The 59,423-nt window shown below is 41.1% G+C and overlaps 2 protein-coding genes across 4 annotated transcripts; both read left to right on the top strand.

Annotated features, from left to right (window-relative positions):
- Nucleotides 1–7,226: 7,226 nt before the first annotated feature.
- On the top strand, nucleotides 7,227–35,787 carry znf512b (zinc finger protein 512B). The gene is made up of 17 exons (XM_061074923.1): nucleotides 7,227–7,250; nucleotides 9,775–9,909; nucleotides 21,038–21,117; nucleotides 21,262–21,390; nucleotides 21,698–21,873; nucleotides 21,983–22,263; nucleotides 22,364–22,435; nucleotides 23,512–23,646; nucleotides 24,166–24,293; nucleotides 25,892–25,984; nucleotides 28,432–28,530; nucleotides 29,211–29,360; nucleotides 29,497–29,847; nucleotides 30,472–30,573; nucleotides 30,748–30,810; nucleotides 31,295–31,393; nucleotides 32,022–35,787. The coding sequence occupies exons 2-17, from the start codon at nucleotides 9,777–9,779 to the stop codon at nucleotides 32,364–32,366; spliced, it is 2,436 nt and encodes an 811-aa protein (XP_060930906.1). The 5' UTR covers nucleotides 7,227–7,250; nucleotides 9,775–9,776; the 3' UTR covers nucleotides 32,367–35,787.
- Nucleotides 35,788–36,934: 1,147 nt separating this feature from the next.
- On the top strand, nucleotides 36,935–52,990 carry uckl1b (uridine-cytidine kinase 1-like 1b). Of its 3 annotated transcripts, none has more exons than XM_061074918.1 (15): nucleotides 36,935–37,006; nucleotides 43,285–43,478; nucleotides 44,005–44,111; nucleotides 45,474–45,644; nucleotides 46,104–46,175; nucleotides 46,537–46,726; nucleotides 46,896–46,957; nucleotides 49,068–49,087; nucleotides 49,723–49,821; nucleotides 49,925–50,018; nucleotides 50,438–50,500; nucleotides 50,646–50,768; nucleotides 50,959–51,066; nucleotides 51,162–51,318; nucleotides 51,456–52,990. In XM_061074918.1, the coding sequence occupies exons 1-15, from the start codon at nucleotides 36,969–36,971 to the stop codon at nucleotides 51,533–51,535; spliced, it is 1,578 nt and encodes a 525-aa protein (XP_060930901.1). In that variant the 5' UTR covers nucleotides 36,935–36,968; the 3' UTR covers nucleotides 51,536–52,990. The 3 variants fall into 3 exon arrangements, with proteins under 3 accessions (XP_060930901.1, XP_060930899.1, XP_060930900.1); XM_061074916.1 differs by lacking the exon at nucleotides 36,935–37,006 and adding an exon at nucleotides 40,036–40,312; XM_061074917.1 differs by lacking the exons at nucleotides 36,935–37,006; nucleotides 49,068–49,087 and adding exons at nucleotides 40,036–40,312; nucleotides 47,926–47,942.
- Nucleotides 52,991–59,423: the final 6,433 nt, after the last annotated feature.

The raw sequence follows: 59,423 nt of genomic DNA, 5'->3' as shown, positions 1-59,423 counted from the left end.
GTGATAATGTGTAAGATTTACAACCCTAGTGATGATGTAGACCTGTCACTGGTATGTGCCTGATCACGGCAAATCCCCTTTTGGTTTCTTGCCACAGTCGGACTGGACTGATTGGGCGATTTAATCAGAAACCTGGTGGATGCGTGCAGGTTTATTTTTGACACAAGCTTCAAACATGCACAAGGAGGATTCACAACTTTTTGTTCACTTTCCCCCCTGTTAAGGTTATTGTATGAATAATTCTTTAGTACGGGTTCAAGTCTGTGAACCCATGTAGAAGACTCTTTGGATTAAACACATACACATGCAGTGCCACCGCTGGACCACTGGATCGATCTCCGCGGAGCCTGTTCAGAAGAAATTACATCTGGTCTTAAATGGATTGGAGTGATGCCGGTCTAATCAAGACCTCGGCCACCGCTCACGCTACATTTTCTCCTCAGGACTTTAGTTTTGGAACTGTGGGTTCAGAGGGATCAACAATAACGCTTGAAGCTGAATGTCATTCCCACAATCAATCTTTTTGTATTGTGACTGATCTGCTGTCAGTGAGAAGTTTAGAAATATACATTCACATATATATATATATACAGTATGAGCGTTGTAGAATAACATAGAATTCAATCTGTGTATGTAACAGTAAAATTGATCCAGAGGGCACAGAGTTAATGTGATAATCACTGACTATCGATGCTTGACGAAGCAATAATTTCAATCCTTAAAGGAATAGCACTGTCTTGGATAAATATCAAGGAAACTTTTTTTACACCGTTGGGATGGAGGCTGCTGAGGTAAACGTATACTGCAGATTGGCTCCTGTTACAGTGGTAGCATTTGTCAACCTCAAAGCTTCTGTCTTCTCTGTGTGCTGTACTGTGTATGTCATCTGTCACGCGCAGATATGTGGAGAGAAGGGACAAGCCTCTGTTGTATTCCTCCTGGTTTCCATCCCTGATGTGATTTTCAAATGCTCCGAAATCAAGATACTATGACATTGACACAGTTTCCCAGCGGGACTCAATTGAGCACCTGAGATGTCACCCGGGACAGCAGCAGACAGCTATCTACGATGACAAAGTTAAAGTCACATAAATAAATGAATAAACGCGTACATACATAAATAAACTCTCAACCCCTCCAGCATCCTCCTGTCTCTCCTTTGAAGAGGAATCTTTGGCTAAAGTGAGTAAGTGACTGTTAGAAGGAGTAAAAAACATGTTTTTTGGATTATCTGATGTACTGTATATACACACTTTTTGTTCAGTTTGTCAAATGATTGATGAACTGTTTGAAATGCAAAAAAAAAAGAAAGAAAAATATTTATTTGCTTTACAGATATGAAGACATGTGGTATGGAATATGATGAAAGTTGTCTTTTTAGAATAAACTAATTGAGATTAAGCTTTGCTCCTGTTTTCTTTAATTTATTTCATTTTTACCTGTGATGTTTTCACTTTGTCCATTTGCTTGTTGATTTGTTTGTTAGGAAAATGACATGAAACTTGGTGGAAGGATAAGTAATATAAAAGTAATATGGGTGAAGGAATAACCCATTAAATGTGTGCGTGGATCCAGGATTACAAAGTTAATATGAAAGCAACAACATGAAATAAGAATTGAGTAATAGAGAAGGAAATAAAAATACAATTTTAAAAAAGACACCAGAATCAAGTCATATCTAAATCTCAGCTCAATTTAAAGCAACTAAAAGTCCACCCTAGTGTATCTAATATGAGGGTTTGTAGAAGAGCGCTCACATCAGAAATTGTGTTATTGTAACCTCTTTGTAAAGAAGATGAAAGTGTTGATGAGAGAATACATGTGTGTGTGGTCTCATCCCCAAAGCTGATTCCATAAGAGAGGGAAGTGATGAAACGTCCTCTGCACATCTAAATATAGCCTGTTTCTGTGGGGATGGAGGATTTGATTACATACATTGGCAATTTGAACATATGAGACCAAAGCCAGGGTTTTGTCTTTAGTTTTGCAGTGAGTCTTCAGTTAACACACTAAGGAATACATTTTTTGGAAACATGACCAAAGTATAAAACCAATTTAAAGTCTAAGTATAACTGGTATTAAGCGGTTCTTCTTTACAAAGTCTTTACAAAGCATGTGTGAGTTTCGGTTTAGTACTGACTCCCATACCCACTTCAGCAAAACATCATTAATTTCTTATTTCTGTGCTTCTCTGACACACAAAGTGGAAACAGAAACATTTGGATTCCCAATTTTACTAATAAAACTTTCCACTATATTGCACTTACTGAGTATCCAGAAATACTACAGGATCACACACTTAGTTGTATCTCCATGACTTTAGAGGACCTTACACCGGCTTACATTGATTTTCTGGAGACTCTACTTCCTTATCCTTACACTAACCTTGTCACCAAAAATGTGATGATTTACATTATGGGGACTTGCTTTTTAACCCTATATAGAAGACAACTCCCCATAATGTAACTGTATAAACAGATTTAGGTCCCCACAACATTAGTAATACCTGGAACACACACACAAACAGGCTTATTAGGACTCCTACTGCTAACCTAACAACAAATCAAATGTTACCCCTAAACTTAACCTCAGGAATGATGTTTTGCATCATTGGGACCAAGCTTTGGTCCCCACAAGGTCTGCTGGTCCTGAAAAGGTCAGTGTTTATGCTGGAAAATGGCTTAAAGAAGAGAGAAAAATGACACGCATGCATACACACACACACACACACACACACACACACACACACACACACACACATACAGAGACCCAACTCCCTTGATTTAAATTGTGCAAGAGTGATTGACCTAAGTGGCCCAGAGTGAAGCCAGATATCTTTTTATGGACATAATCAACAATTACTGCAGAACTCTTGTGGATTTCTTTCTTCTTTCCCACCTTCCTCATCATGTTTGTTCCTCGCTTAGTTTCTCCCATCCTTGCTCTCTCTCATTTACTCTTCTTTCAATTCATCCATGAATCTATTAATTTATTCATTTCATTAAAAAGCGCCCGTTTATACACGCTCCTTGTCTGCGAGTACGTCTCAAACGTGCACCTGCTGCTCTCTGACCCATCAGTCAGGGCAGAGAGTCACGACTCAGGCTGTGTGAATGCAAAACAGTGGCGGCTGCCTGGAGACACACACACACACACACTGTCGCTCTCCTGCTCACATACACACACTGTGATCCAATTACCGGGAGACATGAAGCATCTCACCTGTTAGTAACAAGGCACATGTATGATGAGCAGATTCAGTGAACAGTGGCCCTCTCGAACCAGAACTCCGTGTAGCAGATGGCGTGAAGGATGGTGCAGTTAATTGGGTACTGTTTACTGTTAAGTGTCTGTTCTCTCTCTCTCTGTGACGTCTGGAGATGCGCAATTCGTTTTTGAAAGCTTGTCTTTCGTCAATACTCTGTGAAACACCCGAGCCTCCTCATCCAGCTTGTTTATCGTTATGTGCCCGTGGCTTTGATCGTCTGGATCTCAGTCCTCTGACAGCACTGAAGCCGAATGAGAAACACCCTCCCATCAAGAAGCTCGCTGCAGCAGCTGCTCGATGGCGTAAACCGCTAAAGTCTGTAATTTTTCTGGCCAGCACCCAAATATTAATATTCAGCAATCCACTGCAAAGGACATCGGTATGATAAAAGTGCATATGTGCTCAATCAACTTTCACTGAAAAGGTCAACAGATAAATGACACCATCGGCCGCTGGATGGACTCTTGGAGAGCCGTTCAGGGCACACGCCACTCCACCTGGGCCGCTTTAAAAACCATTAAGTGGCCTTTTGCTCACTCAGCAGAGGAGGAGTGGGAACATAAATCACTGCCACGGTAAAAGAATTAATCACGGGTCAGACAAGCCCCCACGTGAACTACTCATCAGCAACCATTAAAGAAAGCAGAACACAGATTTCAGCCTAACCAGCTGGAACACACTGTTGAGGAGAAACAGGCGGCTGTCAGTCAGGCGAGAGAGAAACAACCCCCCCAGGCCCAGAGAGCCATAAACCAGCTGAGCGCCCCCTCCAGTGTCCATGTGTCTGTACCAACACGCTCCACATTGCCATGAAAAACAACACACACATGTAAAAGTGACAGAGATGCTGCAGGGCCCTGTATGTGTCCATATGGTTTATGTGTGGCTCCTCACCGAACGCAGAACAGCACTGCCCCCTAGTGGAAAGCGAATGCAGACAAACCTTATGTAGACGTTCAAAATATAATTGAAGGGATCTTCAGACATCGTACAACTGTAGGAAGGAAACTGGACTTGTTTGTGTTTCATGAAGACGCTTCAACTCTCATCTAGAAGGTTTCTTCGATTGTAACTCATTAATTGGAAGTTTTCAGGTACTTTTTAATTTACCTATCTTGAGAGTCTTTATAGCACCTACATACAGTTAGAATGAAGGTAGTTAATAATAATAATAAAATACTTTATTGTTTCATTTGTTTTCACAGTCATTTCAGTACAATCAACACAAAACGACACATTTCACTGGAGGCAACCCACAAAACATCACATGAAACATAACTGACTGTGACCTTGCTGCAGAGCATGCGCCGCAAAATATTATATTAATATTATAATTATTGTTATTACTATTATAGTAGGTTTTCCTTACTCCTATTATGTGTTAATACTTCATAAGTGGTTAATATTATATATATATATAGGTTATTAAATAGCTATATGGTACAGTTAATTTTTTCATAAATAGCTTAATAAGACATAGCACTGGTGAGTACAATGAGTTATGATCTGAACTTTTGTAAGCTGTAGTATATAATTAATAATGTTTTAACTAAATCCATTGATTATTTGTGCTTTATTCTCTCGTGACATCTTTGTATTTATTTTCTAAGGGTGCATCTCTTGGCGTCATGAAATGAGAAATTCCCCTCTTTTAAAATAACGTTCATAAAACAATATTTTAACTTAAGCCTCTGTTTTACTGTGGGCTGAGACATCACAGTGAACTCAGTATAAAACTGAGGCTCTGCTGCCCTCCACTGGCAGAGTTAAAAACAGCTATGTTTGTTTTTTTACATGACATCATGGTTTCAGATGATTTCCACTAATGGAAAATATTAGGTCACGATGACTGGCACCAATCAAAGACTGAGAGAGGCCCTGTGTTGTTTTTACTCGGATGAGTGAGGTGGCAGCGGTTATTCATTAGCTGAGCTGTGACAAAAGAGAGTCGCAGGCTTCACATCATGTGTGAAACATGTATTATTAGCTATGGTTGGGGGGGGGGGGGGGGCAGTGTGCACACAGCCTGTAGCTAGTGTTCAGCTACAGGAATTAAAAAGCCCTGTGTTGACAATGACATCAACAGGAGGAATCCACAGTGTCTTAGTATTGACCTTGAATTTGCATGATCACATAAGTCTGAATCTGTTTATTGAGCCCGTGTGTGTGATGCTGCTGCACATTCAGCTGTGCACACTTTTTCTTTCGGAATATTTGTCATTGTTTTTTTATTCATGAGGACAGGGGGGGGCCTGGACAGTAACGCAATGACAGCCGGGAGGACAACTTCCCTCTTTGTGTGATCTCTGCTAAATCTGCAGGACATTTATTTATGGAATATTTGTCATTGCATTGTGTTTATACACGAGTACAGCAGTGGCCTAGACAGTAATACAACAGCAACCAGAAAAGGAGAGGATGATAACTTCCTCCATGGTTAGGGTTAGGCCTGTGTGTGTGTCTGTGTGTGTGTGTGTGTGTGTGTGTGTGTGTGTGTGTGTGTGTGTGTGATGCTGCTGCACATTCAGTTGTGCAGACATTTATTTAAGGGAATATTTGTCATTGCATTGATTTTATATATGAGGACAGCAGGGGCCTGGACAGTAATGCAATAACAACCAGGATGACAACTTCCTCTATGTGTGATCTCTACTACAACTGCAGGACATTTGATTTAGAAATATATGTCTATTGCATTTTTTTTATATACGAGGACAGGGGGGGGGGGCTGGACAGTAATGCCATGACAACCAGGATGACAACTTCCATCATGTGTGATCACTGCTAAATCTGCATGACTTTTTTTTTTTTCTCCTAGATTAAAACACTTGATCTAAATTAATTTAAACCCTGACCCCCCTTTACCCCGCCCCCTCTCTTTCTACAGGAGCCAGCGTTTTATTAGACAGCCCCCCCCCCCCTTTCCTCCCTCCCTCCTCAATATTAATCTGCTCGATATCGATAATAATAACGCGAGAGTTTGCAAGTTGCCTAAAAAAAAAAGACTCTGTAGTTGCAACTGTCAAAGGTGGAGTGGGTGACGCGCACGACCCCAACACGCACACATTACTGTAATACTGTACACGGCCGCCGAGATAATATCCGTATTAAAAAAAGGAAAAATAATCCCGAGGTGCGGAGCGGAGGAGCCGAGGAGCCGAGGCGGACCCGGGCGGGATGTGCTGGCGTCTCCGCGGATCTTCTTTCGGAGCAGCCTCCTCCTCGGAACAGCCGTCCTCTCTTCTTCTTCGTGTCTTCGTGCCATAGATCCAGCGCCAGGATATTTTTTTCTTCTTCTTCTTCCTCCTCTCTCTCTCTCCCTCCCGCTACTACTCCTCCTTCGTAATAAAGTCGCCATTTTGCTTCACTGCCTGTATAAACCGTCCCGTATTCTAATATTTTTTTTATTCCCCCCCTCCTCCACCACCCACCCACCCCACCGACCGAAGGAGTTCCAGCTGAATTCTGGCCATTAGTGTTTGAGGACACCGACTGAGGAGGAGGAGGGTGACGAAGAGGAGGAGGAAGGAGGAGAAGAAGGAGAAGTACCTCGTGGGTTTCCTTCTTTTTTTTCATGCGGGAGAGCAGCAGAGGAAACTGGGAATAAGGTGACAACTCTCCGGGATTTTCTGTTCATGCGTGGACGACATTTCCTCTTTTTCCTTCCTTCATCCTCCACCTCGTCGAGTGGGAGGAGGTGGTGGTGGTGGTGGAGGGGGGGGGGACAGGGCGACGGTGACGGCTGTCCACTTCCTCTCTCTGCCCCCCCCCTCCGCCACCGGCAGCCCCGGTGTGTGTGACCGCTCCTCGACGCACAGCAGGGGGGCTTGAGATGTGACACAGCACCGGCGGAGGAGAAGACAGACGAACGCCCACCCAGGTGCCCGCGTCCTGACCCCCGACCTCCCGCCCTCACCTGGGAGGTGACCCCGGGGCCACCGGCCCCCCCCCCACGGAGCCGGGGGACTGTCCCACAGCCCAGGTAGGTGTGGCCCAGCAGGGGGGAGAAAGTGGAGCACTCTCGCTTTTCTTTTGCTTTTTTCTTTACCACACAAATAGAGAACTCTGTAACCTTGTTGTAGTATGCACACACACACACACACACACACACAGACACAGACTTGTGTTTCTGTAGTTCTGGGGACACTCATTGGCATAATGCATTCCCTAGCCCCTTACCTTAACCTTAACCATCACAAGTAGATGCCTAACCCTAATTCGAACCCTAATTCCAAACCTAATCCTAAAAGCAAATCCTAACCTGCAAACAACCCTTTGAATGTGTGAGCACTGGCCAAAATGTCCTCACCATGATGGAATTGAACCATAATTGGCACTAATAACTATAGAAAAACCAGCACTCGCACCCTTGTATGTGTTACTTTAGCTGTTAGGACAATCATTGTCGTAATGCTTTCTCTAGCCCCTTACCCCAACCCTAAGAACCACAGCTAAATGCCTAACCTAACCCTAATTCTAATTCTAACCCTAATCCTGAAAGCAAATCTCAACCCTCAAACAACGGCCCAAAATGTCCTCACAATGATGGTATTGAAACATAATTGGCCCTCATAACTACAGAAAGAGCAGCCACCACACACACACACAGTGTGGCAGTGTGCCACGTGCGGAGCTAAAATACTTATTTCCACGTTGTTCTGTCAGCACATTGTATGAGGGTGATGATGTGAGTGGGTGTCAGCAGGTTTTGTTGTGTCTAGCAAAAATGTATGGTAATGTGGTTTCTGTAGGTAACTGTAGTAGAATGAATCTTTAATGAAAAAAACAGCTGCAATGTCAATTTTTTTCTTGTCAAACTGAGGGCTAATCTAAAAGTGTACATTTAAAAGTTGTAACATTAAATAACAATGCATTTCATAGACACAATGTGTCAATTGAAGTACGATATTCTTTAAAGCGAGCTAAAGTAATTATCCCAGATTAATTTTTATCAACAGCTATATTACAGTTCAGTATATTTTGTTGTGTGTAGCAGAAATATATGGTAATGTAGTTTCTGTAGGCTGCTGTAGTTGAATTAATATTTTATGAACACTCCAGCTGCATGTTGTTTTTTTCTTGTGAAACTGAGGGCTTGTCTAAAAAGTCTCATCCTACAACAACATCAAAGGAATTGTTAAGTTGTAACGGTACAAATGCATTTGTTAACAAAATGTGTCTATTGATGCTCATAAGTAAATCGAACAAGCACACTGTTTCTTTAAAGTGAGCTGAAGTTCGGCTGTAAGCACTAAACAATATCAATAATTATTGCAATGTCCTTTTCATCAAAAGCATTACAGCAACACAAATGTACAATATTTATCAATACAATGCTTATGCTTTTTTTAAGCACATCTAGGAGGTATAATACAAAGTTGATTTACCTCAGATTTGTAAAATGTCTTGCTTTAAACTTAAAATGTCACATTTATCCGGATCATTTTGGACATCTTTGGCCATAGTGCCCAGCCCTAAGCTAACTTTTGTCTACCAGTGATAATTCAGCAGACTACTGTGTCTTCATCGTTCTCACATTTGTTTAACTTGTTAAATGCTGCTTCTCTTCACACTCACAGAATCCAGGCAAAGGGAAGGAAGGCGTCTATTATTGTGTGCAATCTCTCTGCAACCTGCAGCATTCTCACCATACGTCTCTTAATGTCAAATTTGTTAACGACGAAAAAAAAACTGTGTGCACATAATCACTGTGACCGGTGAGCAGTCATAACTGGATGTACAGTGAATATTATGGTGTGTGAGCAAACACAGAGGGGCCCCCACCTAGTGACCCTTTTGTGTGCTGCTGTAGTTCATTATGGGAGTGACATGAATGTGTGCTAAGAGAAAGCATGTCGGATCGTAATCAGTCCCACTTACTTGCACAATTAGCGATTGTCATCCTTCATCTATCAGACTCTGTTCCATGCCGACATGACAGTGTTCCAGCACATACATCCCCAAACTGACATATAGGATCACTATGGTCGATGGACTATATATATCTAGAAGCCACTGAATGTAGATTAGCCACCACTTAGTGCCAAAAAAAAACATTGCTGCTGACCATTTGACCTCATCAGGAGCTGCAGTACTGTTTTTTCTTAATAAAGAGAGAAAGCAGGGGAGCTTTGTACCCCCCCACCTCTCTTTGACTCACCTTTTGTCTAATGGGCAGAGCATGGAGTTAGTGTGTAAGTGAGAGTATTGATTTTGAAATGAAACATGGAAGGTCACACCCTCATTACGGCTGCAGATGATGTGTGTGCCTCCACTCAGATAACCTTCAATCCAATAGCACCAAACGGCCGTAATGACGAAAGTGCATTGTGGAACAAGGAGGCTGCATCATCACGGCGTATTGATGCAGTGGACATTGCTAATAATGTTTTGACAAGGGATGGAACAGGATGAATGAGGGTTGAAACTATCCCAACAATGCCTTTAGCTATCTCTCACTCTGTCTCTCTCCTGTGTGTTTGTAACCCCCTCGACTACCACTGCAGGCATGGAGAGCCCAAGTGGCCCCAGGCTTGGGAAGCTGTCCACATCAGGGCTGCCAAAGGGCCGGACTCCCAAGCATGGACATCCCCAGGAGCCTGTCAGAACCACGCCAGTCCCTGAGAACAACAACAGACACAGTGAGTGACGAGCCGCTGCACTTTGTTGAATGAAAACGCTCTGTGATTTCAGATCTGTACAGTGTTACTTCACAGATTATTTCTGAATGTGGGAACTGGGAGAGCTTTTATGTGTGATCCAGGTTTGCTCCTGGACTGAGTCCAAGAGGAATGCCATGTCTTGATGCAGCACAAACTGTTGCTATTATCTGCATATCACATGACATACCAACACATACACATACTGCATGCATGTGATGTTTGCAGTAGCACTTTTGCTAATGCCTCGCTAAATTCCTTTGACTTTCCTGAGGCGGGAGTTCTTGTAAGTCTAGGCCTTCTCTTCAGAGCTTCGGTGCCCTTTCTCAAAGACTTGTTCACCGTATATAAAACTGTCTGCGATGCTTTTTTTGAATTGGTTATGTTTTACTCCGAATCAATGAGGCTAGATGTAATTCTACCCCTCTCGTCACAGAAGGGCCTGGAAACTACAGACTTTTTCCCTCGGACTGCCTTACAGTGAGAAAACCCAACAAACAAGTATTGCCAAGCACGGACTTGAGTGAAACCCCAAGCCATCTGGATGGGGATGGAAGATTCTGGAAAGGGAGAGCCGGGCGAGGGAATTATGTTTCAATCCAATAACGAGCAGATGATCATGACTTTGTTAATAGAGTCAGGCAGACTTGGAAAACTGGGTCCTGCTCTAATATGACCCAGTTGTTTTGGTTGCTACAAAATAGACTCTAAACCCCAGACACACAGAGCACCGATGCAAGACTAGGTGATTGAGTTTGTTCTCTTTCTGTGTTAATAATCAGCCCTGTAGGCTGGATTTGCATGTGTATGCGGGTGGCTGCATGTGTGTGTTTTCTAGCTGTGGACAGTAATGTAAAGCTTAGTTAGCTGTGTCGCACTCGCTCAGAGTATACTCTTCAGCTACCCACTGTACAGAGTTTGACGGCTGATGTGTTGTATTGCTCTTAAAGAATTTATAGTAGCAGAAGGCCGTGTATTTCTTATGTTTTATGTCTTGTGTTTTATAGACTTTTTACGCTTTACTACTCAATAAACAAGGATTGTTTATAAATCAATCTGTGTAAAGCTGGTGGTGGGATCAGCCCTGACTGGAGGCTAGAATTGAGAGAAACACTCTCGGCTTAGGAACGTTAATGACAACGGTTGATTGGTGGTGTGACTGTGCGAATGTGTGTGTGTTCAAGTTATGATGTACCAGGTGCGGGCTTGGTCCGGGATTTATGGGACTTTTTCTGGTAATTTGACTCTTGTTTCTGCGCGTCTATTTCATTTTCTCTTTCTACAGTTGAGGCCTTTGACTCTCATTAAGCTAAAGCTTCTCAAAAAATACCACTGCAGTGAGTAAATCACCTTTTTTAATACAGTACGTTTCTGCTAAGGAGTCTGTTTGTGTTACGACTGTTTTAAGGACAGCCTCCAGAACAATTTGATTGCACATGATAAGAATTTACATTCCACAATGTTGTAGTTGATGAATTGTCTCATTTGGCTGGGAAGTTGCTCTTATCGAGGACATTACCAGGAGTTTCCCTGGCTTTAGAGAGGCTTGGTTCCTAACGTTGCCAGTGAACTGAGTTTTATGTGATTCTGGTTTGAAGATCCTTTAAGAGCATCCAGCAACCCTGAGGGGAAACACAAAGCTTCTGAAACACATGCTGAACTTACTGTTACAGTAGGGATTCATTTAGTCACGAAAGAAAGCATAAAAAATGTCTCTCAAGTGATACGTTTTCCTTTTTAAAAAAGGTACTTGATTACTGTAGAATTTGTCTTCCTAAACCATTATATCATAAAGGATGTACACGTTGTCAAGGCAAGACAGTATTCGTCAATTACGATTGGTCTGGTCCCTCCTCAAAACATAGCCTCTTTCATACTTTTCTTTTCATACAAGCCATCTTTTCAAATCTAGACTTCTTTGCATATTGCTCACTAGCAACTGCCTTAAGCCTTCTGTAGCTTATGAGGAGACATTCTACATTGCTAATCATAATGAACCTGGCCCTACCTTGTCTATCCCAGGGGGGCTGTGAGCCAAGGTTTGGAGAAACAAAACGCTCCCAGTGGATCTTAGTTAGTTCTTGTCTATGCCCATGGTAAACAGTTTGTTTGTCAGATAGCTAGATAACGGCATTATCTGCACTCCTCCTCTCATTGGTCTCATTTCATTCTTCATTGCGATTCTACGGAAAGTTTTGTCAGGTCCTCCATTGTCGTATTATCAGATACTATGCTGGTTATTCATCATTCATTCACGCACATTTTGGGGCATTGACCAAGTCCAGCATTGTGATGGAGGTTTATAAAAGATGAGGCTTTAAGTGAAAGCATATCGGAATTGGCATATTCCAATAGCTTTGGTCTAATTACCTTGAAATCCTTTAATATTCCGCAAATACTAGCTTATATTCATATGCACTCAGTGCACTTTGGCAGATTTAGTCTACAGATAATGTGCAGATTTTTTTCTCTATGACCAATTGATTGGTTGTAGAGCAGATATGATATCAGTCAACCAAGATTTTCTTTGGTTCCATGAAATCCCCTGAATTTCACTTCCATCCTTCTTTACATGGAAGTCAAGACTGACAATTGAGTTTGTGTTGTGGTTCAGCTGTTCTTTTGCCACATCAGACAACTCAGAGTAAAGGATGTGGTCCTTGAGGGTGACACGCTCTCTGTTTGCATCACTCTTTTTTTGCTCTGAGATTTGTTTCATATTTCATTCAAACCCTTTGTCATTTTTTTCAAACACAACTGATACTGTTTTGCGAAGTGCTGTTGGAAATTCATGAATTTAGGCCTTTTTTTGCAAACATTGATAACATGTTAGAGTGGCCACATGGCCTGTGTGGTTCATGTCTCTCTGTTGTCTTGTTCAGTATTAAGTTTCAGTGTCTTGAGAAAGACCTGGTGAGTCAGATTGACATCATATTAGCAACATTATTTAAAAAAAGACACCATTCACCATAGTTTCATTGTCTTAGCTATTGTCTGGCGTACTCTCATCCCCCCCTTTCTCTCGCTGTTGCTCTGACAACAAACGTAAGTCACGTGACTGCCTTGTGGTTTCAACTCTTCACTTTTCGGACCGCTCATTAAGGGCAAATGATTATTATAATTGACGGCCATTAATTATACAAGGCAAACTCTGTGTAGAATGATTGGGCTGGCTGTAGCATGCAGCACCGGACATGCTGGCCTTCTGAGGACACTGCAGCACCTCAGTGAAGAAGATGTCACAAACACGTGATGCAGCCAGTGTGTGAGTGTGGGTCTGCATATGCGTGTGTGTGATTGTGAGAGCTGTGCAGGACCGTACCTGATAGCAGGACACACTGATCATTGAGTATTGAGTAAGGGGAGGTGGGTGCTCCCGTCGATGCTGTCTCTATTGGTGTGGGGAAGGGTGATCTGCCTGCATAGGTCTGTAAGCTTGTGGCTGTGTGAATGTTGAATGTGTTGGTTAGTGTTGTGAGTTTGAATTACATGTTTGTGTGTGTGTGTGTGTGTGTGTGTGTGTGTGTGTGTGTGTGTGTGTGTCTGTTTTCTCAAATGTCCACTACTTTGACCTTTATTTCAAACTCACAGTCACCATGTGCTGACCCTGCATATTTGCTTCAGCAGCCATCTCTTCAGCTCTTTTCCTCTCTTATATTTTGTTTTCACACACTTCTCACTCTCTGGCGTAGTTGTTCAATTCTCTACACATAACTGTTGTTTACTTCCATTTTCTCCCACTCAAACTCTCTCTCTTCTCACATAGTAAGCAGTTTGATCAGGGACAGTGATTTACCCTATTAACCCTAATCCAACCATCATCCTTGCTGACCATCATCACTCCTTTCACATTTCTTATATTTTTTGTTCTCACCTGTTGAAACTTAAAGTGTCCCTTTGGTGAAATACCAGAAAAAAAAAATCAAATCCATAAAAGAAATATAGATCACAGAATGTTTGTCTCGGCCTGATGCTGCATTTCATACTGAAGAGAGTTCTTTGTTATCGTTGTCACACCTTTACTTGGCAGGCTTGAGGATGGCAGATGAGAAGAAGCACAGGGAAATGGGAGAGGAGAGAGATTGAGTTGGTGAGTCACTGTCCATAAGGAGGGCGCCGCAAACAGTCTGGAGCAGGCATTGTCTGTCTGGCTCACATATACAGCGCTGTATGCACTGTTGTATAAACACATGTTTTTTTTCACGGCTGCGTGTTTGTAGCAGAACATGTCTCTGTGCAACAATTTGTAAATTGGACTATCTTCCTCATGTATTCATCACGTTTTTTTAAATTCCCTTGGTCCGTCTTACATTTTGAAGCGTTTTATTTGCTTGGCTGTCAGCATCATCCCCAAGGAATTCACTGGCAACAGATGTGGCAACTCATGAGAAACTCTTGTGATTGGATGTCACCATACACACCATTACCCATAGGCCAAACAGGCATCAGGAAATAGATTAGGTTTCAAATAATATGACGCATGCACCTGATGTGGAAGAAGGCTGTTACATCAAAGTGTTGTTTAGTCATGCCGGCCTGGTGATAGTCTAACACAGGTCTGTGTGGTGAGTCCTTGCCTCTAACATTGAATGAATCATTTTACAGAGGTAAAGGGTTTAGGACACTCTTCATAGACTGAGCATTAATAACAGTTTTTGCAAATTCATATCTTTGGTGAACCCAATGGTTGTATTATATTGAGAATAGACTGTTACAACTAAACTGTTGCTAACGGTGGCTTCCAATAACAAACATAGAGCAGAGACTCGTAGCATCATTATACTTTGGAAATGTGTTGCCCATTAAATACAGCCCTAAAGTTTAACGCACTGTGTCATTATCTACCTTCTAGAACCACTGAATAAAGAGAGTAACAAATAAAAAGATGATGCACGCAGCTAACATCTTCACAATGATCCCAATGATTCCCTGGCTGTTTTCCCTTTTGCTCGGAGCCCCTAAAATAAAGTCATGTTTACTTGCAACCCCCTGGAGCACCTTCAGAATGATAAACATTTCCACCGAGGAATGGTTGTCATCATTCAGTTTCTTTCCTATCTTTATTCAAGAGCAGGGTCTTTTATTTTGAGAGCATTATTTCTTTTTTTTCACAATCAAAACCCTGTCCTCTCTCTCAGATGGTCCCTGCTTACATGCAGATTTCCTCTGCTCCTGTTTACAGCACACTAATTGTTGCTGCACAAATGACCTGTTCTTCTGTTTGAGTCTTTCTTCTCACAATCAGGTTGATTTTGTACGTTCACAAAACTTTTTATTCCTCCATGCTTGCAACAGTGACAGACTGCTCATAGACCTTAGGTCTCAAGGGTCTCCTTCTGTCAGTCTGTCCCGTTGTTGTGAACCTGATAACTCAAGAATGTCTTCAGGGTATTTGTTGAAATTTGGTGTAAACATTCAGTTTGACTCCAGGGTGAACTGATTCGATTATGGTGCTCAAAGATGAAGGGTTAAGGTCACTAACGCGTCACAAAACCCTTTTTGCATCGTGAGCATGCTTTCTAAAGAACCCCTCGACATGAATCCTGTCCAATATGGCACAAATGTTCACAGATTTATTGATTAGATTTCGGGGTCAAAGGTCACTGCCGCACACAAAACATGTTTTTGTCTCTTCAACACTATATGTCAAGTCTGCCTTTAGGGAATTTTTTTGAATTTGGACCTGTAGTCACTTGGACTAAAATATGAATTGATTAGATGGAAAGACTGCAGGAAGAATGTTTGTAGACTGAAATTATACTGGTTAGTGGAGGCATACAACTGCATGGCGCTAATTCTAGTGTCAGATTTCTTCCTCTCACTCTTGGATTTTTTAAAAATTACCCTGTCAAAAATCCCCAACCAACAGACTCTTGGGTGTGACTAATAATATCATCACTGCTTCATTGCGGTGGAGATGTGTTCGCCAGTGTCTCTTTTGGGCAGTTACTGTTTATCTCAGTAGAGCGTATCACTCACCAGCATATTACGTTATATTTTATAATTGGTCACATTTGCAACATGGGAGTACATGTATTTCATGTCTGATCATTTTCGTCAACTTGGTTTTCCAGCTGTCATCCAGGCTGCACGGTTCTCATAGGGCTCTAACTATATTAACTGGTAACTGTTTTATCAGTGCATCAAAATTAAATTATGGAGGAATATGTAGTCAAGTTAGTCGAGGTCTGAGTCAGGATGAGATATGATGTATCGCCTGTTGTTTTGAAATCTCCCCAAAACCTTATGTGAAAAAATTATGCTTATGTAGTGAGATGAACATACATTCTTAGCTCCTAAATTACATGATGCTGTATTATGATATTTAACACATTTTCTACAGCTATACTTCACTGATTCGTTATCAGGAGTAGTAATGGTGTAATCGAGAACATTTTTAAACAAGCGTGTGTGTGTGTGTGTGTGTGTGTGTGTGTGTGTGTGTGTGTGTGTGTGTGTGTGTGTGTGTGTGTGTGTGTGTGTGTGTGTGTGTGTGTGTGTGTGTGTGTCTAAAGGTGTGTTTATTTAAGAGATTATCTTAGATGCAGAGTTAGAGAGAAAGACTGAGAGGGCGAGAGGGAGGGAGGGAGGGCAAAAACAGAGTGAGAGGGAAAGGAAAAAACAAAAGACAGAGGGTGAGAGCCGGACTGACTGAGAGCGAGTCTGGTTTTCATTCAGTTTGGTGTCTGGGCAGCAAGACTGCTGCTCCACCTCTCTCCTTCTTCTTTCTCACTGTCTGGAATCAGGCCTGACTGGGAGGGAACTATGGGGACGTCTTCAAAGAGAGGTGCGTATGTGTCGGGCTCTGTGTGTGTGTGTGTGTGTGTGTGTGTGTAGCGTGTGCGTGTCCTGATGTGCCACTACGGACAAATTTTGTGACAGAAGGTCGTGAAAGTGAAAGTAAGTTGCTTCTTAAACAGTGAACCAGGACAGCTTCCACATACAGTGAGCGTGTTTACTCTGTTGTGTGTCCAGGTGTATCAGTTTCTCCATCTTTTGTCCGTTGTGATTGATGAATCACTGATACCACGTCTTGTTTCCCCCGAGTTGTGTGAGCCGTGTATGTGTTTGTCTGTGCGGTCGCTCCACACTACAGTATGTCTGAAGCCTACTGTGCAGACACAGACAAAGGCTCCTGTGTGAGTGTTTGTCGAAGAAACAAATGACTGTTCTGTGTGCGCGCCTGTGTGTGTTTGTGGGTAATGTGGGGGAGCAGTTGCAGGCGTAGCTAGGAGAACTCAGAGGTTATTTGAGATCATTAGGCAGCTGCCAGCACTCCTGGGCCCAGACTCTTCTCCTCGCTTCTCCTTCCCTCTCTTCTCCTCTCCTCTCCTCTGTCAGGCTTTACCACTATAGAGCAACAGTTGCAGACAGCTGGGAGCGAGTCATACTCTTGACATTAGTTGAACAGCTGTTTTATCCCCATGGCCTGCGCCTGAGAAGCGGAGTGTAGATGTGACACAATGGGTCTGCTTTGTTTCAGACCGAGACAATGGCTGCAATTGCTGGGACGACTGAGAAACAGAGCCTGCCACATTCAAACATGCAAAACAAAGTAAAAGACACTGAACACTCTTTATTACTTTTGCATACCACACCAGGAAGAACAAGTGTGCTGTTGTATGCTTAATTTTACAGTAAATCTACACGTGCACCTGTGCTACCTTGGTATGCATGCGTGTGTACGTGCCTATCTGAATCGTAGGGTGTAATTGTTCTGCTGGCTGAAAAGAGGCCTCTGATAGTGGTAACTAAGACAAGAGGATCTTATTCCCATAGCAACAGGAACATATCTTTCCCAAGAGCAGAATTCATTAATTATGCCTTTCTTTTACAAGACCTTTATTTTCTAAGACAGGAATTAGAATGCATGCTCAATTTCCTCCCCGGCACAAGAGCTGCAGCGTCGACTGCATCACCTCTCCAGCTGCTACCCAGACGGCTAATACTGAAATGCTACGTCGCCTGGAGAATATTAATATACTCATATCCATGCACACAAATCACGCTCTCATACACACTGGTAATGGTTTTTGTGTGCTTGTTCGTGTGTACCAGTGTGTGCTTTCACACGTGTGTTTACACCTTGTGTCGTGAACTATTCCCACCAGCCCGCAACAGCGTGGTACTTCTCATTCAATCTTATTCAGCCTTGCCTTATTTTCCATCTATCTTATTATTGTGACTGTGAAGTAAAAGATTAGTTATAATCTGTCAGCCTGCGTTTGGGTCCGCGCTCGTGAGTGAGAACCAAAAAGAAGACGAATGAGGGAGAAAAGGAAAGTTGTTACGTGTAATAAAACTCAGAGGGAAATGAGAGCGGGAGGTCATGGTGTGTTAGTCTTGGAGTGTTTCTTGTACACATTAACGTCACTGACAGAGAGAGATGTTTTTGGGGGTCGAAGGCTATTTTGGCCTTTGCCAGCTAGAGCTGCTTTCGTATGAGCAGCAATGGCAGGAAGTCAGTTCATTTATTTGATGAGAAATCCTCCAGCCAGTTGTATAATCCTGGTGGGCACACAGAGTGCTCTGATCCACTTTGGGAGCCACCACAAATGGGTCCACCGGGCATGTGTCATCCTGTCGCTGCTTGTCAATGAGTTTGGAAGGGGGGAGGGGGGGGGGGGGGCGGGGTGAAAGCAGGTGGCATATTCACAATGTCATGTTCGTCAGCTTGGGGAAGTTAAACTGTTTTAAAAATATGAAGGACTACAAGTGTCAAAGGAGTGATAAAGCCTCTCATAAATCAATTAATAATTTAATAAACAAAAAGATGCCTGTGCTTATAGATTATTTATTGATACATGTATATATATATTTTAAAATGGATAATGAACACGAAATATAAATTCGTAACAATTTAAAATACAATTGGTGAACCCAGTTATTTATTTATCTTTTAAAACTCTTAAAATAGATTTTTTGAAATCCATTATCTATTTATGAATTAATTCATGTATTTTAAAATGCTTTAGTTATTGAAAATTTAATATTATTTTACAAACCTTTCTTTAATTTGAAACCATTCATTGATTGATGAATGTGTAATTTGTACGTTTCTTTAAGATTTCTCTTTTTATTTTTCATTAAAATACAGTATCAAGGACGCATTAGGCAACTTGCTGTATTACTGTATGAATGTTTTAATGCATATTGGCAATTAATTTAAATTGCTTTAATTACTATCTATGTGACACGTTTGGTACTCCATACAAGAGAGTGTGCAAGGTTTCTCTTTCGATTCTCAACAGAGGAAATATCATCCCTTCTTCAGGTAATTTCCCTTTGACATTTCTTAGATCTGATATGACCGATTCTTGCTTGCTGCCGCTAACTGATCCCATCAGATCAATGCAGTGGAGCTGAGGGCACATGTAAAGAAACTAAATATCAGTGTGAGGAGCAGAGCCCGCAGCCTCAGCTCCGGCCTGCAGCACTGTCATTCAGCATTGTGCTTGGTCAGAGGAAGAAATCATACGTCTCTGCAATTCTCTCCTCTCTCCCTCTGCATCCCCTGCTCTCCTCTCCTCCCTTTGTCACCCCCCCCCCTTCTTCCTCTTTTCCACACGCACACACTCATCCTCTGCTCTCTCCATCTTCCCTCCCTCTCTCAAGTAGCGCTGTATAGAGGAAATAAAGTGCAGGGGCTGATAGCGCAGGGGTTTTAATTGTAGCAGAGAAGAGAGCAGTAATGAGGCTGTGTGCACCGCCTGGCATCTGAAGTTCACACGGAGGAAGACCAGGAAGAGTGTGCCGAGGGAACGGAGAAGGATGGTGAAGAAAACATGGGATGAGAAAAGACGGAAGCAGCAGTGTGAGAAATGGAGGGAGGGAGTAGGGAGCAGAGGGAGAGAGAGAGAGCTGAGGCAGTCGGTCTGCTGTGTGCTGTGTCAGAGGTTCACACAGACACCAGCGATTTATAGCTGATCTATTTGGCTCAATAGAAGGCCTTTAGCCCCCCCTTCCTCCCATCCTCCTCTTTCACACACACGCACACACACACCACCACCACCCACCCCAGCGATTAATGTGGTTTTTTTCCCCCACTTTTATTCATTTCCCTTTTAGGTTTTAATATACAATCATATTCAGATATTTTGTGAGCTTGAAAACATATTTTAAAGTTGGATGTTTGTGTAACTCCATGAAATATAAAAACAATATTTTATATAAGGATAATATGGCAGGTCTGAATACAGCTAGTCTTTGAGGTTATAATGATAACCCTCAAAATAATATTAATAATATTCCTGTTCTCAGGAATTAAAGTTCTGCTTTGCTTTCTTGGTTTTCTGTCAATTAAAGAGATCGGTGTAGATAAAAATATGAGTTTAGCTTCAGAGAACAAAACCCAGAACTGGCCTCTGAGCACATCATCCATATCTTCGCTACAATAGTTCATTTAATAGGCTGTTTTAAGTGACCATGTTTTTTTGATCCTGTTTCTTTGCCAATTAACTGAGGGTCAATATGTTGTAGGAGTTTTAGTTAAAGATAATTGGGTTTAGTGAAGTGTTGTGCAGCTTATTTATACATTGCATTAACCCAGCATAAGGGATTAAAAGCATTTATTTACCAGCTTGTTGGTGTTGCTAAGAGATGGGTTGCTTCTGTTTGTTCGTTGTGGAGTCTGCTCATACCTTCTAGTGTCTCACCCTCAGGGGGATCATTATACTAATTTATATTTATGCAGAACATAACAGCAAACACTGAGTATAGAGTTAAGAAATAAAAAAAATTTGCAGCGTGAGCTATAAAGACCGAGCTTGGGTAATAGTGAGTGAACTTGTAATGAGGGATAAACTCTACACATAGTGTTGTTTCCTGTTGGTGCAAGATAACAGGGATTCATTCTGCTGGGCCGATAGACTGTCTACATGAGAACGTGCTGTTTGTGTGCTGTGCAACTCACTTATTTTTTTTTTAAGTGATGCAAAAGTAACACTCCGGAGTGTCTGAATATAATCAATCCCCTGATCCCCCACCAATCCTACCTCTCCATCAGAAGATTTCTGTCAAACGACTTCTTTAATCCTTGTACTCTATGAATATGAAGCACGGGCATTACTCTGTGCAAACTCAGAGATTGTTTTCCCTCTCATCTCGCCAGGTCCAATGTGTGATGAGCCAGCAGAAGGGAAGAGGAAAGGTCGTCCCAAAGCAGAAGTGCAGGAACTCAGAAGTATCCCTGTGAGTATCTCTCTTCGAACTGTGTGGGTGTTTGAAGTGGGCTTCACTTTTCTTGCAGAGTAGGCAGAGCCCCATTAATATGCACAATATGCTGCACAGTATAGCGTTCATGTATTCAATTCTCTCTTCCTCACCCCCGAGCAGGCCCATATGATAGTGCAATGGAAGGAAGAGTTTAAGCGCCGCTCCAGGGTTAAGTGTCCGTGTTCAGGCTGCTGGTTAGAGTTCCCCAGCATCTATGGCGTCAAGTACCACTATCAACGTTGCCAGGGGGTGAGTTACTAATCTCTGCTCTTTCCTGCTATGCGACTATTTCCACTTCATGCTTCAAAGTAGATTTTAATAGCAAATTAATGTTAAGTACTGCAGAAAACCCTCAAATAAACAAAGATAAAATCCTGTGAGAAATGAGTGGGAGAATTTGATAATTTTAATAAGTAATGTTTAACTTATTGACCATATACACAAGCAATAATCTAACTGAAGATTTAACTGAAGGTTTCTATTAACTGTCATGTGAATTTGCATAGGTAGAAAGCCGACTCTAAGTCCCCTCTCTTCGTGTCTGTGTTCGTATCAGGCCACTGTAGCTGAGAAGCTGAGTCATGGCTGCCCCTACTGTGAGGCAGTGTTTGCCTCAAAGGTCCGCCTGCAGAAGCACAAGCTGTGGAACCACCCGGACAGGGTTACTATGGAGCCCAAGGATGAGCAGCATAAACTTCAAAAGGCTCCTGTCAAGTCTAACACCAAGAAAAGGTGACTGGGCTTTAGAGTTCAAATTCCCACCCACACTGACCCACATAATGGTGTTAGAAAGGTCCTCATGCTGACTGCCCAAAACTGTCCTCCCGGTTTATGAATCCAGGCCCATGGAGAACAGCCCGCCCTCTCCTGTGTTCTTCAAAGTGAAAAAGACCCACGAGGTGTCCGCGCCTTCTCAGAACGGGGAGCTGGCCCACCAGAGGAATGAGAGGAAACAGCACAGCCACGGCCAGCCTTCACAGCAGATTCAACAGTCCACGCCAGTCTTTCCTCAGTCCCAGGAGTCGCAGTCCCAGAGCACATCGTCTGATGAAGGGGGCAGTGATAGTGAGGGCGGAAGTCCCCCTTCTTACCTAGATGAGGACCCAGAGCGGATGAAGCACAGTAAGATTACAGCAGATCTCTTGTCATGGACTCCATATTCTCATCACTCTTGCACAATACGTGTTTGACCATTCTTTGCTCTGTTTTTCTCTTGAGCCAGGACGGAAGCAGAAAACTCCCAAGAAATTCACTGGAGAGCAGCCTTCTATATCTGGAACATTTGGATTGAAAGGTAAAAATGGTAAAATTTCTCTCACGTAACCGTTATTGATCTCGAGTGCAGCATATTTGCATGTGTACCCCCAATGACAGGCACACGGAGAGGGTTGGTAAAGACAGTGACAAGGCCAGTAAAATCTTTATAATGGTCAACTTGAGTTTCCACTGGCCAACTGATGCAGGGACCAAGCCGGATTTGTCCCAGTATTCCCTACAGCCAGTCTGACCATGAACCAAGGAGAAAAGCTGTCTCAAATGATGCATTCAAAGACAGTCTGGAAAAAAATACATCAGAGTGTCTTAGCCCTCTAGAAACCTGTAGGGAAACCCTGTTTGTAAGTGAATAAAATATATTGTGGAGAATAGATAGTGCTGTGTTGGCTGATTCATCATTGATTGCTCACAAAACAGCAGGCCTCAGGATATCTGTGATTATATACTGAAAAACCTTGGGAGTACAAATGTACCAATGCTAGAGGATAGGGATGGGGACTGTGGAGGCATGTTTTGCCATATCATGCTATTGGCTATGGGGGTATAACTACTGATTTAATGGTGCGGATCTTTTACAAGAGCTGATGTGGCAACTGCAGAGATGTTTCATAGGCAACTAAATGAATCAAACATCACATTTACACAGTTTTAAATGCATAGTGACTCATAAAGTGGGCACAGTCGTGTAAACTCTTTATCAGCATTTATCAAACATATCCTCCCCATCACTGTTCTCTCATTTGCTTTTAGTCTGCTTGTCATTGTTCTGCTGTGACTCATTAACAATCTCTCCCTTTCTCTCTTTCTCTCTCTCTCTCTCTCTCTCTCTCTCTCTCTCTCTCTCTCTCTCTCTCTCTCTCTCTCTCTCTCTTTCTCTCTATCTCTCTCTCTCTCCATCTCTCTCTCTCTTTCTTTCTCACAGCTTTGTTATATTCAGTATCAACTTTCGCTTTTTTAGAATTTCACTTGTTCAGCATTGTCCTCCGACCGTCGTTCTCTACTTACGTATCTCATTTTACCTTGAATACTTTCAATGGGAGTATTAATTGCTGCACTGTGTGTCTTCGTGTGTGTTTGTGTGCACTTGTGTGTCAGGTATGACTAAGGTGGAGGAAAAGCTAAAAGCGGGTCGTGCAAAGAGACCAGAGGGGAGTGGGTTCAGTGAGGAGCCGCAGAGAAGACCCACTTCAAGTCAGTCCTCAAAGAAAGACCCGGCAACAACAAGCTCTGGTGAATTTCTATGTCAAGTTCATAAGGGATACAATTTGTTGATAGAAATATACAAAAATATCAAAAGACTACATTTTTACTCATTAGAAACTTGTCTTTTACATATCCACCACTGATGTCGTGCCACCTTCAAAGAAATTTTCTCAAGCCTCAATTTCACAAGTAAAATTGTTATAGGAATACAACTAATGATTAATTACAGTAGAGTTTAATGTCTCAATTGTGTCTTCATTAAATGTTAATTTAATCAATTAATCAGTTGTGTCATAAGCACAAAGTTATCAAATTACAAAGATCTTCAAAATCTATTTTATTCCAATCAATCAATCAATCATTTCTGAAGACTAGTTTCAAACTGTAAACTGATAAAGCATTTGGTGCTGTGGAAATAATTTGAAAAAAATATTTAAGTTTGTTGCCCTGCCATAAGTTCTGATGGGCCAAGGGACACAATCTTTGTGATGACATTTTATGTTATGCCCATAGGGATTGACAGAAAGCTTTTATCCTGTTTCGAAGTTGCTGTTCCTGACACCCAGTGGCAGCGAGCAATCTCAGAGCGAGGTGAAGTGGTCTGCCCCACCTGCTCCATCGTCACCAGGAAAACAATCCACGGCCTCAAGAAACACATGGAGATTTGCCAGAAGGTCAGTGTGTGACACAGCCATTCATCAGACTGCAGCGGGGTGGGTGTGCTGTCACAGCTTCTGGTCAATTTTGCTCTGAAACCTATAAAGAGTTTTCTCGTGACTTTCTCAGATATTTGCATCATTGAAAGCTGGATATGACTGCATTTGCTTCTGGAGGAGTCTGCCTTTTGAAAACGTATTGAATAGGACGATAATGTCCTTAATGTTACCATCATGTATGTCAGCAGGAAAGACGTCTTATGCTTTTAACATTTTCCCCTTTCCACTAGTGTGTCACCTACATTTTTTGTGTATTTAAAGTTCTGTTATGTTAAAAAGCCAAAAGTATGTGGTAAAGTGAGCTCCTCTCCCACCACAGAAAACATTGCTCCCGAAGCTGCTGAAACATATCGTTAATAGCCCAGTATTTACAGGTTATCGTGATGTCATATGACATCATGATGCCCTACATTTGCATAATGCGTGCCTAGCAGCAAGTCTGGCAAAGCCAGATACAGCGAGAATGGAGGCCAACATTAACATTCATGCGCTGTAAGTGGTTGACCAAACACAACGTGATATGTTTACTGAAGATTAGAGCATGTAAACCTTATCAAGTAAGAACCAAAACAAAAATTGTCACCTGAATATGAGCATAATATGTCTCTTTTAAAACAGTGCTGTCCTTGTATGATTCTGTGTAACATCTAACACTGCGATACACACAATGTGATGTACAGGAGCCTCATGACACTGTCTCAAAAAACAGTTTACAGATTGACATTGTTTCCATTCCATAATTATTGGGTGTTTTTTCTCAGTGTGAAATGTGGTACACATTGGATTATAACTCTGACTGCAGTGTTATTAGATAGCTCTCCCTGAGGTGCCCATTGTGCAGAGTCTTGGGAGCCTTTACTGTAAAGATATTGATTGGAGGGCTGAAGAAATAACATCAGGCATTATCTCAGTTCCGTAATCTCAGCTATGTAATATCCTTCACTCATCTGCACTGATATGAAAGCTAATATCAGTTGGAATGGATCAGTGGAGGGCACTGTACTCTTCTGTGGTTTGTTTACATTGCACTCAATTGTGGTCAATAGTAATAATAAAGGACGCTGGGGTGACACATGGAAAAAGTTAAAACGTCTGCACTACATTGAGCTCATCCTGAGGACGAGTCAGCGTGTCGAGTGGTGCAGTCGCCTGTGGGCCCTCAGAGAGAAGTGTTCCTACAGCCATTTTAATGGCTCTGTCACCCAGTGGCCCGTGTGTCATTAAAGTGACAGCCTGCCATTAAGTAATGACAGAATCACCACATTACCACTGGGTCACTCACCATCAAAACACCTCTGTCTCCAAATCAATACTGGGGCGAGGAGGGAAGTCTAGGGAAAGGAACATTGCGCTTATCATTGGCTTTTTCTGGTTCCCAAAGTTTCTCGATCATGTCCTTTGTCCTTTATTTTGACCAGAATTGTGCACTCTATTAGGTTACAGATGAAATGGTGTTAAATTGATGGATCCAATAAAGCCACCAAGAGTGGGCTACTTGTTTGTTTCCTTTCATAGAAATGTTATGTGATCCTCTGTTTGGCCTTCATCCTCTGCAGCTCCAGGACGCCCTGAAGTGCCAACAGTGCCAGAAACAGTTCAGATCCAAGGCCGGCCTCAACTACCACACCATGGCTGAACACAGCACCAAGGTACCTCCTCTGATCTTGTGGCACCTGAAGCTAGCGTCAAAAATCTAAATACTTAGCTTTAAAGTAGGTTGACAGTGTGAATAGTAATCGGCCCAGTAATCCATAACTCAGTTGTTCAGTATCCAGACGGGGACGAAATGTTTCCCCACTGTCACACTGACCCACTGAACAGGGGTCGTTAGTTTTTGGTTACCACACCAGAGCGCTTCACCTATTCAGGGGTTGTACCAACTTGCACTTGTGACTCTATTTTAGAAATCCACCATATCTAATGCTGGTGTCAGATTTCGCTGGGCTCGTTTAGTGCTGTCCTAGATATCCTCCCATATAGATGCACCTATAGAGTCCAAAACTCATTCATTTCCCATGAACCACCACTTCATTGTGTCTGTTTTATATTCACTGACAGCTTCTGAGCCCCTCTCTAAAAAAAAAAGGGATCTCGGGGTCTGTGAACGATGATACATTTGAACCGGTGATTGGTATTCTTGTCCTGAAAGTGCTCACATTTCTTTCTTCAGCTGTCTTAACTCTGACAGCAGAGAGCTTCATTAAGATATTATCATGACACTCCTGCATTAGAGCAATGGCACTGCTATGAAGTTTGCTGAATAATTCAACGCTGCCTGTTTCAAAAAAGTATCATGAAAGATTAATGTGTGAACGTGCAGCAAACCTTGTGACGCGCTGCAAGTGCGTTTGTGTTTTTATGTGAGCACATTTTCCTTTAGTATTCATGGTATATGTTCACATGAATGTATACAGTCCGAGTGCGTGAATGTTTTGGGCGTGTGTTGTTTGCCAGTTTGACAGAGATAATAGATGACTGTGCCATCTGTGCCGGCCCAGCTAAAGGGTTTGATTCCGCCATTTGTCTTCAGTGTGGACCTGTTGTGTCCTGACCTTATTAGCCCCATCCCAGTGCAGCAGGGAAAAATACAGCACTGTGTGTGTCTGTGTGTTTGTGTGTGTGATCAGATTTCCTCAGAAAACTACTAAACTTTTGCAACTTTTTTTTTGTGTTGATTCATTCTTTAATCTCTGTGACGCTGTTGATGGCTGCAACTTTGCAAAAAAGGATTTTACCATTTGTAGGGTTAGGGTTAGGGTCAGTACCCTTTTAAGTCAACAGCACCCTGACCAAAATGGATTGTTTGGGGACCAATACTGATATTAGGCTTTTGAAAAAAAAATAAGAATTTGGCAATGATTCTAAAGATTTTGTTATGAAACGCTCATGACAATAAAATGTAATTGAGGCTTGATATGATTTAACTTTATTTTGCATTAAGAAAGGTGTTGCTGTGCTACTTTTTTCCATGAATATATTGTCACTTAACTGTATTTTTCATACTATGTATTGTAGTTTGTTTGTGGTCATGATTTGTTGTATTGCCGACACAGTTTTTTTTATTCATATATGTAAAAAAAGACAGTTGTGTCTTTAAGTGCACACAATATTTGTATGGGTATAGAAGCTCATGTTACATGCCCATGGACACAGCAGTGACAGTGTAGTTTTACAGTCAGTGAGGAAAGTACCTATATTTTGGCGTAGATGTGTGTTCATATATGAGACTGATTCATTTGACTCTTTTTTGTGTTACCATTTGTGTTGAATCATTCCTTTGTGAAGCAGTTTCTACTCCAGCCTGGTATGTGATGTGAAGTTTGATTTGATTTTATATGATTTAATTTGGCGTATGCCCTGACCCCGCGTCCAGTGTTTTGTCAGGGCACATGGTCACATGGACTAGCCCCAGTGCAGTGTGGAAAAACACAGTGTGCTGACAGAAGGACAGGGGTCACCCGCGGATTTTGACCTTGATGTCGCTGTTGCGATTGTGATCCCGCCATCTATTCTGTCAGAGGCGTGTTCGGTCTTTGAGTGGGAGAGGCAATACTGCATGCTGATGTTGTCCCATAGTTTACTCCACTGCCAGTGTAATTGAAAGGCTGAGCTTGTGTCTGTTTTCTTGCCTGCAGGCTTGAGCGTGATTTACTTGAATTAGGGAAGGACTGGTGGTATCTCATCTCCTCTTTTAACTTTACAGAAAGCTAGGGTTGTGTCATCTTACTTCTTTCTCTGTGGGTTCACACATGAGAAAACACATGAAGTTCACTCCTCTGGGATTCCTAAGTCCAGACTCTCTCTCCAGTCCCCTGCACTTCTCGTCTTCCCTCTCCCTGGCAGCCCCGCCATCTGTTGTTCTGGTCTTGGCTGGGTTTTGGCACCAGCCTGCACTCGAGTGAAAACATGAGTTTGACAGTTGTCATAAACATGCCTTGAGAAAAAGCCTCACCATGAAACCATTTAATGATCCTGGCACAGTGAGAACGCAGAAGATGGAAAACACATTTCCATCACCATTTTCTGAAAGTTATTAGGCAGAGGGCGATGTTGTGGTGGGTAATACATATGCACCGTTGTGTTTGTTGCCCCTCAGCCCTCAAGGAGCGAAGGCCAGACTGGCGACGAGCATGAGGAGAGAGAACGGCTGCGCCGAGTTCTCAAACAGATGGGACGAATCAAGTGTCCTAGTGAGGTATGCATTCTTTCTTTCTTTCTGTACCTTTCTATTTTTTTTCCTTTAATTCTTTTTTATCCTTTTCCTTTTCTTTGTCCTTTATTCCATTTGTCCAACTTTCCTGTCTTTCAAGCCACATTTTTCCTCTCTCTGCAAATGCCAGTTTCGATTTCGCTCCTCCCTTTTCCTCAGGCACTTTTTTTTTGTGTCCGCCTCCTTTAGCACTCGCCCTCCTTTTTCCTTTATGCCTTGTTCTTGACACGTTGCCCAAAATCACATCAACACTCTGCTTCCCATTACTCACACTGGAGTGCAAAAGGCAGAGAGAGGAGGAGAGAGAGCTGCGAAAAATAGACTCAAGCTTCAGTGACGTCTTCAAACAGAAAAATTTGCAGTTTACTCCTGTTTTCTCTGTTTTTTTAAGCGGAACCACATAGTAATGACCAAGTGCTTTAATATTGTTCCATTAAACTTACACTTTGCCTTACTAACCCACTTTCCAACCTAATGTTTGTTTTAATTCTGTCCCCTGTTTGTCACTGGCCTCACACAATCACACACACACCATTTGTACAAACACTCACACATATTTACAGGGCTGCTCAGCCCACTTTTCCAGTCTGATGGGCTACCAGTACCACCAGAAGCGTTGTGGAGGAGAGTTGTCTGATGATGAGAAGCCTGTGTTTCTGTGCCAGCACTGTGGAAAGACCTACCGCTCCAAGGCTGGCAGAGACTACCATGTGCGTACTGAACACCCCCCGACCATCACCACCATGACAGCCACCACTAACAACTACAACAAGGACAATATAACTGACACCAACAACAACACCGGCAAAGAGAGGGTAAGAAAACGGTCACAGTACTTTATTTAGGAGACAGCTGTTTTTCACAGTTTTGTTTATAGATGTAATTTTATATATTTTGCCAAATAAGTAGTAGCCTATAAGTAGCCGCAATTTCTCCACTTTTTTTCTGCAGAGGGGCATCCCACCGCTCCACCAGGTGGTTCCTGAGGAGACTCCATCAGGAGGCAAGAAGCAGCAGAGCCAGACTGAGAAAACGGACTGGCAGGAGAAGGCACCTTCCGCCTGCCACCCTAAGGAGCAGCAAAGGGACGCCAGGCAGAAGGACAGGGAAAAAGAAAAGGGGAGGGAGCGAGACAATGAAAGAGCAGTGGAGGACTTTGAACGGACCCCCAGTGGCAGAGTGCGGCGCCGGTCTGCTCAGGTGGCAGTGTTCCACCTGCAGGAGATAGCAGAGGATGAGCTGGCCAAAGACTGGGGCACTAAGCGGCGCATCAAGGACGACCTGGTACCTGACAGCAAGAGGGTGAGTACATAGAGTGGATATTCAGTTTACAAAGCAGGGAGGAAGTGCAGTCGCTTTAACTTTCTAGAAGTTCAAACAACGATCCCAGAAGTCCTGCTGAATGTTGAGTAATAAAGAGAATCATGACAAAAAACTAAAAAGTTAATAATCCTCAGCTTAAGTTATATTATTATTTTATTCTTGAGCCTATTGGCACACGCATAGACGAACGTGTAGGTCTTCATCTTCACCATGGTCTGACAAACGCATAATCGGTTCAAATTACATCCCAGCTGTGGACAGCAACAGCTGTGGCCTAGTAAATACACCATAGCAATAAATCTCAAGCACTGGCCCCGAACATGCCAGAATGTACAATAATGAGAGATGCATACTTGGCTCACACACAGGCACAGAAACAGAGATACCTGTACATCTGCATTTTACACTGCAAGAAGATATCTCCATGAAAATATAAAAAACGTACAACAAAAAAGATAACCCAGTAACATGCTTCAAATCCGACCTTTCCATGAAAATATAAAGGTGAAACCAGGAGATAAACACGTCCCCCAGACCCCCTAAACCCATACTAAATGGTGAATCTATCAGGAATAATGATACACGTGTTTTTCTTTTGTAAAGTTAAACTACACGCGGCCTGGTCTCCCCAATTTCAGCCCAGAGCTACTAGAGACCTGGAAGAACCAAGTCAAGGAGAAGGGCTTCATCTGCTGTACCAATGAAGTAAGAACATAAACCGGCTTAAACGTGTCACCATATACAGAACGTTTCCATAACAACAAAACATTGATTTGGATTGGACGAGTTTGTTTATATAATAAAAAAAACATGTGAGTGAAATTTATAGATGTAAAGATGTTATTTGTTTGTTCACTCTTGATTTCTGTTTTGTCTCAGAACTGTGAAGCTGTGTATTCCAGTGTGTCGGGACTTAAAGCTCACCTTGCCAACTGCAGCCAGGTACAAACACCCACCTGGAACTAAGACACTGGCCTGATCACATTTGTCTCTGTAGACACTAAAGTAAAAAAATAGTAAAACACACACACACAGAAAGTAAGTTTGATGAATTTGAAGGTCAAATGAAAATGTATGCGGTACAAGAGTTGAAACATGTGTATCATATAAAAAATATTATTTAGAAGACTCAAAAAACATAAACTGATTTGAAAACAAAACAATGTCAATAAATAGCTGCTAATGCAAAGAGAATATGTTTATTCTATCAACACAGAATAGCAACACAACAGAAAAGGTTTGTCGAAAATGTAGTATACTTTGGTGCATATGTTAATTTTTAACTTCTAGTTAAAGGATAACTGGTGTTGGTTGATGTCTAATCTGGTGTGTAACAGGTGACGTGCTGTGGTGTTCATGTTAATGACGGCAGTGTGTGTGTCTGTGTGTGTGTGTGTGTGTGTGTGTGTGTGTGTGTGTGTTGCAGGGTGGAGGAGAACTGGGGAAGTACATGTGTCTAATCTGTCAGAAGGAGTTTAGTTCAGAGAGCGGTGTGAAGTACCACATCAGCAAGACACACTCACAGGTGGGTCAGTCTCAGTCTAAATTTCACAGATAGCCTTATAACAAACGGCCGTGTCATTTAGTGTCACGTCTAGGCAGCATTTCCATTTCTGTTCATACACAGTAAAACGATCCAGTCAGATGCGATTGGATATTTCTCATACTTTCCTATGTTGTGGTAATCAGCAACTTCCTGGACCAAACCTCTACAGGTCTTTGTGCAATACTAATTATCTGCTCGAATACGGTATATTTATTTCTCGTTTAATATACTGATTTTCTTCCCATGAAAATAAGTAGAGGGGGGGGCTCGGACACGGCATACCTCCGCCAAAGTTGATTGGCAACATTATAGTTTATCTGAATCAGCTCCAAAATGTAATGGGTTCTCCCTCTAGTCATGTCCCACATCTCCACATTTAATGGAAATCAGTCCAGCACATTTTGAATTATCCTCCTGACAGACAGAAGGAAAACATAACTTCCTTGGTGGAGGTAACAAGTCTTTCCCACAATATATTAGCTTATTCCATTTTCTGGCCATAGTACTCGATTCGTACATGGAGGTTTACCCAACTAATTACAGCTGCATATGGTCATATACATGCTCCTGCTTTAGATAATCACTAAATCACACTTTTCTGCTTCAGAACTGGTTTCGCACCGCAGCCACTGAAGTGGTCTCCAGTAGCAAGAGTAAAGCACCGGAGGATAACGGGATCAAACCTGAGGTGAGGAACTGTGCCACCACTGGTAAGAAGAGGGGCCGCAAGCCCAAAGAGCGCCCCTCTGTGATCGCACCTCTTGAAACAAACACTGAAGCACCTGCCACCACCCAAAATTCAACCCTTGCCGTGACTCCTACCTTGGGCTCAACACAATGTCCGACCTTGATCCCCGACCCAACGGACAATGCTAATTTAGGCCAAAACAGACAGCCCGTCCCCTCGGCCAAGAGGCGAAGCAAACCCAAGAGGCTGTCGTTATCAGAGTAGCTCTGCTGTCGTCGACCCAGGAAACAGAGAGGAGGCTGACTGGAAATGTTATGGCAATGACTCGGCACTGAGAAGAAAGTTAAAACAGCCATTAAGAAGTAAAACACAATCCCCAGAGTTTAATGTGTCTATTGTTAAAAACAATTCTCATGTAACAGTAGTGTTTTGTTTCTCCATTCCACTTTTATCTCGTTTTCAAGGCACACATTTCAGTATATGTACTCACAGCAGGGGGGCGACAGTCGTAATGAAAGATTAAATCCTGGGTAGATTTTCTAAACAGAGGTAGTGCTCCAAACAAATGGAGAGTAAATCTCTACAAGAGATTCATTAATGTTTGAGAGGTTTTTAAAAAAGATATTCTATTAGCATGGTGAAGTCATTTAATGATAGCTACTGTTTTCACATTTTTTCACAGATATACTGTACTGTGTACATAAATAATATCTATATCTATATATCTATATACTCAAAGCAATGATGCCATCTATTATTTTTCAAGCCTGACACGTCCAATTGGATCTTGAGCAGTCAGGAGTGTTTGCAGTGTGTGCTGTAGTGCAATGTCGTTTTGAACTTGATTCTTTAATTTCTTCCTGGTTTTACTTTGTTAATTTTTTTTACTTTTGATGTCTCAAGTAAGCAATTGTCATATAAGCTAAAATGTTGGTCAGTTGTAAATCCTGTTCTACTCCATTTTATCCCACAGTTACGTGAGTGTCACATCAGTGGCACTGATTTTATTTCATCTGGATCACATGGCAGTGAAAGGAATCTGCTTTGACAACCATAATTACGTGTCTTACGCACTTCTTTTACACTGAGGTTAATAAGCGGAAAGTGATTGTTTGAGATTTACATCTGTATGCTATGAGTTAGTTAAATTAATTCTTAATATGGCTTTGTTTAATTGATTTTAAATAAGAAAAACTTGAAGTTTTCTGTCTAAAATAGGACTGGCAATGTTAGACAGAAGGAATTTTGTGTGAAGCTTGTTGCACCATTGCAGCACAATCAAATGATGTGACACCATGTTAAAGAAAGCCATGTGTTGGCTCCTGCTTTAGCTTGAATCTCAGAACAGAGGAGAGAATTAAAAATACTATCTTTTATAGAGTTTGAGGAAAAAAAATCTTTTATTAAAACGAAAAAAATGCAAATCAAGATTAATACTTATAAAACGGTTATGAATTAATTCCTGGGTGCTCAAAGTTATTGCCTTGCACTTTAACCCTTCTCACTCCCCTCTTTTATTTTTGCACTCCAGGAGAAATTCAGCTTGGCCTCGCGGCCGTCAGGTACAGGAGCGGGAATATTTTACTCTGATGAAAAATTGAAATAGAGATAATCTAAATTTGTAATTGAGCAGCGTGGTTAGCTCTTTCTATTCATAATGTGTGACCCAACATGACCATATTATTATGACTCACCACGCAAAGCCATAACTGGTCATGTTTAAGACCGCTCTCGCATTTATTGTTGGTTTATCTTGCGATTTAAAAGAAGTAATCCAATATTATTACATCTGTTCAAATCTAAAAATGTGTGCAATCAGAGAATATTTTCACTTAAATGTGTTTAAAGTACTTGAACCAAAAGTTCTATTAAGAAATTGAGCAAATGAAAACTCCGTAAATATTTGATTTATATTTCCGGTGTATGGCCATGAAAAAATGACTTGCTTACTTAAACTAAGTCAGATGATAAATCTATTTTATATTCTCTTGTGTGTATTACATAGGTAGCAATCTGATAGCTTTGGGAAAAGTTGTGATGTGAGGATATTCTGGTGAGATAATAAGGGTGCTTTACTTGCCATTCTACCTTAAGGACCTGATTCAACTCAATTCAAGTCCATTGATCCATCCTCTAAATTTTGCACCAACAAATGTCAATGTCGTCATTGAAATCAAGCACTGATGTCAACAGACATTGTCACATAACATCAAATTTTGAATTTCTCGGTACGTGTCCCGGGTGGTGACACCCCTGACCTTTTACCTTGCTAAGTAAAGATTTGAGCTGAATTCCTCCATTATTAATCAACTGATGGAGTTTATTTTCGGATGGGGATGAATATGCATGTGTCTGTCTCTGGTAGTGGGATGGACGTTTAACTTCTATCCAGGTTCAACGGACAGGGAGACGCAAGACAAGCACTGATTGGTCCTATGACCTTTTCAATAGGAGTCGTCCAGAGTGTGTGTGTGTGTGTGCGTGTGTGTATGTTTGTGGTAAACAGTTAGCACCTTTGTAATGACTGGATGTCAGAAATGGTAACACTTTGCGTCAAGTGTTACGCCGTGGCACAGAATCAGTTCATCAGCTGCTTGTTACTCATTTCATTAATAACGTCACATTGACTGTGTTTACCTGACAAGCTTTGGTGTTGCAATATGATAGTTTAGCACTGCTTTTAACAGTGGGTATTTTATATTTTATCACACCCTTTACTATCTGTCTTCCTACGATGTGGAAAACATATCTATCCCGCAGTGTGAGCTGACTGCAACATGTTTTAGAGAGTACAGCAATACACCATAATTAGCTGTTTTTGTTGGCTTGCTGATATTTTGATATTGATGTGTCTTTTCAGAAATGTATGGCTTTTTATTTCACTCCCCCTTCTTTTGTTTGTTTGCTTTGAAAAAATGCTTTTTACATATTATGAAGTCTAAAAAAGAAAAGGTTGAAAAAATTTGTAGACCACAAGGAACATTGTAGGCCTATGTGTCGGCATACACTGTTATTTTATTCATTTTGATGATGCACATAAATTGAGCTTTTTCAGTACACAACGACAAACACATTGAGAGAGAGTCCTTTATTATTATCTATTCAATATGGGACAACAAGGCATATGTATGTGTGTTTGTTTCTGTATTTAGTGCACTTACTATACCATGAAATAGGCTTGAAATAGGAGTGTTGTTGGAGCTTTCTAGTTACCTGGACTGTGTGTGGTGTGACTTTTGTACCTGGGGAAACAGCAGGCTCGAGCGTCTTCCCTTTGTCAGCAATGTTATCTCCGAACCCAAGCTTAATCCTCACGAATCCCCTTCGACAGCCTGAGAATTTTACCCTTTATTTGGCCAACAGTGGTTCATTTTATATGCTACCTAGACTTCAGAAGAAGGAAATGGTTTCCGCCTTTGTTGTTGGGGCCATTGTGATGAAACTGTTGAGAGTTTTACGAGATGATGTTGTAGCTCCTAACTGGTTATAATATATAAGTAACAGGTGAAATTAGACTAATGATGTATTCAAGATTTCCATATCTGAAATTAAGCTGTATAGTATCTAACGTGGGAGGCGTCAGTGCCTCCTTTGAGTCTGAACTGTTACAATTTTTCTCCAAAACTTGTTGTATTACCTGTGCATTAGTATCCCTCAACTAATTAATAAAAGTTTGTTGACTAAACTTGTGTCGACTGTGTCAAGTTTGGATATCTGTTATCTTAAATCAAATATCATATTGGATGTAATTAGGAGATTTAATAGACAAGTAAATTATGGCTGTACTTGTCGCAACAAGTGTTAAGTGAGGATGCTTTAAAAAATAATGCGAAGAACATTTTTATTTTATTAACAATTAACTTATTTAGCGTGACAACTAATTAAACCAACATTCCCTGGTTCACTCGTAAAACTAGAATGGCTCTAGGTCGAGCCCATACTTCGGCAAAGGTCAAACAATCCAACACATAAATGTCTTACACTTATAGCAGACATATAAAAGAAAAAAGAAGTAGTCAGATATCCTAAATGATTTATTTGTCATAAAATCAAGTTAAAGAAAGTGAGAAGGAATCCTGGATCTGCCCTTTAATAGATGTCCTCAATAAAATCTAATGTGTTCTTCCCAGGCCCAGCTACCGTCCATACACCAAATTGGAAATTGGTTTATGGTTGTCTAGCTATTCCACGTCAAACTCATAAATAAAGGTTTATTGCTAACATTTTGGCTCTGCATTACTCTGTATACAACACACTTTTTAAATAATTATTTTCACTTATATTTTTACATCTTATGTTGAGTTCACTGTATTGTTTTCTATTATATATTGTTGATACTGTAATTTTGGAGCAGACCGGCACAAGAATTTCCCTCATGATAAATAATGTCCTTTTTTTTATCTTATCTTAATTATATTCATCCGTAATTTTTGTAATGAAGAATTTATTGCAGACATTATACTTTAATGCCAAGTTCAGCTGTGACCAATTGTTTTGATCAGTGTATTTTAGAATAAAGCCTGAGAAGTATTTTCATCATATATATTTCTGATTTATAACAACTCATAATAAAATATATTTTTAAACCCATGATTGAAATGATGTTGAAACCTTATCCGTCAGTAAAAAATCTGTGCCCAGCTGTTGTGTGGCCAATGTGAAAAAGGAAAACACTGCTGCATTCTGGGATATGACGTCCCCTCTTTGGCCCAACGCTGTGGAAGCCATTTATGGTAGAAGCCTATCGTGTGCTGAGACGCCAAACGCCTACAAGCCCCATGATGCACCGGGGCTGTACTGTACTCCACCTGATTTGTCGACAGAGTGGTAAAGTCTACCATTAACAAGGAAGGAAGGCTCTCAAAGATGGAGAACGAGGAGAAAACTGCCTCTTTATCGAACAGGTAAATGAATAGAAACAACGGGTTTTTATTCGGTAACGTGTAGACTTATATTATGAATACATAGGGCGACTTTTGAACGGAAATAACCGGCAGTTATTTAGGAAACTACCACACAACGTGCCCTAATGAGTACAGTCCCTTTACAGCTCATGTGTGTATATATACGTAGCATGTTGCCTGAAGGACAGTGTTATTATTAGTTTATTACAACTATCACATTAACACCGAGTGCCAGTTAGTCCTTCGTGTCCACTCGGGTTATGACACTTCATCATATTTGTTACACGAGGTTCCCTCAGGAGAAATAACTTCCATCCCCTCGAAGTGGGGAACACTCCAAGCTAGCGTTGCGTGGCTAATGCTAACGCTCCTGTCACATGTGAGCTAACCGAGACGAGGCAGGAGAGACAGACGTGACAAATGGCTGAATAGAAAACAAAAAGAGCAGAGGAGGTGAAGCATGGCCCAGTGTGAGCTGCTGGCAACCATGACACAGACAGAGAGAGAGAGAGAGAGAGAGCTGCTTCCTCACAGACACACAACATCTCCCCCCCACCACCGAGAGCAACACCAAGCGACGGGTCCATGTTTGTGTAGGGGACCCACTCTGCAGCTGGGGTCCACATCCATTAAACTAACTGTCATGTTCGTGTTAGTCCGTTTTCTGTGGCCACAGGTACAGAGAGGCCAGCCCACACTGTGCTACCGCGCTGAGCCTCAAGGGGGCGCCACCGCACCAGTCCAGACTTTATTCCTGCTTGATGGATTGAAGTAGATTAAAAAAAAACACCACATGGTCACAGTGAACCTTGTTTACTGTCAAAAGAGCCAAGTAAGGGTAGAACTCTATGTTTATCATTGAGTAAATGCACAAGCTTTTACGTTTGTGGTATTTTAGTAAAATTGGCAGAAACTCAACTTCTGAAAAGCAAATAGATTCGATTAGCAGATAGATTTAGATTAATCTAATGCGATCCAAGATCAAATCATCACAGACTGTGGTTTTGCGATTCAGCTGCAGGTTTTAGAAAATTCCTGCAGCTGAATGTGTATCCCATAGACTGAATTAAAAAATATATAATGTGACAATTGCTCACTAAGTGTCTGAGAACACCTAGAGATCTGTTATATATTTTGTTGTTAAGTGTACATCTAGCCAGCTAGCCAGTTGGCGTTTTTTTTCCCCTCCACTCGTGACGGATGACAATTATTCATTCCTGTGAATATAACTTCACTACATTACCAGACCGTGAACCTGATTTGCACCTGAGTCCCGTCTGGTAGATTTTAACTGGCAAGTCGTTAAACCTGAAATGAAACCTGATGGCTGCTCCCTTAGAGTGTGAATGATTTGCTGTAATCAAAAAAAGAAAACGTGTAGAAGAGCTGAATGAATGTGTTTGTGAGTGGATGAATACACTTGTAGTGTAAAGCACTTTGAATGGTTGTTAAGGCTATAAAAACACTATATAAATGCAGTACATTTACCATGTAGAAATGTAATGTATTGGACACCTATGTACATACATATATACACTTGCATAAGACTGTCCTATTTTATAAAATAGATATGAAGGAATTTTGAATTTGGGTTGTGTTGAAACATTGTGAACTCCCATGGCCTCTGCGAAACCTGACTCCCATTTCTAGATTTTAAATGAGTCATAGGAATTTAGAAACAAGACAATTTGTCCCTCATTATCTGCTGTGGGAATAAGTAGTCAAACATCTCTATCTTATAATATAAATTGTTGTGAAGTTGTAATTCATCTGGGGCCTTAAACTCGGCTCTGTGTCTCTGTAGCCATGGAGAGGTCGCTGAATGTTTGGCATAGCAACCAGTTCAGGCTTCTCATTTGGATGTGGCTTTCTTGGCGTTGCAGCTGTCTCCCAAAAGCAGTTTAAAGAAATAGCGAGAGCTCCTTGACTGCACTGAAGATTAGAGGAAAAAACCTTGAAATCCCTTGAGTGTCTTCTCTGTGGTTTTTAACAAGAAAGCAGCAGAAATTGGGTCTTGTCAAGTCCACAGTCAGAATATTTGGAAACGTTTTAAATCGAATCTTCTCTAAGTGGCGTGGTTCTTTAACTGTAATCTGCACAGTGCTTGGTTTTGTGTTTGCTAAAATAATTAGTTAGACTCTTCTGATCTCTGAGTTTATAACGATTTGTTTGTCTGTGCAAGTTGTGCCCGGGTGGGGCGGGAATATGTGTGTGTGTGTGTGCATGCGTGTGTGTTGGTTGTATGTTAATTTTGCCCTGAGCTGTTTTGCAGACTTGTCAGCTGATGGTCGCGGTGGAGGTAGTGTTGGGTTTCATCATGCTGTTTATTCCCTGTGAGTCAAGCTAGAGCGGGGCAGTTCTTTGCATGTGTTGGTTTGTGTGTTTGCTGTCGTGATGACGTCTCCAGGCTCTAGTGTAAAGTACATGGCGACATGGCAAGTCCCTACAGGTAAAAAAAACTAAACACATATTGCCTTCCCCTCTATTGTCTTATCCCTTTCCAATTCTCCCTCTCCTCATCGCCCAAACACGGCCTGAAACATCTTCTGTTGTTCATTCGGTCAATTATGTCAATAACAGAGGAAAACAATAGCCGTCTGTTTCTACCCACTTTGTGTTTTTCTTAGTTTTGTTTTCGTTTCTTCTATTGGTCCAATCTATTGGTGTCTCTGTCACTCCCTTCTGGTTCCTCCTTCCTGTCCAACCGCATATTGCAACACTGACTGTCAAAGACAGATGACCCAAGCTTGGTGTGCGTGTGTGTGTGTGAGGGAGTGCATGTACCAGGAGTGGGGAGGTCTGGCTCTACCCTGGTGCTATTAATACCACCTAATGAACATAATCTAGAGGCTAGGTTATCCTCTTACATTTGTTGGCTGTACGCGGAGGGGAGGAGTGGAGAGTGCGTGAAAGAGGAGGGAAAAGCTCTGCTGTCGATGCAGTCTCTCTCTACCAAGCTGCAGTGCCTCTCCTCCTCGGTCCCGCTCTGCTGCAGGACTGAAGTCAGGAAACTGAAAGCTAAACAGATGTCAAAAGTTTCGTTTCTCTTTCAAACCAATACCCCTCTATATTTCCCTCCCTCCCTGCATCTCTCTACCTCCGATGTGTTATGCCAGAGTGCAGTGCGGTTAGGTGCTCTACTAGTGTGGATGTGTTTGAATATATACTGAGGCAATAATATAGGATAAAGACAGAACTTGAAGAGAGCACAAGAGTGGAATTTATATTGTCTCCAGGCATGAGCTGTCTACCGGCTTATTCAGGAGCTAGAATATCTGGCTGTTGGACTCTAAGATCTGATGGCAGGTAAGTCTATTTTATTTATTTATATACTGTTCCTTTTTTTCCCCTTTAGCTTTAGCATTTCCAGGTGTACTTTGGAAATTTGTGTTTTGCATTGTGAAGATTTAGCTGTGTGGGTTTGTGTCTTCCAAATGCGGATGAACGGGATCAAATGCTCTAGTTTAAATCACACAACAGTATATCTGTAAGGTTTTTGTTGACATGCTCTGGGAAAGTTTGCATCTGTCAGTGCGTAACTTGGTGTGAGTTACTGCGGTAGTGCTTTTGTGCTGACGCCCAAATAGTCAGTGGAATGGTTATGTAATGAAATTATCGTATCTGGTGATTATTACACATGATTCTGTCGCACAAATATATTATACGATGCAAGTTATAATGTAAAAACCCTGGAAAGAGTCGTTTAAGTGTTGTTTGAGGAGTTTTGTCAGATGCAGAAAAAGTTGAATACAGAAAACTTAGATTAATGTCAATTTAAGAATTGATATTATATAAAAAGTTGTTGCCATGTTTGCTGTAGATTTATGGTTACGGTTGTGTGAGACATTATGCTTTTATGTCGCCCTCCATAAAAACAGTCTTAAACAAGGTTTTAAAATGAGAATAATGAAGTTGCAGATAGTATAAGATAATCATTTACTTCTATTATTGTCCATGACCACTCCTGGCTGTAGGGCGTAGATGCTCCACAAGTCTCCACTGTCTCGTCTCAGCTCCACTCTGACCTCATGCCATCCTTCTCACAAAGGTGCATTCAGCGACAGTGTAATGTTTAAGAGCACTGAGCACTATTACTTTAACCACTGAACAAGGGCATGATTCAGCACAGTACAACTCTGCTTATCTTTTATGGCTAGTCGGTTTTACTTTAACTGATAACCCAGCCTGAGTGTTCTATGCTTCATGTTTGGTTCACAGTGCTGTCTCAGTCTCAGTACACTCCCAGGCTCAATCCAGGCTCAGGTGACCCTTGTGTGATAAGATAAACCTTTGCTCTCTCTTGTTTGCCTCACCTCCAACCTTTTGATCCTGCACCTTGGGAGGTGTGTGGCCTATAAAACGATGTGGGAGCCGAGAGTTGACTGAATAACAGAGAAATAGACGGAGGAACATCTTTTACTGCTCTCGTACATTGTTATGGCTTCTGGATTTTTACAGTCCCCATTTGGTGAAGTGTGGATATCTCCGATGCTGCAGTAAGTGTTCCTAGCAACCGTTACCTGGGTAGACTTATCACGCAAACATAATTGTGTTTGTTAATTCAAGTAGGACAGGATTTGTATCCCTTGTGAAATTTGATAATTGCAACATCAGTGAAGTAGATAATGCATCACAGATGCCTAGACCAGAGATGAAGCAAGTTATAGATGGTTTATTCAACAATGTGTTTGAACAGTTCTTTGAGCTGTCGTTCTCCTCTCTGAATCATAATTAGCCACAACCATAAACTGAATGTTTATGTACATTCCTCTCCTTCACACTTCTTCTACATAACTCTTGTTTGTGTGGAGCAAGTAGTAGCTTTGTTGCCAAATGCTGTTACAGAATTTCAAAAGCCGTTGCAAAAGTCTGGCACAAGTTTTGGTGTTGAAAGACACTTGTATAAAATATATGAGCAGAAATGTGTCAGCCGAAAAAATAGTTTTGCTAAACTTGAATAATTACATTAAAAATCTAAGTTTTTTAATTTGGGCAATTGTGTCTTAATAACATTTTTTTAATTAAATTCCAATAAACTTATGACACGTCTGGGTCATTGAGGTTGAGCAATCAAGGGCAGATTCACAGAACTCCTCTCATAAACATGTGAATCAAGTCTTTGGTCACGCTGCAACATGCTGCAAACTTATATCAAACGTAGCACACGTAATTTGTAAAGACAGGCACAAACATGTCAAAATTAAGAAATCATGTATTTTAAGTAAAACATAATTTCTCATTACTATCCTGAAGAGGGCACACAGACCCGTAACCAAATATTGACTTAAAGATAATAAGCAATGTTTGCATATATGTTAAAGTAAAGTATTCTATTCAAAAATACCTTAGCTCGGTTGGAGCATACAAGCGCTAGCTTGACAGGTCTCCCTGTGAAGTGCATGTTGAGGTTGCTTTAGGCCAATAGTTGCATGTAGAGAGGCAGGTAGAAACACACCCCAGCTTTCTTCAAAATAAACATTCCAATTAATTAAATGAAGGTTTTTCACCAGCACCTCCCTGGCACAAAACATTCTCCTGTTTCCAAAACAGGTAACCAGTATTATTGTTGTGTTGTGTGGACATGATTGACCAGTGTGTTTGATTTGAATATTCTATTAATGCAAATTCTCACTGTGTGTGTGACTCCACTGAAGAAACTCATACCTGTTTTAAATTGTCTTTTTGTTGTTTGCTTATGAAGACTTTTTCTCATATCTTTACTATTGTCTTTATCATAGTCAACACCCTGAGCATATAATGCATGCACACATGTTTGCTGGTTTGCACAGAGTTAACGTATAGTGTACTTTGGTTCCTGAGCCAGTGACACTGTGTTCTAACACTGTACAAAGCTCACCTGGTGATGTGTAAAACACATTAAACATTAGCCTGTGCCAGAGTAACACAACATTTGCTTTGTCTCGTAACTGGGTAACTTCTCTTCATGATTCCACAGTTACAAACATAAACTGATGTTTCTGTCTGTTTGCCAAATAGGCGTGACACACTAGAGTTACAGTATAACAGGAAGCTTGAAGAGGAAGGAGCTTTTCTTTTACTTAAGATGATGATGGCAATTTTGATGATACGCTTGTGGTTTATTGACCACAAGTGTAACATTCCCTTTCTGTCGATGCCTATTTAACACTATTGTTACTTGTTACTTGTACTAGGGCGTTTTGCTAGTCTAATAATACTTTAACCAAAAGCAAGTTGTTATCTACCAATTCCCCAGACAGTAATGGTTTCCTCTCTGTTGTATGTTGGTGGTGTTTTAGTGGAGGTGGTGATGGATCACTGGACCGACTCCTCCCCTCAGTGAGCACGGGCCTGACACCTCGGAAAAGAACCACCAGCCAGTGCAAGTCTGAGCCTCCTCTCCTCCGCACATCCAAACGAACCATCTACACCGCTGGACGCCCGCCCTGGTACAACGAACATGGAACACAGTCCAAAGAGGCCTTCGTCATTGGTAAGACACGTAAAAGAGATGCACAGTCCTGATGTTTGTATTTCCTTCTATGTTTACTTGATCCTATTAATTAGCTGTGTCATACAGTAGAATACAAATCAGCTTGTATTGCACTGCCAATTCATCTTCTTATGAGTGAGCTCTCAGAACTGGAGAAAAAAGTAGTAGATTAAGTACAAAGTCTTAACCTAAAACAAATGAATATTAATCTAAAGGAATATTTATCTGTTGGAAACAAAAAGAGATTTCTTTGAAGAGTGTCTTTTGCAGAAATAAGCGATATATTATTATATGATATATTTTCTGCGAATGTATGTTGACAAGCTCACTCAATGTCCTTATTGATGCTTAGACCTAATTAGAGGTGGCACTACCTTGCTGTTGTTGTGGGTATAAGAAGTTACTGAAAATGCCATCACAGAACGTCTTGTCAAGCTAATGGCTGTATGTACCCAACATGCAAAGTAAGCAGAAAACATGCATGAAAACATTACATAATGTCCTTTATGTCCGTGTTCTGTTACAGGTCTGTGCGGCGGCAGCGCTTCAGGAAAGACAACAGTAGCCAGGAAAATCATCGAGGCTCTAGATGTGCCTTGGGTTGTGCTACTTTCAATGGACTCTTTTTACAAGGTTTGCATGTGTGTGCAGTATGTTCTGAATGCATTGATGGGTATGTGTATTTGAATAGTGCAACACACCTGTCTATGAATGTTGCAATGGGAAGTAAGGACACACTATGCCTATTACTTTTAAGTTGTCTGAATTTTGAGAGACAAGCTTTTATTTTTACGCCATCCCTGTCTCGTATTGCTGCTAACAACCATGTAGCCGGAGGGAAGCGTTAAGTGCAGAAGACATAGTAAAAGAGATAATACAGGATTCAGTTTGAATCCCTGAGAGAAAATATGAGGAGTGAGTGGAAAGAAAGAGGACAGAAAGGTTAAAATACCAGAGGGCGGATGAGTTGAAAGAGAAGCAGAGTGGTGAGTGAATTGGGGGGAAAAAGTGGAGAAGAGCAATTAAGAGCCATCATTCATGCCTGTCTATACCTCCTCCCACACGGTAGTTATGTAATCCTGTCACAGTCTGACGGCAGTGGTTCAGATTGTCAGGAGTAACAGAGATGTACCAGTGACCAGTGGTGATGCAGCCTTTAGCAAGTGTCAGTTTGCACATTGCATTTCCAGAGGTCAGCAGCCGAAATATTTAATAATTTCTCCCATGATCCTGCTCAACAACCAGTGTGGCTGCAAATATTCCTTATTAGTTAATTTCCTAATCCCATTATAGCAATTAAGGTGGAACCTGCTTTGCACCGTGTTCTCCTGATCTCTCTTTCTCTCCCCTTCCTTTCTCTGTCTATTCTCAAACAAGTTTTTTGCACCACTGTTAAGTGCTTGTGCAGAGTGTCATGTTCTGTCATAGTGAGATATCTTCTCTCCTGCTTTGGTGCCAAGTAAATAACAATGACTTGACTTGACTTGCCTCATGCCTACTCTCATGCCCCTGAGAGCGGGTAACACTGGTTTGTCATATTAAGTGTGTAATCAGTTAACTTGAGAAGGGAGTGTTGCTGTGTTCTGAAACCGTCACATACCACGTCTGGGGTTTTAATGCTCGACCACCCTAAGGCGCGCACTTACACACACACACACACAAACAGAGACACGCACACACACCCACCACCTGGTACAGACGTCACAGTGGCGCATGATGTTCTCCTAAATTTAGGTCTCCTAACTTCAACTGCTCTTGAGCACTGGTCTGTGTGTTGTGTTTTTACAGACGCATATGTAATTTATCTCAAAAACATAATTTGAGCGTGTGTGTTTTGTCTCACTAGTTCTGGTCTATCAGTATTTATTTATTTTGATATGCTAATGTTAATATGTGTGCAAGAAAAAGAGAATATTTTATTCAGAAAATGATTTTGCGTCATTTTGTGGCATTACTGCTGTAAAGTCATTCCAATATTGTTGTGCTCGTCCTCAGGTCCTGACCCCAGACAAGCAGATTCTTGCCGCCAGTAACGACTATAACTTTGACCACCCTGATGCCTTTGACTTTGGTTTGCTGACACACACCCTGCGCAAACTCAAACAAGGCAAGAGCGTGAAAATCCCTGTGTATGACTTTACAACCCATGGGAGACAGAAGGATTGGGTAAGGATGAATGCACACATCTAAACATGTGGTAATGCACTGTGTAAGTTAATCAGTAGCACGTCAGAGTTACTGCAAATACAGTAATCTCAGTTTCTCGATTACCTAAAAGGCTTTTAATCTCCATCGCTAGAGGTTTAGAGTCGCACTGCAAATCTGCGACTGCAGATGGTCACAGACAAACCATTTGTGTTATTTCTCTCTGCTTGCTTTTATAATGAAATGCCCATTAACTGCACTTAGACATTCTTACATCAGTGGCAACTGTCAGTCTTGGTTGATCTTGATGATTGTCGCTAATGTGTACTTTTTAGAGCCCGACATATTTATTTGTAAGTTTCTTTAACATGAGGGTTTTAAAAATCCATAGTGGTCGTGATCCATTGTTGTCTGTATGTTCACATGCTGTTGTTTATGTACACATTGCACTCTAATGCTACATGCACTTGTCCTCCACAGAAAACTGTGTATGGAGCCAGTGTTATCATCTTTGAGGGAATCATGGCCTTTACAGATAAAGAGCTCTTACAGGTAGGAAAAGGTTATTGTCCTCTAGTTTGTTCACCTCCTTGGAAGTTGTCTCTAGTTTATTGTTTTCTGTTCATAAGGTCAAACATGTTTTCTCAGTTTTATTATCATTTATTGTTGATTAAAAAACATGTTGATTTAATATAATCACATTGGGGAAATGATCAGGATGAAATAAGATTGGAACTGATGTATCCGCTCTCTGGCATTAGAGTTGTCAAAATCTGTGTATATGTTTGCTGATATAGCACAAGCTAAAAATAATATCAAGATGTTATATTTAGCTTTCCATTTCCCTCGTCCTCTTTGTGTGAATGTGTGTTTTGAAGCTTTATACTGACTCTTTTTCACGTTCTCCTGATAGTTGCTGGACATGAAGATTTTTGTGGACACGGATTCCGACATTCGCTTGGTGCGCCGGTTGAGGAGGGACATTACAGATAGGGGGCGAGACATCGAAGGCGTCATCAAACAGTACAACAAGTTTGTGAAGCCAGCGTTTGAGCAGTACATCGAGCCCACCATGCGCCTGGCCGATATTGTGGTGCCACGTGGTGGGTACACACGCATATGTTTATATACATACAGGATCCATTTCACATAACTACTCCTCGATTTCACTATACAGAGTTGCTATATTTAAGGTGTTGAGTTACGTATATATTTATAGTTATAGATACTCGTAGTAGGTCCCCTCATGTGTGTGGTCTGTCGTCCTGTCAGGTGGCGGCAACATGGTGGCCATTGATTTGATCGTGCAGCATGTACACAGTCAGCTGGAGGAGGTAAGAGAGGTCACACTGACAGACTCACACAAACACTCCAGTTTAAAATGACATGTTTATATTAGTAAAGCATTATGAACCTTCAGTCTTACTTCCTGCTTTTTTGTAAGTTTATGAATATATACTATATAACTCACCACAGGGAGGATCTGTACTCAGTATTTGTGTAGCCCTTCATTCTTTGTTAGTGATTGCAAACTACATTACTCCCTCTAGTGGATAGAAAATGCACTGCGGACTTTAGTTGAGGATGAATGTCCATGGTAGTTTGCCTTATACATTGGGCTCTCACTTTTAGGACAAAGATTTGAAAGGTTCTTAATATTTGGCAAATATGATGTATATTTTATTTTTTTGAATGATTTCTCCAGTAATACATTTTTTAGGTGAGGTTAAATACAAAAGAAGAAAGGGGAGTTAAGATGTCCTATAAGTGCAATTGTTCCATAACCTACTGTAAATACATTCATATAACCCATTAATTATGCATTTAGACTAGTGTTCTGATACATCATGTACTTAATACAATGAGCTACTGGAATATAAGATTAATATTGAGTTTTAACACAATTTGACACAATTTGATAATTTACTTTTAAAGTAAACAGTTTGAACCTGTATGAGAAGGTCCATTTCTCTTTTATCCATGTAAAAGTCATTATTTCATGGTTTGTACTCATTGATTCATTGTGTGGAGTTGATATGCAACATTTACTAATTTTCACCAAAGACACATTTTTGCCCATGGGGAGCAGTGTGTGCCACAGAGCACTTTACTTTGTTTCCTCCTCACTCTAAACACACACACACACACACACACACACACACACACACACAAACACACACACACACACACACACACACACACACACACACACACACACACTAACACTCATTCTGCTGATGGACTATTCTCCCACTCTCTCCCCCCCACTTCCCCCCACCCCAAATCCCTCCATGGCTCACAGCGCGAGCTCAGTGTCAGGTAGAGTGGTCTTTATCCTGTCTATCATTCTCTTCCTCACCATCTGCCCAGTTCCCCAATCACTCCAGCTTCTTACTGGGAGGGAGAGACAAAAGAGGCCAGCAAAGCCAACCTCTGCCGCACTGATCTGCTGGCTGCTATGACACATCACCAGGCGGCACTATCGGGCTGTATCTGTAAACAAACATGGCTCCTAAAGCATCAGTCGTGGGCCTGTGCCAAAATCATTGTCAAGATTTAATTCACAGCAGCATGTAATAAATTAAAAAAGTGTAGCTTTGATCAGAAGTATGGAAGTGTTATGCGCAGCCAGCACTTAGCTTTAAGACGTTGGTTTTCCCTCTTTCTACCTTTTAGAAAAATGACAACTCACACTCTTCCTGGCTTCTGTGTCTAAAAATACAGCGATGAGTCAAGTCGCTGACCCCTCCTTTCGGCGTCAGCGAGAATAAGAGAGAGAGTGACGATAACAGAAAGCGAGCGAGAGGAAGCTCTTGCTACAGCTATTGTTGACTATCGCATACCTCAGCCACAGAGAAAGTTTCCAATACCCTACTACAAAGCGCTGAGTTTTTCCATTGAGTGTCGGCCACAGTGTCTGAGACCGAGAGAGAGGAAATGAGCTTGATGTCTGTCTTTAGACACAGGATGTGCTGGGGCCTGTGAGCTGAAATACCAAACTCTTCTGTTCCACATGGTGAAAAAGTGACAGCGGCACAGTAGCTTGTGCACCTCCCACGCACACACACACAGTGCATGCACGTGTACAGATACCAAAATCTGGTCCAAAACGTGGTTGTGGTCTCTTTAACCCAAATATATATAAAGATCTTTCAAATCGTGACCTGTTATTCTATTAATTCTCAGATAATGGAAAATACAGTGAGTGATAACCAGGAAAGATCATTTTAGTTCACCTCTGTAGTAAGCATCTTACAGAGACGTTTGACATTGCCTAGTGTCTGCTGACACACTTTTCACTGTGTGAGATAGTCCGTCAAGCCTTCACCCACCTGATGTTGTGTCTTTTCTCATGTTTCCACCTCTTATCTGTTGTTTTTCGTCTCTCTGTGTCTTCTCTGTTGTGATTGTTGTTGTGTTTCGTCGCAAAAACTCTCCCCATAGAGGAAACTTCGCTGGGATATGTGAGCAGATTTGCTATGATTTATTTTTCTTTGCATCTGGCTAATGTTTATTGCAGTGCCATGGTGGAGACTGTAGTGTCGACATGACTGCATCACTGAGTATTTCTAACAGTGTGTTCCTCTAGAGCTCAGGGCGGCCCTAGGCTCACCTGGTGTTCAACTACGTGTGGAATACTAGTAGTAGTAAAACTAGTAGAGACATGTCATGGAAAATAACATTCATCCAGTTACATTTGAATCATACCGGGGAATTTATATTATGTACATTTTTGAATAGTTCATTCTAAATTCTTAATGTTCTTTTCCATTATCATGGTCTCTGTGCTGTTGTGTCAACACTGTGTGTTTGGTACTTTTCTGTTTCTGCCTTTTCCACTCACAGTCTGTACACACCACCCTTGCTCAAACTGCTCCTTTTGTGCATGGATCTACTCTTGTGCGTTTTTGTGTGTGTTTTCTAACTGTATGTAGAGTATGTGCGGGCTCACTTATTTGTGAACTGGCACATGCTGTCCACATCGTATGCATGCAGAGAAGTGTTACCTACACTCTTATTCATGTGAGTCCATCTTCCCTCTCCGTGCTCCTCTCACCCTGCTTCACCCCCGCTCTACCATTTGTTGCCGTGGTTACAGGGCAGCCCTGGCATCTGCACACCAGGCACAACCCCTCCCCCAGACCCTCAGCGTCCTGGAGAGCACACCCCAGGTCAGGGGTATGCACACCATCATCAGGTAAAGGCTACAGAGTGTGTTACATTAACGACTACATCTGATTCCATTGAGAAAGGGGCCACTTAAATCTTGTGTCTTTCTTTTTCCTAATCACCACATGTAGAAATAAGGAAACCAGCCGCGATGAGTTCATCTTCTACTCCAAGAGGCTGATGCGTCTGTTGATCGAGAGAGCGCTCTCCTTCCTCCCCTCACAGGTGTGAGACACTGACATACACTGTTAATTAATTCAGAGCACAGCACTAAGCTTCTGTAGTCCTTTGTATTAAGGAGGTGAACTCTGAACCTTTTTGTGCCTGGATGGAGATGTAGAAACAGACAGACAGTGTGAGACGAGCGATGAGTAGAGAGATACAGCACCGTGTGTCGCATTTAAAGAAACGATTGAAAGATTGTTTTGGCTTAAGAGAGAATCAGATAGACACCCAGCGGTGAGCGGCACCAACAAGGAAACTTATCATTTCACCACAATGGAAAGTTTCCATACCTGAACCATTTAACTCTCAGACATGTGTGTCTGTTTGTAATTCACTGCAGCTTGTCACAGACTATTTTCCTGGCTTCTGTCGTGATGAGCAATGTGCTCACACTGTTATGATTTTTAATATTACCTCAGGCCCACCTGGTCCAGACCCCCCAAGGAGAGGATTATGAAGGCAGGACTTTTCATGGGAAGAGGGTGAGTGAACTCCATTTATTTCCAGCCTTTTTCTCGACTCCATGTTTTTTTTCAAAGAGCATTCAGGGGGGGGTTTGTCTCTACCTCAACCGATGCAATTAACCTTAGTTTAATTGTTTTTTTCCTTTTCTTTGTTTTTCTTTAGATCACGGGCGTGTCCATCCTGCGAGCCGGGGAGACCATGGAGCCGGCACTGAGAGCCGTGTGCAAAGACGTCCGCATCGGCAAGATCCTCATTCAGACCAACCAGGACACAGGAGAACCAGAGGTGCAGTTGGAAATATGACTTATAGATTATCAAATTTTGAAACTGTAGATCCTTTTCATGTTGATCTGTGTAGAACCTTTTGCTTCCGTTGTCTTACATATGGCAACTCTAAAAATAAATACATGCTTATTCACACATAGGCATTCATGAGTAATATCTCTAACCCACATCCTGTCTCTGAACACATCAGCTTCACTACCTGCGTCTCCCCAAAGACATCGGTGAGGATCATGTGATTCTGATGGACTGCACCGTGTCCACTGGAGCCGCTGCCATGATGGCTGTACGAGTCCTGCTGGTGGGTGCGACTGATGGTTCACAAATCCACATCCACGGCAGTGAATTACATTTGCAGCACTTTTCACAGCCATGTTTTGTTTTTTGTTTTTTCAGGATCACGATGTTCAGGAAGAGAAAATCCTGCTGGTGTCTTTGCTAATGGCGGAAATGGGAGTTCATTCAGTGGCCTACGCGTTTCCACAGGTCAAAATCATCACGACAGCCGTCGACAAGAAGGTCAACGACCTCTTCCACATCATACCTGGCATCGGTGAGTTCAAACTGAGTTAATATCAATATCGAGTGTAAAAGTGCCTCAGAATATTCATTTAAATTTATTTAATCTTGCGTGTTGTGGGACGTCTTTTTACAGATTTACTCATTATATCCCATTTGTTGTTCTTTTAGGAAACTTTGGGGATCGTTACTTTGGAACGGATGCACCTCCTGACTGGAGCGATGAAGAGATGGACGAGCCCAGTTACTAATGACGATATTGACTGTGCACTTAAGTGTCTGGTGATGCTGGTCAGTGCCCCTCTGAGGACAATACGAGGACCTGCTCTTTGCTTCGGTCAGGCCATGACATACTGTACAGTTTGTCCTCTAAGATCCACACAAGGGCCCTGAAGTACAGTGAAATACATCGCTACAGTCACCTTGTTCAATCTTTAAATTATATTATTTAATCTTGTGTAAATACTGTTGTGGAAAGTGGTGTTATGAAGGTTAAATATTTTTATATTTTGATTAAGTTATAAAAGTTATAAAGTCCAAATGTTTTATTTTGGTCTTTGAATTTTGGCAATCTCTGTTTGGAAATCTGCAGACCCGTTGTTTTAAGAAGATATTTCTTGCCTTAAGCCGTGCACTGTGGACGACACAACTGAATGTAAATTTGCACGAGCAGTACGAGAGAAAAAAGATTCAAGCTTTCAAGGTCATTTCGATCAAACAGCTTCCTCACAACTTTCACAAAAGTAAAAAAAATCAGAACATGAACTCATGTTGCTCAACTTCCATTGCCACGAGCACTTTCTGAAGGACCATTCAATCGGAAAATGTGTAGGTGTATCCGTCTCTTTCTCTTTTTTTTTCGCTCTCTGGTTCAGCCTTTCCCTTCTCTGTGGATGCCGACCTCACCAGTTAAAAAGGATGTTGAAAACCGCTTTTCATTATACAGCTGAAAGTATGCACTTGTGATGGGTATTTATGCAGTATGTCCTTCATTTACATATTTTTACTATGGATAGACATGACCAGTGAAAATAGAACTCATGCCTCTTTTTACTGCCGTGAAAATGGGTCATCTGCAATTTTTTTTTTTTTTTTAAACACACAGAGATAAAGTGTTTATTTCTGTCCCACGCATCCTAATTTATGCCTCTTTTTGTTCTGCTTTAGAGGGAATTGTGTTATTCTAATTAAAAACCGAAAGGGGCTGTTAGGATGTGAACTCAGAACAGGTCGAAGGTGTTCTGCTAGTGCCTGATGCTCTTCACGTGGAATCAGTATTGAAACAAACGAGATGTGCTTGTTAGAATCTGTGCCTGTTTAACGTGGCCTTGCTCTTAAAAGGATCAGTTCAACAGCTCGCCACCGAGTCACATGGTTTTCTGTACAAATGCAATTAATGGTGACGCTCTCTTCTATGCGTTCACAACTAATTTTATTCACATGCACTGTAAGAGGAGAAACATAAACACTGTGGTTTGTGTTGAAAATGTAACTCCATGCATCCTGTCACATTATACTTACTGTTACAACTGTGTCAACATTTAGTCAACTGCTGGAGTTCCACAGTTAGCGAGTCGCTCCGTACTGAAAATGCAGTGATTGTGTTTGCAGCCTCAGTGTTTGACCACGTGCTGTTTTTTGGTCTTTAATTCTTCTGCTGCATGTTTGTTATATATTTAATAAAAAAAAGTGCAATAGAGCTTTTAGATTTCATCCAGTGTGTCATTTAATTTCCCCAGTCGAACATATTTAGCTACATCTCGTTTTAAAATATTCTTCAGGCAGCGTTATTACAAAAGACATGTAAATTATTCACCATGTTTGAAAAACATGCTGAGATATACACTCTCATTTTATTAGGTACACCTGATTAATGCAGTGTAATACAGCAGTCCTGCAGTAAATCCCGAGGTTGGATTGTTTATTTTCTAGCAGGATTACTTGACAGATTACCATGAAACCTGGTGGTAGGAAGTGTAATAGGTCAGAGAAGAAGGCATAAAATATTGATAGGTTTCAAGATCAGGGGGTGGATTGATGATTTGTTATGAAAAACAAAAGAGATATTTACAGGACTTCATGCAGACCTAGATAAAAATCCTGATCCAGTAGATTTAAATGTGGTTGGATGCAGGCTTTTGTCACCCCATAGTTTTGGAGGATGTAGTTTGTGGTGCTGTTTGTTGACCCACATTGCATTGTGTTGGCATACGGTGTTCCTATTATTCTGTCCACCTCATTCTACTCAATAACAGTAAGCTTAACTTCAGACTCAGCTTTTTGTATAATGCAATACAGTTCTCAAACTACACTGATCACACATCAACACAAAACTGAACATTTAGGGTTCCTAATAAATTGACAACTGGGCGAACATGAACTGCATATTTTTACTTTTATCACACACTTGAAGACACAATGACACATTACCTGCGTGTTGAAAATGAACAGGAAGGATATTGTGGTTGTCCTCTTCTCATGGAAAGTAACCTTGACATCTTCCATCACTTACTTCCATAATTATCACTCTGACAGCTGTCAAGTCGTCAGACGGCTAAAGTGTGATTGACACGCGTTTGACGAGACTGACGGACAATTAGAAAGCAGAGGCCGATCAGGCAGGAGCTGACCCACAGGAGGCCTCTTCTCTTCTGAGAGGGGGGGGGGGGCGTGAGAGGGACAGTGAAAAGACGAGCAAACGCTCAGAATATCAGGAAGCCCGAAAGCAACAGACATTTTACTTTTCTGTTGCTCTAGTTTATTTATGTAGTTATTTTAAAGTGCAGCTGTAAAAATATTTAAATTTTCTGAAAAAGTTAAATCCAGTGAGATTTTAATGAAATGTAATGAGTTAATTGGAATGTGTTTAAATTGGCAGAAAGAAGAGAAGTTGCCTTTGTGTGGTGTATTTATCACCACAATTGTATTTCTCCTTTCACACACACCTACAGACACACACACGCACACATTCTTGTACTTCTATCTTAGTGAGGACCCTCATCGACATGATGCCTTCCTAGCCCCTCACCCTAAACTTAACCACCCAAACTAAATGCCTAACCCTAACCATTACTCCAACCTAAATCTAATTCTAATCCTAAAACCAAGTCTTAACCTACAACCACTGAAACATTAAAAAAGTAAGTATCGGTCAAAATGTCCTTTGTGAGGCCTATGCTTAAAATGGTCCTCACAAAGTCATAGTCAAAAACTGACACATGCAAAGTAAATTTAATTGCATGGTGACATCTGCTAAAAGACACTGTTTTTATCATTATTTCAGATTTACGATAAAATGTGTGAAAGTTCATAGTCTCTTGAATGGAGATGTCAGTGGAAAGTTTACAACCATCACTGACAAACAGGAAGGTGATGTGTGTGTGTGTGCGTGTGTGTATGTGTGTGTGTGTGTTGAATCCCCACTGCCAGCACAGAGCATGATGAGGTCACAGCTCAGTAACGACAGCAGGAGTGAGGCAGCTATAACTCAGCGACCTGTCTTTCTTTTCCATCCTCATGTCACCAGCTTTGCTCTCCTCTCCTCCTCTGTGCCTCCACCAACTTAACTTTTCTTTTTCTCTTCCCTCCTGTCTGCTCGGACGGGGGCTGAGGAGTCCGACGATCTGCTGTGTGGGTAAGGAGCCGGCAGAGGACACTTCAGAAACTTATTCTGATGATTGTTGAGGAAATATGAGTATTTTTTCTCAGGGTTGTTTGGTTTGGTGGACGTGCTCTCCGACAGTGAGTGTGTTCTGGATTGTAAACGTGAAGAGATGGAGCAGTGCAGTGGCTTAATGCAGACACATGAGGATGAATTATTCAGACACTGAAGTTTTTGTGAATCACGTGGTGAGGGCTGTTGAACAGGGTAAAGTATGACAGTCTTTACTTTTCCTCCTCGAGCGTGTTTGTGTGTGTGTGTGTGTGTGTGTGTGTGTGTGTGTGTGTGTGTGTGTGTGTGTGTGTGTATGTGTGTGTCTTCTAAACAGTTTCTGTTTAAATTGCTTTTGTTAAAATGAGATATGTTATTTTAGGGTGAACACGGTGTCTGCAGCCTCTTATTAAAAGTAAACATTAATACCTTTTTAGATAATATCATCAGAATGAATAGTAATCATTGTTGTCGCTTAAATAAACTGCCGTTATTTCAACAAGTGCATTTTCTCCACTTTTACCTCACTGGATTTATGACTGTGGTTCCAAAATCATCTGACGTCTCTGATTATTCATGCAGCAGCAAATCTGAATTATTCTAAAGATGCTGCATAGTTATAACGTGATATTAATTTCATAACTTGACAACACAACCATTTATGATAGTTCCATTGCGTCATAACAATAAAAAACCAACAGCAAAGCTACGTTACATTTTGATTGAGTATATAAATGTTTGAAATACATTATATTTAGAGTTTTAGACCATTTTAGAACCAATAAAGTCTTTGAATTATGGCGATTTACAATGTTAACATGACCAACTGTGAAATCTGATATCATCTTTTGTCTTTTTGATCACAAATTATTATTATTCATATTTTATTAACTTTTATGTTTGTCAGAAGAGTTGCGGACAGTGCACAGCGAGGCTCAGGCAGCAGCCTGTGGACGACATCCAGTCGTACTCTCAGCTTTTGAGTAGTTCTTTCTCGGACTGTCCGACCTGAGAATGGTGAATTCAGGCTCAATCTCAGGTTTGTCAGCCCATGAAACACTAACTCACCTCAGCACCGATAACAAAAGATCAAAACCTGCATGGACAGAGGTGGAATATGTTTAATATTTCAGATTATCAGCTGATCACAAGCTATTTAATCAAATGTGTAAATGCTGAATGTTTTATCTCATGGCTGAAACTGACTTGACTAAATTCCTGGTTCTTCTCTAATATATTGAATCAAGTTGCATAGAGAGAATTAGAGATACAGAGGAACAGTGTTCTCTAACTATTCACCAGTAGAGGGAGTAACGTGCACACTAACCAGAGAGCTGCCTCTGCAATTAAATTTACTCATTTGGATTTTAATCTCCGAACTAAGTCACCAGAATCCTCTATTCGTCAAATATTTTTTAATGTCTTGAATATATTAATAAATGTATTGTGAGTAGCGTCAAATGGTTCTTCTACGCTGTGCAACAGAAACATGCCAGAGTTAATATATGATGGAATTTTAAAACACGGAGACAAAATATCATTGTTGTCAGAGATGGTCTCAACCCGCAGTAGGATTGTTGTTCGGTGGAATGTAATCTTTGTTCATAGGGTCTGTTTGTCTTTATTTACGAGCTCACTCATATGTGAATGAATGTGAATTGTTTAAGACCAGAAAATGTTAATACTTTTTAAAAAGACACAAGATAAGAAAGTATATTCATATATTAAGTATAATGCTGCTCGAGTATTATTATTGTTTTATTAGCTTCAGTCTGTGGAATGTTTAAGATAAATAAAAAACTGTTTCTTAGAATTTCCACATTTTTGCCATATACATGATTTCTGGTAGATATTTTAAACTCAGAGCCCAATTTCCTATAAAAGACACAAAATTGAAAACCAGACTTTTTAATCTAATGCATTATTTTCGCCAGTTTGTAATAAATTATAAATTTACTGAATAATCTAGAATTTTGAAACACACCTCAGCAAATAGGGACACATGACAATATAAGATATATGTAAGCAAGATAAAATAAAATAAAAAATCATTTGTACACTTGATAACTCTTCATTATCTTTTAGTTTAGTTTAGTACATCATGTTTTTTTTAAGATTGTCCAACAAAAAAAAAACTTCTCACAGATTCGTCGCAGCATTTTGCTGTATCTTTAATCTTGTGCACGTCGCCCTTCAGTTTCCTTTCATTCTCCAAAAACGAAACTTGTTTTCTCAAAGCGGCGCAGGCGGGAAGATTCATCATTTGTTACATCACACCTTTTTTTGTCTCCAATTCTCCAAACTGGAAAATATCTTCTTTTTTTTTTTTTTTTTACAAGGAAACCAAAATGTTTGAGTGACATTCAGTTCTGAGAAAGACATTTTTTTGTGAATTTTGCTTTTTAAGGTTATTTCTGGTGAATTCTCTATTTTCTCTGTTTGTTTTGTGGTTTGAACAGAAGCACAAACACATCATCTTTTTACAAGCGGACCTCTCATTGGGATTAATATGCAAATCAATCTGAAAATCCCAGATATAATATGAGGAGCTAAATGAAACACAAACAGATCTGTCCAAACTCGTTTAAAATTTAGTGAGATAGCTCGGAGCATTTTATTTTCCATCAGCTATCCCCACAAGTAAAATTTCATTTAACTAAATACACTCCAGACATCTTCTTATTTTCTTTGTCTTTTTTTGTGCAACACAGCTTCTGTTTTTCTTTAAATATTGGATCAGAAATGAGGCATGTGTTGATTTCAGAGAGGGTATAAACGTCAACGTGTTCTCAAAAGCACCGTGGAGCTGTTGCACTTGTACAACACACGTTTGATTATCAGCTATAAATGTACTTTAGTGGTTTTATTGGCCTATACTGGTTTGCAGGTATTGTTTTAGCTTAAAGGTCTGTATGTTGGCGACTCCCTTCCACAAAGTGTGATTGACTCCTTTGAGGAGACGGCAGGTGCTCGCTGTCCCACCCCTGACAATATTTAAAGGACAATGGAGTGTTGCAGTATTTGTTGTTTCTCACGTTATTTCATCTGCTTTGCAGTAATTGTATCAGGAAAACTTGGTTACAGTTAAATGTATTGACGTCAGTCTAGTGTTGCCATGAAAACTGATTTGACAAACAGCCTTTAGGAGCAAAATGATCGCGTAGAAAAAGGGACCAGAGGAGTGTGTGACCCCGGTGACCTTCCTTTCATTGGGGTCAGAGGTCAGATTGGGATGCAGCTCTCTGTGGAGAGATTAAAGCAGGTCACCAAGGTAACATAATGGCCCGGCAGGATGAACAGGGTCACAATGATGAGCACTCACTTTGATATTTATTACACTCCGACTTTAATCTCACAGCCAAGGAAAGGCCCATGTTTGTGTTTGTCATGTTGTCATGTTTATTTCAATCTGTAATAAATTATTACACAAACCATAATACTCACTTGTGTTGGCGCTCCCAGCTTTGACCTTTGTTGCCCCCCATAGTTTCTTGCTTTGTTTTTGGTTTGTGTGTTTGTTTATTTGTTTGTGAGTCTGTCCGCCGGGTTTAAGGGTTTGAGCCACGTTGCCTGGGGTCTCTTTGCTGGGAATGAAGGAGTTGAATGAAAATGTGTGTGTGTGTGTGTGTGTGTGTGTTTGTGTGTGTGTGTGTGTGTGTGTGTGTGTGTGTGTGTGTGTGTGTGTGTGTGTGTGTGTGTGTGTGTGTGTGTGTGTGTGTGTGTGTGTGTGTGTGTGTGTGTGTGTGTGTGTGTGTGTGTGTGTGTGTGTGTGTGTGTGTGTGTGTGTGTGTGTGGAGTAAATAGCGAGATTTTGGCGGCAGAGTGTGAGACAAGGCTCTGGCACACAGCTCCGTCTGAGGCTGATCGGGTGAGTTCAGGTCGGCTCATGTCACGTAAGAAAAAGCAAAGATCATTGACTTTACTGTGGACATGTGAAGAATCAGATTTCATCATGTTCCTTGTTTAAAAGTGAAACTGATCTTCAGCCTTAAAATAAAACTATTGTGTTTGGGAGATGTCGTTTTAAATTTGAGCCCTTTTGTATTTAAATTGTATATATTTTTATGACTGATCTATGACTATCTGTCTTCCAGGCACTGTGGCCTTTTTCATGGAATGAAAGTCAATACTTAACACAAATTAAATGAGATGGTTTCCCGATCACAGTCAATATTTAATCATATTTATTTTTCATGTCACTGTTATGTTACTTGATTTCTTTGTGATGGACTGGTCTGAAGATCCTCCCTCTTTATACGTTAGATGTGAATCTGAGCAGAAACGACTTTAATGCAAAAGGCAACAATTTAATTTATTTCATTTCCATATTTGGCCGTCCTCATTTAGACTTTTTGGCAGGAGACAAACAGCTCCACGCTGCAGAATCAATGTACGACCAAAGCAATTAAATGCAAGGATTCTTCTCTCTCTGTTCTCATCCATTATGTGATAATGATAAACCAAACAAACATAGTTTATTATGACAT

Source organism: Limanda limanda, chromosome 7, assembly GCF_963576545.1.
Source record: "Limanda limanda chromosome 7, fLimLim1.1, whole genome shotgun sequence".
In the NCBI taxonomy this organism is placed as follows: Eukaryota; Metazoa; Chordata; class Actinopteri; order Pleuronectiformes; family Pleuronectidae; genus Limanda; species Limanda limanda.
Note: the sequence above shows the minus strand (reverse complement) of the source record. Positions and strands in the feature narration are given on the sequence as shown.

Coding starts and splice junctions, on each gene's coding strand:
- znf512b (XM_061074923.1), top strand. CDS start 9,777: ATGGAGAGCCCAAGTGGCCCCAGGCTTGGGAAGCTGTCCACATCAGGG. Junction 21,391..21,697: donor ACTATCAACGTTGCCAGGGG/GTGAGTTACTAA, acceptor TGTTCGTATCAG/GCCACTGTAGCTGAGAAGCT. Junction 29,361..29,496: donor ACAACACCGGCAAAGAGAGG/GTAAGAAAACGG, acceptor TTTTTTCTGCAG/AGGGGCATCCCACCGCTCCA.
- uckl1b (XM_061074916.1), top strand. CDS start 40,245: ATGAGCTGTCTACCGGCTTATTCAGGAGCTAGAATATCTGGCTGTTGG. Junction 49,822..49,924: donor GGTATGCACACCATCATCAG/GTAAAGGCTACA, acceptor CACCACATGTAG/AAATAAGGAAACCAGCCGCG. Junction 51,319..51,455: donor CCACATCATACCTGGCATCG/GTGAGTTCAAAC, acceptor TTGTTCTTTTAG/GAAACTTTGGGGATCGTTAC.